General features: G+C 43.9%; 2 protein-coding genes and 1 long non-coding RNA gene across 4 annotated transcripts; 2 read left to right on the forward strand and 1 right to left on the reverse strand.

Annotated features, from left to right (window-relative positions):
* Positions 1-6,630: 6,630 nt before the first annotated feature.
* Positions 6,631-11,928, forward strand: LOC103889846 (protein PET117 homolog, mitochondrial). Its single transcript, XM_024239046.3, has 2 exons — positions 6,631-6,849; positions 10,950-11,928. The coding sequence occupies exons 1-2, from the start codon at positions 6,754-6,756 to the stop codon at positions 11,097-11,099; spliced, it is 246 nt and encodes an 81-aa protein (XP_024094814.1). The 5' UTR covers positions 6,631-6,753; the 3' UTR covers positions 11,100-11,928.
* Positions 11,420-56,579, forward strand: KAT14 (lysine acetyltransferase 14). Of its 2 annotated transcripts, none has more exons than XM_009233339.4 (10): positions 11,420-11,678; positions 13,990-14,108; positions 19,657-19,778; positions 27,939-28,120; positions 30,674-31,093; positions 31,229-31,797; positions 50,248-50,384; positions 51,653-51,828; positions 53,131-53,321; positions 55,824-56,579. In XM_009233339.4, exons 1-10 carry the CDS (start codon positions 11,420-11,422, stop codon positions 55,995-55,997), a joined length of 2,349 nt encoding a protein of 782 aa, XP_009231614.4. In that variant the 3' UTR covers positions 55,998-56,579. The 2 variants fall into 2 exon arrangements, with proteins under 2 accessions (XP_009231614.4, XP_054397588.2); XM_054541613.2 differs by having other exon boundaries at positions 30,677-31,093.
* LOC129052076 (uncharacterized) lies at positions 15,897-17,114 on the reverse strand. The gene is made up of 3 exons (XR_008516817.2): positions 17,029-17,114; positions 16,751-16,855; positions 15,897-16,017 (listed from the first exon to the last, which is right to left on the reverse strand). It is a non-coding gene; the product is annotated as an uncharacterized LOC129052076 (long non-coding RNA).
* Positions 56,580-71,140: the final 14,561 nt, after the last annotated feature.

The following is a 71,140-nucleotide window of genomic DNA, read 5'->3' on the forward strand; positions in this document are numbered from 1 at the left end:
TTGGAACATTCTAAATATATACACATTCCCCTTGTATTTATTAACTAAAGACATGTTACGTGTCTTAAACTTTTATTAAACCAAACGAATTTAATCTTTTGAAAACAAACCTAAAAGCCAGTTAGGTTGCCCAGCTCTGTAACTTTCTAGCTGTGGACACATTACAAAATGTGCTTCCATTTCCACACCTGTAAAATGGAGATAATAACAGCACCTGCGTCATAGGGTCATCTCAAAGATGAAATAATTCGGTATAATAAACAGTTTAAAATGTGCCCTGCACCTCAGTGTGCTGTTTGCTAACATGAAGTGATGTTTTTACCCTCCCTTTGTGGGAGAGGGTCTCAATTTTGTCTTCTACCTTGGACTGGAAGTCTTACCTGTACTTACCTCTGGGATTTTTTCAGGTGTCCCTGTCACCAGGAGTCATCAATGGCAAAGCAAGACTTTTTCATTTACTGGGCATTGGTGATGATTCAGCACAGAGAGGAAGTGAGGGAGGAGTTCCAGACAACCAGGACTCAGTTTCTGAAGGAGAGTTGCTGGAAGTTTCTGACAGAGAACTGAGTCTGGAATCTTCTCCTCAGTTGGGGTAGGCCCACACCCACACTTAACTTTGAGAAACAGTTAACTGCTGTTTTAGTCAGTTTGGGCTGCTGTAACAAAAATACCATAGACTACATGGTTTAAACAACAATTTATTTCTCACAGTTTTGGAGGCTGGAAAGTTCGAGATCACGGTACCAGCATGATTGGGTTCTGGTGAGGGCCCTCTTCCTGGTTTGCAGACAACTATCTTCCAGCTGTGTCCTCACATGGTGGAGAGTGAGCACGAGCCTCTTTCTCTTCTTATAAGGGCACTAATCCCATCATGGGGCCTCCACCTTCATCACTTCATCTAACCCTAATTACTTCCCAAACACCCCACCTCCTAATAGATTCCCTTGGGGGTTAGGGTTTCAACATAGGAATTTGAGGGGACACAAATGTAACATTTACTTCTTGTCAACTATCTCCCCTTTTTTGCTGTGATAATTTTGTATACCAGTCTGTTTTCCTTCCGGGCATTAACATGCTCGAGGGACGGCAGGAGGGGTACCTTGAATACATTGTTCCGACACATTCAAGATTTGTTGAAAGAATGAATGTAATCAACACCAGAAAAGAGGTGATCAGCAAATCTGAACTTTTCTTTTTGAAAATGTATTCATGGCCGGCAAGATGGCTCACACCTGTAATGTCAGCTCTTTGGGAGGCTGAGGCAGGTGGATCACTTGAAGCCAGGAGTTCTAGATCAGCATAGCCAACATGGTGAAACCCCATCTCTACTAAAAATACAAAAATTAGCGCGGCCTGGTGGCTCAGGCCTGTAACCCCAACTACTCCAGAGGCTGAGACACAAGAATCACTTGAATCTGGGAGGCAAAGGTTGCAGTGAGATCACACCACAGCACTCCAGCCTGGGCGACAGAGTGAGATGCTGTCTTAATTAAAAAGAAAAAAAGAAAAGAAAAAGAAAAAAATAGCTCTCCCTCTCCCTCTCCCTCCCCCGCCCCCTCCCCCTCCCCCTCCCCACCCCCTCCCCCTCCCCCTTTCCCTCCCTCTACTTCTTTTTTTGGTCTCCCTCTGTTGCCGAAGCTTGACTGTACTGCCGTGATCTCGGCTCACTGCAACCTCCCTGCCTCGGGCTCCTGTGATTCTCCTGCCTCGGCCTGCCCAGTGCCTGGGATTGCAGGCGCACGCCGCCACGCCTGACTGGTTTTTGTGTTTTTGGTGGAGACGGGGTTTCGCCGTGTTGACCCGGCTGGTCTCCAGCTCCTGGCCTGGAGTGATCTGCCCACCTCGGCCTCCCGAGGTGCTGGGATTGCAGACGGAGTCTCGCTCACTCAATGCTCAATGTTGCTCAGGCTGGAGTGCAGTGGCGTGATCTCGGCTCGCTACAACCTCCACCTCCCAGCCGCCTGCTTTGGCCTCCTAAAGTGCTAAGATTACAGCCTCTGCCCCGCCACCACCCAGTCTAGGAAGTGAGGAGCGTCTCTGCCTGGCTGCCCATCGTCTGGGATGTGAGGAGCTCCTCTGCCCGGCCGCCCCGTCTGGGAAGTGAGGAGCGCCTCTGCCCGGCCGCCATCCCGTATAGGAAGTGAGGAGCGTCTCTGCCTGGCTGCCCATCGTCTGGGATGTGAGGAGCCCCTCTGCCTGGCTGCCCCGTCTGGGAGGTGAGGAGCGCCTCTGCCCGGCCGCCCCGTCTGGGAAACGAGGAGCGCCTCTGCCCGGCCGCCACCCCATCTGGGAGGAAGTGAGGAGCGCCTCTGCCCGGCCGCCCCGTCTGGGAAGTGAGGAGCGCCTCTACCTGGCCGCCCTGTCTGGAAAGTGAGGAGCGCTTCTGCCCGGCTGCCCCGTCTGGGAAGTGAGGAGCACCTCTGCCCGGCCGCCCCGTCGGGGAGAAGAGGAGCGCCTCTGCCTGGCCGCCCAATGTCTGGGAAGTGAGGAGCGCCTCTGTCCAGCCGCCTCGTCTGGGAGGTGAGGAGCGCCTCTGCCTGGCCACCACCTTGTCTGGGAGGAAGTGAGGAGCGCCTCTGCCCGGCCGCCCCGTCTGGGAAGTGAGGAGCGCCTCTGCCCGGCCGCCCCGTCTGGGATGTGAGGAGTGCCTCTGCCTGGCCGCCCCGTCTGGGATGTGAGGAGTGCCTCTGCCTGGCCGCCCCGTCTGGGAGGTGAGGAGCGCTTCTGCCTGGCCGCCATCCCGTATAGGAAGTGAGGAGCATCTCTGCCCGGCTGCCCATCATCTGGGATGTGAGGAGCCCCTCTGCCCGGCTGCCCCGTCTGGGAGGTGAGGAGCGCCTCTGCCAAGCCGCCCCGTCTGGGAAGTGAGGAACGCCTCTGCCGGGCCGCCCCGTCTGGGAAGTGAGGAGCGCCTCTGCCCGGCCGCCCCGTCTGGGAAGTGAGGAGCGCCTCTGCCCGGCCGCCCCGTCTGGGAAGTGAGGAGCGTCTCTGCCCGGCCGCCCCGTCTGGGAAGTGAGGCGCGCCTCTGCCCGGCCGCCCCGTCTGGGAAGTGAGGAGCGCCTCTGCCCGGCCGCCCAGTCTGGGAGGTGAGGAGCGCCTCTGCCTGGCTGCCACCCCGTCTGGGAGGAAGTGAGGAGCGCCTTTGCCTGGCCGCCCCGTCTGGGAGGTGAGGAGCGTCGGGGAGTACCTCTGCCCTGCCGCCCATCATCTAGGAGGCGAGGAGCGCCTCTGCCCGGCCGCCCCGTCTGGGAAGTGAGGAGGACCTCTGCCCGGCCGCCCCATCTGGGATGTGAGGAGGGCCTCTGCCCAGCCGCCCCATCTGGGAAGTGAGGAGCGCCTCTGCCCGGCCACCCCGTCTGGGAAGTGAGGAGCGCCTCTGCCCGGCAGCCCCGTCTGGGAGGTGAGGAGCGCCTCTGCCTGGTTGCCACCCCGTCTGGGAGGAAGTGAGGAGCGCCTCTGCCCGGCCACCCCGTCTGGGAAGTGAGGAGCGCCTCTGCCCAGCCGCCCCGTCTGGGAAGTGAGGAGCACCTCTGCCCGGCAGCCCCGTCTGGGAGGTGAGGAGCGCCTCTGCCTGGTTGCCACCCCGTCTGGGAGGAAGTGAGGAGCGCCTCTGCCCGGCCGCCCCGTCTGGGAAGTGAGGAGCACCTCTGCCCGGCCGCCCCGTCTGGGAAGTGAGGAGCGCCTCTGCCCGGCCGCCCCGTCTGGGAGGTGAGGAGCGCCTCTGCCTGGCTGCCACCCCGTCTGGGAGGAAGTGAGGAGCGCCTCTGCCCGGCCACCCCGTCTGGGAAGTGAGGAGCACCTGTGCCCGGCCGCCCCGTCTGGGAAGTGAGGAGCACCTCTGCCCGGCTGCCACCCCGTCTGGGAGGAAGTGAGGAGCGCCTCTGCCCGGCTGCCACCCCGTCTGGGAGGAAGTGAGGAGCGCCTCTGCCCGGCTGCCCCGTCTGGGAAGTGAGGAGCGCCTCTGCCTGGCCGCCCATTGTCTGGGAGGTGAGGAGTGCCTCTGCCCGGCCGCGCCATCTGGGAAGTGAGGAGCGCCTCTGCCCAGCAGCCCCGTCTGGGAGGTGAGGAGCGCCTCTGCCTGGCTGCCACCCCATCTGGGAGGAAGTGAGGAGTGCCACTGCCTGGCTGCCCCGTCTGGGAGGAAGTGAGGAGCGCCTCTGCCCAGCTGCCCCGTCTGGGAAGTGAGGAGCGCCTCTGCTCGGCCGCCCTGTCTGGGAAGTGAGGAGCGCCTCTGCCCGGGCGCCCGGTCTGGGAAGTGAGGAGCACCTCTGCCTGGCTGCCACCCCATCTGGGAGGAAGTGAGGAGCGCCTCTGCCTGGCCGCCCTGTCTGGGAGGTGAGGAGCGCCTCTACCCAGCTGCCCTGTCTGGGAGGTGAGGAGCGCCTCTGCCCAGCTGCCCTGTCTGGGAGGTGTACCCAACAGCTCCAAAGAGCCAGCGACCATCGGGAGCGGGCCATGAGGACGATGGCGGTTTTGTTGAAGAGAAGTGGGGGAAGTGTGAGGAAAGGAAGGAGAGATCAGATTGTTGCTGTGTCTGTGTAGAAAGAGGTGGGCATAGGAGACTCCACTTTGTTCTGACTAGGAGAAATTCTTCTGTCTTGGGATGCTGTTGATCTATGGCCTTTCCCCCAGCCCCCTGCTCTCTGAAACAAACATGTGCTGTGTCAACTCAGGATTAAATGGATTAAGGGCGGTGCAAGATGTGCTTTGTTAAACAGATGCTTGAAGGCAGCATGCTCTTTAAGAGTCATCACCACTCCCTAATCTCAAGTACCCAGGGACACAAACACTGCAGAAGGCCACAGGGACCTCTGCCTAGGAAAACCAGAGAACTTTGTTCATGTGTTTATCTCCTGACTTTCTCTCCACTATTATCCTATGACCCTGCCATATCCCCCTCTCTGAGAAACACCCAAGAATGATCAATAAATACTTAATAAAAAAAAAGAAAAATTTCAAAAAAAATAAATAAACAAAAAAAAGAAAAAAATAGTTGCTTCTCAGTTTGATGATATGCAGTCACGCTCACAAATCAGTAATTTATGCAACAATAATCACGGAAAATATACTGCTTAGGTTTATAAATATTTAAACAGATAAACATACTTTTTTTTTTTTGCAAGACTTCCCTCAGTCCCCCAACCCACTTTTTTATTTGACACAGTTAATAATAAATGATTTCTTAAAAGTAGAATACTTTTTTTTTGCTTCTGGTATCCCGAAAATAAAGAAAAGAGTACATTTCAAGAAAACAAGTTGAAAAATTAGTCACAATAAAATGAAAGGCGATTGATCTAATTCCCTGATGTACATTCTAAGGACATACAGCTCTGTTGAAGGCTCACTGATTTACAGGGGAAAATATCTAGGATATACCACGAATAAAAAGAAGTCTAATATAATTTTTAAAGAGAAATATGCAGATACACCCTGAATTGAATTTCTTCTCAAAGTTCATTAGAGCAAGAACTCCATTTTCCAATTCAGTCGTACCTTCTCTCTAGGCTGCAAAAAATGCAGTGGACAAAATGACATTTGAAAAAGGTATCTTTAAAGATACCTTTAAGAGCAATAGTCCCCTTATGCCATTTACGCTCACATAAGAGACTGGAATAGCAAAGCACTATGAACAGTGATGAATGTTGTAAAAGTCCCTGGTGAGGCTTAATCAATACTGCCTATAGCCGTGTCCACCGGAAGAGGCTCGTCCTCTGTGAATTCTAGTGGGAAAGAATGATTGAATGATGAACACGTCTCCAAGTTTCTGGGAGGCCTTGCCTTTTTTACCCAAGGAAGAAGTGAAAATGCGTCTTGCACAATTGCTTAACCATTCCCAACCCAAGACTTCATTCTATCATTTATTTCCCTAGTAATGTGGGCATAAGGAATCTGTATTACTGGCGCGGAAACTTGGGTGTAAAAGTGATCACAAAGATTACACGGGGCCAGGCGCGGTGGCTCACGCCTGTAATCCTCTCGGGAGGCTGAGGCAGGAGAATCGCTTGAATCCGGTAAGGTCGCAGTGAGCCGAGATCGCGCCACTGCACTCCAGCCTGGGTGACAGACAGAGACTCTGTATCAAAATAATAATAATAATAATAATAATAATAATAATAATCCGAGCCTGACCAGTCACCCCACAGCGTCAAGGTGAAACCAGGTGACCGCGACTACAGTGTTTAATAATGGGTCCTCAGGCAAAAACTCCATGGATGGGAACCCCGCGCCTCTGAAGCTGCCCAACGAGGCGGTCTCCTGGTGGCGCCTGCCCCGCCAAAGGAGCAATGAGGGGCTGCGTTTAGGCGAAGCCGGTATTGGGCAAAGCTTCTGGATCAGTCAGGGGCTCAGACGGGACGTCTGTGGGAAAGGGGTCAGCACGGTATCCAGACCCCGCCCGGGGTGAGGTTGGTACTGAACTGACTGAGGCATGGAACCCCTACCCTCCACCCTGGTAAGGTGCCGGGGCCAGTTTGGGCCGGGACTCCTAGAATTTGAATCGGGGGTGGTCTAACGCTGTTGCCTGCGGGGTGTGCAGGAGGCCGCTAGTGAAGCCAAGAGTTCGCAGAGCCGGGGCGCCGCTCTATGCTCGGCTCTCGATTGCTCGCGCCTGGCAGCGGCGGGCGGCGCACGCGACGGCTGGGGCTCTGCGCTCGAGGGGTCGAGCCTGGGCCGAACAGGCGGCGTTGCGCACTGTGCGGTGGTCTCTGCGCCTCGGGCGGGCGGGAGAGAGAGGCCGCGGCGGCCAGCGTGGGGATGTCGAGGAGCTCGAAGGTGGTGCTGGGCCTCTCGGTGCTGCTGACGGCGGCCACAGTGGCCGGCGTACATGTGAAGCAGCAGTGGGACCAGCAGGTCGGTGTCACGTGACCGTCTCTTCCGGGCCCGCGCGCGGCGGCGACCTGGGGCCTTCTCGGTTGTCTATCCGTTCGGTTCCTCAGCTCCTCCTCGTGTCTTTCGCCCGCGATGGCGCGGCCCTGCACCCCACGCGTTTGCGGCTGCGGCCGGCGGCCGCCCTGCTGGGCTCCGGGCGCTGCAGCTCCCGGCGGGCGTCTGCAGCCCGCAGGTTCAGGACGACGCGGCTGCCAGGCTCAGCGCCTTGGGAGCTCCGCGCTGAAGGGGCCTTGATCCGCACAGGCACGGCACTCACGCTTTTGGGGTGCCCAGCGGCTCTGTTTTCAAGTCACAGCCGGCCCGCAGGGTGCGGCCCTTTCCACATCTCACTTGGGCCGCTAGAAAATAGAAGGTGGGGAAGGAGTTTCTTGGGGTGCATTCTGCAAGCTACCAGCCTCCCTCCTGGCCCAAGGTTGGGGTTAAAGCCTAATGTGTTTTAAGTGCTATTGATTTTATCCCATGGTAAGGGAGCCCCCCTCCCCATCCTCACTCTCCATGCCTTTGACCAAGATAATTTGGTGAGATATTTGCATTTCTCGTCTAAATGAACAGTTTGCTATGGAAACTAGAATCTGGGAACGATAGAGATAGCCTCCAGATTTTCTTTTTGGTACTTTTATTTCAGGAAATATCCGTGACCTACTGATCAGCAGTGACTATCTATTCTTTCCTCTCAGTTCATATTTTCATATTCAAGTTGACAGACCTTTAATGGCTGATTACTGTGTGGAAGCTACCTCACTAAGCACTTTGGGAATACAAAGATAAGGAAACTCCACTCTTCCAGAGTCTATCAGTGATTGACGACCGTGCTGAGAACAGGGAATTGGGGTCATTGGTTAATTTTCAGAAAACAACTTGGCAGTGATTGGGGTTGAACCTAGTTCACCAAGGGTGAAAATAATGGACTGGGTGAATCAAGAGTAAACAGTCTTTTCTTGATTTGCCTACCCAGAGCTTTGGACTGTGCTATGTGCTTGATATACAGAGATGAAGTGGATGAGGTCTTTGTTCCTGGTGTTCACAGACTAGAAATTAGAAGAGAGGAAGCATGTGATGGTACAAGAGTTTTGACGAGTGGGATGAGATGACTTCACAATGAAAAGGCACAGGAGAGATCAGAGATTTGGGATTAAAATGTGCTCCTAAGGGGCTAGCTTTTGGAATAGAGGCAGAAGACTTCCGCCTCTTAGAAGGAAAAGTAAAAGATGTTGATCCTGGGAAAACTTGAGATGGAGTAAAATTTAGTATGACAGATGTTGTTCTGACGTCAGTGAAGTGATGTTTGAAGGGTTTGGGTAGGGATGGATTAGAGCTTGGCTTTGGACCCTAGCTGGTCCAAAGTTTTTACAATGTGACTAAGGCTTGGTCCCCACCCCAGACCATTTAAAACAGAATCTCCTGGGGATGGGGACCTGGTTCAGCAATGTTTTAAAAGTAACCCAGAGAATTTTAACACAGGGCTAAGCACCATTGTGTTACAGAGTGGAAAAGTGGTTATTTGGAAGTTAGAGATGAAGAAAAGGTTGACCAGAATAACGTGTGTGTGTGTGTGTGTGTCTTTTTTTTCTTTTTATGTCCGGTTCTTCATTAGGGGCTTACATTGTATTAATAGCAGTGGGAAAGACTAGGACAAATGATTAGCAGAGTGGATGTGTCGGAAGGTTCAAGGAAGCAAGAAATTAAATAATGAATATTGTTTCCTGACCGTCTACCACATACCAGGCAGTGTATTAAGCACTTTACATATATCATCTGTAATCCTCACAGTAACCTAGCAAAAATTAAGCAGTGCTACATGAGGAGCCAGAGTTCTAGGTGTTAGGATTGGAAGAATAAAGAGGTCTTTAGTGGTTAGTAAGGAAAGTGGTTAGAAAGGTAGTTCAGTGAGGGTCACAGGAAGGATGTGTGAGGCAATCAGCATAGACCTTGAAACCTAGAGGAAGATAGCAAATGATGAGATAGAGATCCAGATCATAAGCACTCATGACATCTCTGAGAAGGAAGGGTAGGATCTGGGAGGCAGGTGTGGAAGGAATGATTCTGGTGAATCGTGTGGTCTTGGGAGGGTGGGTATCGGTGTGTCATGGTGTAAGAAGCACAGGACAGGAAGACCTGCGGTTGGGGGAGTGGAATAAGCACCTCCGTTTTTGTCTCATTGGGGATCTTGCCAAGGGTGCATGGTTTAAGACATTTGTGTTTCAGTTGAGTTGTATCAATCCCGGGACTCCTTCAAATCCCTCATAATGAAGCTGTAGGCCTGGAGGAGGTCCAGCAAGTAGGTATTACATTAGGTGAGTTTTTAAAAATAGGTAAAATAATTTGGAAAAAAACCCACAAACATACGCAGGCCCTGGGCCCCACTCCCATTAATTCTACTCTATATAGCCACTATTAAAAACTATTTATTGGCCAGGCACGGTAGCTCATGCCTGTAATCCCAGCACTTTGGGAGGCTGAGGCAGGCAGATCATTTGAGGTCAGGAGTTCAAGACCAGCCTGGCCAACATGGTGAAACCCCGTCTCTACTAAAAATACAAAAAAATTAGCCAGGCCTGGTGGCGCACGCCTGTAATCTCAGCTACTGGGGAGGCTGAGACACAAGAATTGCTTGAACTCAGAAGGTGGAGTTTGCAGTGAGCCAAGATCGTGCCATGGAGCCAAGATCCCTAGCCTGGGCGACAGAACGAGACTCCTTCTCAAAAAAAAAAAACCTATGTATTTATTTTGAGATGGGGGCTTGTTCTGTCACCCAGGTGGGAGTGAAGTGGCACAATCTCAGCTCACTGCAGCCTGTGCCTCCCAGGCTCAGGTGATCCTATCAACTTAGCCTCTGGAGTAGCTGGGACCACAGGCACACACCACCACTCCCTGCAATTTTTTTTTTTTTTTGTATTTTTGCTAGAGATGGGATTTTGCCATGTTGCCCAGGCTGGTCTAGAACTTCTGAGCTCAAGCAGTCTGCTTGCCTTGGCCTAAGATTACAGGAGTGCTGGGATTACAGGAATGAGCCACCACGCCTGGCCTAAAACCTTTAGAGTATTTTGTGAGCAATAAACTATAAAATGTTAGTTGTTAGTAATGACTGAATTGATGTTTTTAAAAGTCTCATCTTGGGTGCCAGGTCCACGTTCTGAAATGCTGTGGTTTTTTAGTGCTTACTAAGGTAACTACCATTGATGAGCACTTATTTTTTCCTCTGGTTGTAGCATTCTTCTTTTTCTTCTTTCTCTGTTAAATAATTAATTAATAATTCTGCATGATTTTTACATTTTTAACTTTACATGCTAGAAGCCAAGTTCAGATTTTAGTATTCTGCATTTTTTCTCTTGATATTTATTGTTGAGCTAGGATAACTGCTAACAGAAGAGTAGTTTAGAGTGTTACTGTAGTAACTCGCCAAGTTTTTAAAGCATTACCTATCAATTAAACTTTAAAAATTTAACACTGGCCGGGTGCAGTGGCTCGCGCCTGTAATCCAGCACTTTGGGAGGCTGAGGCGGGTGGATTACTTGAGATCAGGAGTTCGAGATCAGCTTGGCTGACGTGGTGAAACCCCGTCTCTACTAAAAATACAAAAATTAGCTGGACATGGTGGTACGTGCCTGTAGTCTCAGCTACTTGGGAGGCTGAGGCTGGAGAATCACTTGAACCCAGGAGGCGGAGGTTGTGGTGAGCTGAGGTCATGCCATGGCACTCCAGCCTGGGCGACAGAGCGAGACTCTTGTCTCAAAAAATAAATTAAAAAAAAAAAAATTAACATAGTGCCAGTTTTTTTTTTTTTTTCTGTTATTTCCCATTAAATTTTCTGTACTAAATGCTCAGGAATTTCTTAAAATATGATAAGAAATCATTTCAGTAATAACATTTAGCACACTACCAAATTTCTTTGATCGTTTATTACATTTTACATTTGTACAGAAAATTAAAATAGTAACTGGGTATTTGGAATCTGAAAGTTTTAAGTGTATTTTGGTAACACTGTTATTTGGATTTGAATGGCACAAGGATGGGGACCACCTGTTCGGGATGTTACTGAAATCTGTTTCTTACGTTTTTAGAGGCTTCGTGACGGAGTTATCAGAGACATTGAGAGGCAAATTCGGAAAAAAGAAAACATTCGTCTTTTGGGAGAACAGATTATTTTGACTGAGCAACTTGAAGCAGAAAGAGAGAAGATGTTATCGGCAAAAGGATCTCAAAAATCATGACTTGAATGTGAAATATCTGTTGGACAGACAACACGAGTTTGTGTGTGTGTTGATGGAGAGTAGCTTAGTAGTATCTTCATCTTTTTTTTGATCACTGTCCTTTTAAACTTGATCAAATAAAGGACAGTGGGTCATATATTGTAAATTACTGCTTTCAGGGTCCCTTATATCTGAATAAAGGAGTGTGGGCAGACACTCTTTGGAAGAGTCTCTGTCTGGGTGATCCTGGTAGAAGCCCCAATAGGGTCACTGTCCAGAGCTTAGGGTTGTTACTGAGAAGCACTGCTGAGCTTGTGAGAAGGAAGGGAGAGAAGGAAGGGATGGATAGTAGCATCCACCTGAGTAGTCTGATCAGTCGGCATGATGACGAAGCCACGAGAACATCGACCTCAGAAGGACTGGAGGAAGGTGAAGTGGAGGGAGAGACACTCCTGATTGTCGAATCCGAGGATCAGGCATCAGTGGACTTATCGCACGACCAGAGTGGGGATTCCCTCAACAGCGATGAAGGAGACGTGTCGTGGATGGAGGAGCAGCTGTCCTACTTCTGTGACAAGTGCCAAAAATGGATACCAGCCAGTAAGGAGCTTCTCAATTCCTTTGATTTGTCAATTCCTGTGTGAAGGTTTGTTTTTCCAACCTGTGAAAGAAACGTGAATGTAAAACAGGCCTAAATAAAAGGATAATTATATTTATTCTCTAGTTGATGAGCTATAAATTTATATAAAACATAGGCATGTTTGTACTAATGAAACTTACTGTCAACCTCTATCACATTGTTAAGTTAACACTTTTGGTGGTAACTCAATAAAATTGAGAAAATTGGAAATCCTGTGTTACTTAAAAAGTTAGCCATATTTTTCTAACAAGATCATAGAGATTTAGGGCCAAATTCCAGTCCCAGTGTTGAATTCATGTTCAAGTTTATAAAAATTACTTTGTTAATATTTAACTTATGTGGAGAACTCCTGCTATTGTTTACTGAAAAGAGGTTAGAATTAGCAGATTGAAGGTGTTTTTTGCCCTTTTTCTAGGACCAGTCTTTTTTTCCATTTTCCTTTTTTTCTGCTGGCAAGAGATACCTCATACACACTCCCTGATTGCCTCAATCTTGAGATTTTCTTTTCTCTCTTTTTTTTTTGAGATGGAGTTTTGCTTTTGTTGCCCAGGCTAGAATGCAATGGCATGATCTCGGCTCCTGGGTTCAAGCGATTCTCCTGCCTCAGCCTCCCAAGTAGCTGGGATTATAGCGTTTGCCAGCACACCTGGCTAATTTTTTTTTTTTTTTTTTTTTTGAGACAGAGTTTTCTTCTTGTTGCCCAGGCTGGAGTGCAATGGCGTGATCTTGGCTCACTGCAACCTCCACCTCCCAGGTTCAAGTGATTCTCCTGCCTCAGCCTCCCGAGTAGCTGGGATTACAGGCATGCGCCACCATGCCCGGCCAATTTTGTATTTTTAGTAGAGATGAGGTTTCTCCATGTTGGTCAGGCTGGTCTTGAACTCCCGACCTCAGGTGATCCACCCGCCTCGGCCTCCCAAAGTGCTGGGATTACAGGCATGTGCCACTGTGCTTGGCCCTGATCTTGAGATTTTCAATGGGTAGCTTCCTGGCACCTGAGGAGCGTGGCTTGCCAGCCATCATATGGTTCATACCGAAACAGGATTTTCCCATTAGATAAGAGACTAGTAAAGACATACGTACTTGAGGAATGCCTTTGTGTAATATAATTTGTAACCAAGTCAGAGAAATACGTATATAATTGTGAAGAGGGTCATTTTCTGGCATGTGGAAATGTTTTTCTTAAAATGGGTTCAACTTCAAATTTAGTCACTGTTAACTAATAGTAACATTTTCACAGGAAACGAATTTACTAGTTAGCTGGTTTTTGCTTCTGAGCGGTCTCTGCTTATTAATTTCAGGTTCTGCCTGAATTCTCAGTGGCTTTCCCTTTGTCCTGTTGAGGACAAATTTTAAGCTACCCTTTGTGGTCAGGCCCCTGCTAACTATAGCTTCTTTGATCCCCACACAACTTTGCAGTTAGGGTGAACTTATTCTTCATGAACTTATTCTTCACAAACAATTCTTATCCTTAGGGCTTTGTGCAGTTTTTTTCCTCTGGAATATGCATCTCCACAGCCTTCATTCTCCCTATACACAAAGATACCCCTTTTCACCTGGCCAATTTCTAATCCTAAGCCTCCCCCCTAATACAGGTTGGGCCCCCTTTTTATTTACCCTCACACTGCCCTGTGGTACACATCACATTCCATTCCTTATGTGTCACAGAGCATCAGCATCACCTGAGGGACTAAGAAATGTAACTCCTAGGCTCTGCTTCAGAAATTGATACATTGTATCTGGGCTAGAATCAAGCATATTTAGAAAACCAAGAACAACTTGGGTGATTCCAGTGCACTGTGAGCATGGAGAACCACTGTGCTGTTGTGATCACCTATTTTCTATGCAGCCCTCAGGGAAGTGCAAACCTGTGAGATCAGGCACCATTATCTGTCTTGGACTTTGTATTCCCAGTTCCTAGCCCAGTGCCTGGTATGCAGAGGGAGCTCATATTTTTGAAAGAATGTGTGAAGAGACCTGCCTCTGGGAGTCAGGAATGTGACAGTTGGGAAATCCAGCAACAATACCTGCTTTTCCAGTACCTTTCTCCTAAAAGTTACTGGATCCTACAGATCTTAGTGGGCGTATACTTGGTGTTAGAAGAATAGAAATCTTTCTTATTCCCTTCCTTTTCCCCATCTTGCAATTGTGGGTTGGCTGAAGAAAAGAAGACAACACGGGAAAGGAAAATCTGGGTGATAAATGGATTAAACCTTTAGGTTACCGCTGCTCTAGATAAACCCATGATGTGACTTTTTGTTTTTCTCCTAGGTCAGCTGAGGGAACAGCTCAGTTACCTTAAGGGTGATAATTTTTTTAGGTTTACTTGTTCGGATTGCTCAGCAGATGGCAAGGAGCAGTATGAAAGGCTGAAGCTGACATGGCAGCAAGTGAGTAAAAAGCTCTTCCCCAAGTCCATGAGGGTGGTTTCCCCAGGAGTTTGTTGGAATGAATATCTAGAAACTTAGGGATGAGCTTTTGAGTTGTTTGGAGGGGCACTTTTTATTTCGCAATGAAATTAGATACCGAATATGTGGAGAAGGGAGTGAAAAATACTTGCTGCAATCCCAGCACTCAGGGAGGCCAAGGCGGGCAGATCATCTGAGGTCAGGACTTCGAGACCAGCCTGGCCGACATGGTAAAACCCTATCTCCATTGAAAATACAAAAATTAGCTGGCTATGGTGGGGGGCCCCTGTAATCCCAGCTACCTGGGAGACTGAGGCAGGCGAATCGCTTGAACCTGGGAGGCAGAGGATGCAGTGAGCCCACGCTGCGCCACTGTACTCCAGCTTGGGCGACAAAGTGTGACTCCTTTTCAAAAAAAAAAAAAAAAAAAAAGAAAAATATTCACTGCTGACTTGGTGAATTGGGCTTGAGAGGCTTGAGAATCTCATGATTTCATTTATATGTGATACCAAGCTCTGATTATAATTGAAAATGAAATTCTCATTTTCCTGGCAGCCATTTTAAGAACAATAAAACTGTTTTTTTAAAGTAGAAAGATGGCTGTGTTGAAAATAGATTTGGAAGAAGGAAGGTGACTGATTGCAAAAACCAACATAACTTAGCTTTTCTGCATTTGAACTCGGAGATGTTTGAATTTTTGTTTGCTGAAATACTTGTTCATTTTTAACCATCTCTAATACCAACACCCTAAGTCAGCTGTATCCTAAACAATAGCTTTTTACTGATCTCCAGGTTGTATTAAATTGTTTTGGTTTTGTTTCTATATCAATATGTTAATGTATAATATGAATAATAATAAGGCATCAATGTATACTTTTTAGTTCAAAAACCAAATGAAGCCAGACATGGTGGCTCACATCTGTAATCCCAGCACTTTGGGAGGCGGAGGCGGCCAGATCGCCTGAGCTCAGGAGACAAGCCTGGGCAACATGGTGAAACCCCGACTCTATAAAAAACAGGCCAGGCGCGGTGGCTCATGCCTGTAATCCCAGCACTTTGGGAGGCTGAGGCGGGGGGTGGGGGGCAGATCACCTGAGGTCGGGAGTTCGAGACCAGCCTGACCAACATGGAGAAACACCGTCTCTACTAAAAATACAAAATTAGCTGGGCGCAGTGGCGCATGCCTGTAATCCCAGCTACTTGGGAGGCTGAGGCAGGAGAATTGCTTGAACCCAGGAGGCAGAGGTTGCAGTAAGCTGAGATCGCGCCACTGCACTACAGCCTGGGCAACAAGAGTGAAAGTCCATCTCAAAAAAAAACAACAAAAAAAACAAAACAATACAAAAATTAGCTGAGTGTGGTGGTGGTGCACTCCTGTGGTCCCAGCTTCTCAGGAGACTGATGTGGGAGGGTTGCTTGAGCCTGGGAGGTTGAGGCTGCAATGAGCTGTGATTGAGCCACTGTACTCCAGCCTGGGTGGTAAGAGAGTGGGACCCCATCTCAAAAAAAAAAAAAAATTATGTATTACTTAGTTTTTATGTTCATTCATTTGTTCAACAGACACTGAGTACCTATTATGAACCAGGTGCTGTTCTAGGCCTGAGACTACTGTGGTGAACGAGACAGCTAAGGCCTCTGCCACAAGACAGCTGACATTCTATACTTAATTTTGATAATAAACAGATCAACAAGATAATTACCACAGCACTTTTTACTTTGAGCGAAATAGAGTGATGAGAAAGATTTTAAATTACACCATTTTAGCCACTTACAGTGTTCCTTGTAAATTTTAGTTGCCTTAGCAGCCTTCGTCTATTATCTTAATTATCAGTGCTTTATTAGGACATCTGATGAAATCTGTCAGTGTTGAATTAGGAAGCCTTTGACTTGCCTGAAAAAATGTAAGTAGAAAATGAAGAGAAGTTTGTATTGAGGATAGAGCCTTATGAATATTATAACTGGGACATTTTTCTCAAGTGTACATAGGATACTGTGTGTAGGCAAGATCTTACTAATAGATTATAGTGATATGTGCACACAGGTAGATTTGTATTTGTCCTGCAAGTGGTTTCTCATAAAAGCTGTAAAATGGAAGATGAGCAAATATATGTAATTTGTTATTTTCAAAAATGTGAGTTTTCTGTAGTGGTTCTTTTTAAAAGAAAAGCTGGCTTTTGCTTATTTTGCTCAGAATAGGTAATATTGGCTCACTTTGCATATTTATTTATTCTTTTTTTAAAAAAAATTTTTAAATCTTTTTGAGGCACAATCTCACTCTGTTGCTCAGGCTGGAGTGCAGTGGTACAATCTCGGCTCACTGCAACCTCCGCCTCCCAGGTTCAAGCAGTCCTCCTGCCTCAGCCCCTCTAATAGCTGGGATTACAGGCATGCGCCACCATGCCTGGCTAATTTTTTGTATTTTTAGTAGAGATGGAGTTTTGCCATGTTGGCCAGGCTGGTCTCGAACTCCTGACCTCAGGTGATCCACCCACCTCGACATCCCAAAGTGCTGGGATTACAGGCGTGAGCCACTGTGCCCGGCCACTTTGCATATTTAATTAGACTAACATAACTTGCAGATTATTTTTTCACTTCCAAAATACTTATTGATGGTGGATACTAACCTGGTAGGGTGAAGTGATAACTTAGGTTGCACATATCTGGTTCTTAGCAAACAACTGACCAGTATTTCTAGTTGCATCTGAAAAAGCCCATCTCTCATTGAAGACCTGAAAGAGAATCAGTTGGTCTTGAATGGACTCCATTGATATAGCCACATTCTTAGTATATTGAAATGTGGGTTTTCTGTCTTTAAATCTTAAACTTTGAAAGATTTACCAAAGAAATATGTAGAAATGCTTGTAACACAAACAGCATTTTGTTTGTATTATCAAATACTTACAGTAAAGAGGTCTGATCTCCTGATTAAAAAGCCCCTTCCTGCCACACTCCCTTTCTGTGTCCTTTCCTCTTCCTTGGTGATTCCTGTGAATAGCAGTTCCATACGCAGGAGAAACTTTATCAAACATTTGGGAAGGATAGGGAAGTTTTTGCATTCTTTTCCTGGAGACTCATTCTTATGGCACAAGTAAAGATACTATGATTGATCTTTGCTCATTATTTTTCTAGTGTTTTTCAGCATATACTGAGTACCTGCTGGCTCTGAGCTAGGCCCTGTGGATACATTGGTCCACAAGATCAGCTTCATTACTGATGAGCTTGGTCTGGTAACATGAGAGCAGAAAACTAAACTGGGGTTCATTTTTTGTTTTTTTTTTGAGATGGAGTTTCACTCTTGTTGCCCAGGCTGGAGTGCAATGCCGCTATCTTGGCTCACTGCAACCTCCGCCTCCTGCATTCAAACGATTCTCCTGCCTCAGCCTCCCGAGTAGCTGGAACTACAGGTGTGCGCCACCATGCCTGGCTAATTTTTGTATTTTTAGTAGAGACGGGGTTTTGCCATGTTGGCCAGGCTGGTCTTGAACTCCTGACCTCAGGTGATTCACCCACCTCAGCCTCCCAAAGTGCTGGGATTACAGGCGTGAGCCACCATGCCCGGCCTGGGATTCATTCTTTTAGATCATAAATTCCAGGAGGGAAGGAAAAACAGGTCCTTTATATATTAGTTTATAGTTTGCCTAGTAAAGATTAAGTGATAATAGAAAAAGTTATTTTCAAGTAAATATGTAAACTTTAACTTTTTAGGGTCATAAAATGTCTCAATTATACAAAAAAGTCATAGAAATACTTTATCACTGAGATTATCAGCAAATACATATTTCTGAGATACTCTTCTGAGAGTGGGCAAAGCTTGTTCTATGATTTTCTTAAATTATTTATTGAGCAGTAATTTTTTAAAATTGTGATGAAATATGCATAACATATAGTTTACCATTTTTTAGTGTACAGTTCAGTGGAATTAAGTACATTCACATTGCTGTGTAATTACCACCACCATCCACCTCCAGAATTTTTTTATCTTTACAAAATGAAACTCCATGCCCATTAAACACTAACTTCCCATGAATATTGATTGTTTAAAGGAAGATGTTTGTTGGCTGATGTAGACCAGATGCAGATGTAACTAGAAGACATTTTTAAAAATGTGTTCATGGGGTTAATTGTTTTTAGGCTGTCTGCAAGTATTGCAGGTTTAAGAATGGGGGAAATTGAAACTTGGTTAGTGAAGGGTCAGAATTACTGGGCCCCTTTGAGTGGTGTGGATATTGGTCTTTCCGTAAGACTGTTGGGGATTTAATGCTGTGAATATAGATATTGGGGGCATTAACTGCAATTTACTACACTCCTTACAGCTACAGGATGCTCTTTATAGAAATAAGGATTAGGCTGGGCGCAGTGGCTCACATCTGTAATCCCAGCACTTTTGGAGGCTGAGGCAGGCAGGTCACTTGAGGTCAGGAGCTTGAAACCCTGTCTCTACTGAAAATACAAAAATTAGCCGGGAGTGGTGGTGTGCATCTGAGATCCCAGCTACTTGGGAGGCTGAGGCAGGAAAATTGCTTGAACCCAGGAATCGGAGGTTGCAGTGAGCCGAGATCGCACCATCACATTCCAGCCTGGGCATCACAGTGGGACTCTTGTCTCAAAAAAAACAAACAAACACACAAAAAAACATCTATATGAGTATCTGAGTATAGATTCAAAGAAAAATGTCTGAAAGGATGGGATTATTTCTTGATGGTGGATTTCAAGTGATTTTTACTTCCTCCTTTGCTCTTTTCTGCATTACTGAAGTGTTTTCCAATGAGCATGTGTTATTTATATTTCTGGAAAATACCTTCCCATTTGGGGCCATGAATTCCTCATCTGTAAAATAAGAGTAGATTAGATTAGGAGTTTGCATCCTGAGCTCTGGGGGTGTCTTGGAGCCCTCTGAGAATGGGCTGGGTGGCTAGGCCTTTCAGTTTCCTGTTTCTTCTCTAATGCTGATTTCATTTGAAGGAGGGGTTTGACAGGTAAAAATGGCTTAGTCACCGAGTAGATGGCATGTAGCATTATTTTTAGTTCTGAAATTCTGAGTCTTGTTTTTGCCTTCTAAGAGCTTAGAGAAGTATATACAAGGGTGATTTTCAAGATATTTGATAAAGGGTAGTGCCGTTGGTCAGAAAATGCTGGCTAGAGTAGGCACCTGGAGGCCTCCTGCTGGCCAGAAGGTAGCCCTTGATTTAGGACTACACTGTGTAGGGTGCGGGATCCTTGGGACAATGCCTGTTTATCAACTGATTCAGGGGGCAGCTCTGTTGTAGCCATCAGTTCAGCCACACATTAGCCCTGCATGTGTGGCACCTAAGGATTAGATGCTTAGTTCTGCACATAATTAAGTGGATTAGTGATATCTAATGAAAGTAAAAAAGGAAGTAAATTCTACCCTGGTTATATTCCAAGATACCGTCCTTCCTTTGTTCCCTCTGTTCCCCACCATTCCTACTCAGAATATAAAACATAAGAAGCTTTTCCCCCCTCAAGATTAACATCCCTAACCGTGCTGTTCTCTCACCTCTTGTTTCAGGTCGTCATGTTGGCAATGTACAACTTGTCTCTGGAAGGAAGTGGACGTCAAGGTTATTTCAGGTGGAAAGAAGATATCTGTGCTTTTATTGAGAAACATTGGACTTTTTTACTAGGGAATAGGTAATGTGTTTTTTAAAAATCTTATACTTCAAGGAATGTGTAAAGAATGAAGTATACAAGATTTGAGACAGCCTAATGTAGACTTGTTAGAGATTTATTTTAATGTTTTTGAGATAGAGTCTCCCAGGCTGGAGTGCAGTGGCATGACCATAGCTCACTGCATCCTCAACCTCCTGGGCTCAAGTAGTCCTCCTGCATCAGCCTCCTGAGTAGCTGGGATTACAGGTGTGCACCAACATGCCTGGCTTATTTATTTATTTATTTTTTGGAGGCAGAGTCTTGCCCTGTCCCCCAGGCTAGAGTGCAGTGGCGTGATCTCGGCACACTGCAACCTCCACCTCCCGGGTTCAAGCGATTCTCCTGCCTTAGCCTCCTGAGTAGCTGGGATTACAGGCACCTGCCACCATGCCCAGCTAGTTTTTGTATTTTTAGTAGAGACGGGGTTTCACCATGTTGGCCAGGCTGGTCTTGAACTCCTGACCACAAGTGATCCGTCTGCCTCGGCCTCCCAAAGTGCTTGGATTACAGGCGTGAGCCACTGCGCCTGGCCTTATTTTTTTGTAGAGACGGGGGTCTCGTGTTGTCTCAGGCTGGTCTCGAACTCCTGGGCTCAAACAGCTCTCCTGCCTCAGGCTTCCAAAGTGCTGGGATTATGGTGGGTGTGAGCCGCCGTTCCTTACCTTGTTAGAGATTTAGAGTGTTTACTTGTGGCAATTACGAAAATTTTTGAATTCCAGAGAATGTTTTTACTTTTTTAAGATTTGAAAAAAAAAAAAAAAAAAACTTGACCGGGCGCAGTGGCTCACGCCTGTAATCCCAGCACTTTGGGAGGCCTGGCGGGTGGATCACCTGAGGTCAGGAGTTCAAGACCAGCCTCGCCAACATGGTGAAACCCCATCTTTACTAAAATACAATAATTAGCTGGGCATGGTGGCAGGCAACTATAATCCCAGCTACTCAGGAGGCTGAGGCAGGAGAATTGCTTGAACCCAGGAGGTGGAGGTTGCAGCGAGCCAAGATTGCGCCATTGCACTCCAGCCTGGGCAATGGCGCAGAGACTCCGTCTCAAAAAAAAAAAAAAAAAAAAAGATGTTTATTTCAACTGAACATGACGTTTTTTGAAGAAATTCTTAGAATGTTAAAAAATAAGAGTTGTATTACATGAGACTGTTCAAGAGTTGGATAAGTCAATATTTCACTTGAGGAGATAGGGTTATTATATTCTTTTAAGCTGTGTGTGGTGGGGCATGCCTGTTGTCCCAGCTACTCAGGAGACCAAGGTTGGAGGATCACTCGAGCCCAGGAGTTTGAGGCCTGCCTGGACAGTATATTGAGACCCCCATCTCTTAGAAAACACCAACCAGGCCAGGCCTGGTAGCTCAGGCCTGTAATCCCAGCGTTATGGGAGGCCGAGGCAGGCGGATCACCTGAGGTCAGGAGTTCGAGACCAGCCTGGCCAACATGGTGAAACCCCATCTCTACTAAAAATACAGAAATTAGCTGGGCTTGGTGGCGGGTGCCCATAATCCCAGCTACTCGGGAGGCTGAAGCAGGAGAATCGCTTGAACCTGGGAGGCGGAGGTTACAGTGAGCTGAGATGGTGCCACTTCACTCCAGCGTGGGTGACTCAGCGAGACTCCGTCTCAAACAAACAAACAAACAACCAAAAAAAAAAACCAAAACAGAGCAGTGTGTTCTAGGAGGACAAGACAGGAAAAATAATGGCAGTTACTGACTGCATCTATTTAGGTTGCCCTTAGTTAATAGAGTTTTGTATTACTAGTATTTGTTTTTAACTCTGTAAAGTAGACACTCTTTTGTATTTTTAACTTATTTTTATAGTGCTTAGCAAAGTCTGGGCACATCTGCATATGGCTTGTTCATTGGTCACTGTGTTTATCGTTGCGCTTTGTGTTTGCTGCCGTGTGCTCTCCCCAGTGGCTGCTTTGGTGCATTAGACTCGGGGATACCAACGCACAGACCTTGCGACCATATATTTTCACTAAATGTCCACATGGATCTATCAAGACTTTTATTGCTCTTGGGTACTTGTGAGTTTGCTACCACATTGGTGAATTTTTGTTTGAGATTCTGATTGTTAGTTGCTGTCTGAAGTCCTGTGTGAGATTCATGAATCTTACATAATGAGGTTAGTTTAGACATGACAAAGTCTTTGATCACTTCAGGTCAGGGCAGTGAGTTCATGCCTTTCCACACTTGGGGTTCACTGCAGCCTCTGTTTCTTCAGACGCTGAGGAATCACAGCTTTGCTCGTGTTACTGAGAGTGCGGGAGGGCAGTCAGAAGGAGGGTGACCTGCAGGCTGCTGTGAGAAAATGGAATAGACTCCCTACATTTTTGCAAAAGGGGTTATTTTAGTTCTTGAGCTATTTATTGGTGCTAAGAAAAGAATTGACACTGTAACTGGTTCTTTCTCATAAGGAAAAGAAATCTGTTGTTTAGTTTAATGATTTAGCACTATTTATGGACCTTAATGTACCCCATTTATAAGGGATAAGAAAGGGAAAAAACTGATAAAATTGGATCTTGGAATGTTTTCATGATCTTCAAGTGCTGTTCTATTTAGTGGGTTATCTCCTGGAAGAAATTAGATTTAGATTGCCTATTTTTAAGAATATTGCTGGATTTTAACAGAAGTTGTTTAATTGCTTCATTTGTTCATTTCTAGAGCATGTTCTGAGAGGAATCAGCTGAGCCTTATTTCTTTTTAACATGCCAATGAAAGGCATTAATTACTCTCCAGTTTCTGTGTAGTTTATTTAGTGTGTTGACCATATTGGTATATCACCGGAATTATTATTTATTTGATCTTCCTATTTAAATCAAGTCACTTGAAAAATACATTAATTTTAAAATGAAACTTAACATCACCATGGTAAGTGGGAAACCTGTATAAATTGTCATAAATAGAATGTAACAATAAAAATAAAACAATGCTGTTAAATTGTAGCTGGATCCCATGGCATATAATGGCAAGCCATGGCTTTCTTTTCCAGTCAAAAAGGGAGGCTGCTACAAGTTGTTAATGAGAATTTAAAGCAGTAAACTTTCTCTTGATCTAACCAGAAGAAGCAAAAGAGAATTAGAAATCACTCTATGATTCTTGCCACCCGGTTTCATGCTACAGTGCTGCTCTTCACTTTGGGAACTCCACTTGAAATATCAGTGATTGGAGAAGTCCCCTGAAACCACTACCCCTGGGTAGTTACCACTTGCTCAGACATTTCTGTGTATGAATGTTAACAAGATTACCATACCCCAGAGAAGCTGTCTATAAAGAGCATTTATATTTAAGGTACACTTTTTTCATAGCTGCTAAAGATTTTCATTATGCTATCCATAGGACGTACTTTATTTATTTACTTACTTACTTATTTTTTTGAGACAGAGTCCTGCTCTGTCGTCCAGGCTGGAGTGCAGCGGCGTGATCTCGGTTCACTGCAACCTCCGCCTCCCAGGTTCAAGCAATTCTCCCGTCTCAGCCTCTGGAGTAGCTGGGACTACAGGCACACCCCACCATGCACTACTAATTTTTGTATTTTTAGTAGGGACAGGGTTTCGCCTTATTGGTCAGGCTGGTCTTGAACTCCTGACCTCAGGTGATCCACCTGCCTGGCCTCCCAAAATGCTGAGATTATAGGCGTGAACCACTGCACCTAGCCAGGACATACTTTAAATTCTTAAAAATTGTAACCATTTCTCATATGTCACAAGATCTAAGAGAATACTATACAGTGTAATGAAGTTCTGAATTTTCTTTCAGATGTTTACAGGTTTTTCTTTTATGCCTTTAATATGTTATTAAAGTTTAAATGTAGAAGGTGGTTTTTTTTTTTAGTGCTAACCTAAATAATTTTATGTACCATTGTAGAAACAAGTTAAAAAGTATATGAAAACTTAGTTATTACTGAATAATTGCCTAGTATTTGTTCATTTAATCTGCTTTTACAGTCCTGGCCTTGAATTCTTCCAGAAGGTATAGTTTTGATTAGTAAAGAATAGCTTGAATATTTTCTTCTATTACCATATTTTACTGATCTTAAGATACATAATTTTGCAAATTTTGACATCCCTGACAGCTAGATACATCTTATAGTTACTGATATGTCATAATTTAATTGGTAGTTAGCTCTTACTTGTACATAAAATGATGTATCTTTAAGTTAATGGATCTTAGAATTGATGAAATATGATAGTACACATTCATAGTATCTACACCTCAATCAACTTTACGAGGAGGATTCTGGGAAGGTGGCAGATAGGAAGCATTTGCCTTCCTGCCTGGACAGCAGTTGCACTGGCAGAATCTGACTGATGGAACTATTTTGGAACTCTGGAATCTAATAAAGGCCTGTGGTTTCCAAGGGAAGGCATAGACAGTAGATTGCGGTTAATACTGGTCAATTTTAGTTCTTAATGCAGTAGCAGCTACCCATCCCCCTTCTCCAGCCACTAGGAAGAAAGCTGTGTGTGTGTTCCTGGAGTGGCTTACACACAGCTTGTAGCATCCAGGGTGGGCAAAAATAAGCCTGGTTTCTAAATACTGGGTATTTGTGCTCTGATCACTGATTACTGCTTCTAATCATAGAGGTGAAAAGAGATGGCAGCCATTGTTGTTATAGCTCCCCTCATTGCAAAAATGGGTAAAGGAATTTAATAGACACTTCTTCAAAGATATTAAAATGGCCAATAAGCACATCAAAAGATGCTCAACATCACTAATCATTAGGGAAATGCAAATCAAATCTATAACACGATACCACCTCATGCCTCTTAGGATGACAATTATCAAAGAAAACAACTGTGGGCGAGAATGTGGAGAAATGGGAACCCTTTTGCAGTGTTGGTGGGAATGTAAAATTGTACAATCATTGTTGGAAAATGGTGTGGTGTTTCCTCAAATAGTTAAAAATATAGTGATCATATGATCTGGCAATTTCACTTCTGGGTATATACTCAAAAGGATTGAAAGCAGGGTCTCAGAGATAACTTGTATATCCATGTTTTTAGCAGCATTATTCACAATAACTGAGATGTGGAAGCAACCGAAGTGCCCATCAGTAGATGAATGGATAAGCAAAATGTGGCATATACATACAGTGGATATCATTCAGTCTTAAAAAGGAAGGACATTCTGGCACATGCTGCAGTGTAGATGAACCTTTTGCACATTATGCTGTGTGAAACAAACCAATCACAAGAAGGACAAACACTGTGTGATTCCACTTATCTGAGATACTTAGGGTAGTGAAAATCACAGATACAGAACGTAGAATGGTGGTTGTCAGCACTTGGCGGGGAGGGTGGAATTGGGAGTTGTTTAACGGATATAGAGTTTCAGTTTTGCCCTGTGAAAAGTGTTCTGAAGGTGGATGGTGGTGGTGATTGTACCATATAAATGTACTTAATACCACTGAACTATACTCTTAAAAATTGTTAAGATAGTAAATGTTATGTATATTTTACCACAATAATAATTTTGGGAGAAAACTATTGAGGCCATTCATAAATACTGTGTTTGTATATGTCCTAGCAACAAATTTATTCCATTCCATACAAATATCTCATTATGTGTTGTGCTGTGATTTAGCTGGCTATATTAGTTTGCTAGTGATGCTGTAACACAAACTGGATGGCTTAAACAACAGAAATGTATTCTAGTTCTAGAGGCTGGAAATCTGAAATCCAGATGTTGATAGGGTTGGTTCCTTTTGAAGGCTGTGAGGGAGAGAGTATTCTATGCCTCTCCCCTAGCTTCTGTTAGCCACAGGCCTTCCTTGGCTTGTAGAGACGTTCTCCCTGTGTCTTCGTGCATCTTCCCTCTCTACACGTCTGTCTCTGTGTCCAAGTTTCCCCTTTGTGTAAGGACACCAGTCATATTGGATTAGTGTTCAACTTAATGACCTCATGATCACTGTTTGCACGTAAGGTCACATTCACAAGTACTGGGACTTCCAACATCTTTTGGGAGGACACGATGAAATCTGTAACACTGGCCGATAATTTTATAAACATTTATGTTGTTTCCAGTTTTTCTGTGTTTAAGTTAGCCTTGTGGGGCATATTCTTGTATATATATCCTTTGTGTTTTTGTGATTAGAAGTAGATTTGTGAGGTCAGAGGATACACACAATTTTGCTGTACATTATGAAAGTAACCTCCAGAAAGTATATGCCCGTTTATGGTCCCACTGACAATGTACAAGTACGCACCTGTTTTCCACACACTAAATAACACACTGGTTTTTAAAATCTTTTGAGTCTTTGTCAATCTTTTTTATTGTTCTTGTTTGTTTGAGATAGGGTTTCACCCTGTCACCCAGGCTGGAGTGCAGTGGCACAATAATGGCTCACTGCAGCCTCGACCTCCCAGGCACAAGTGATCCTCCCACCTCAGCCTCCCAAGTAGCTAGGACCACAGGCACGTGCCATCACACCCAGCTAATTTTTTATTTTTATTTTTTTGTAAAAATGAGGTCTCACTATGTTGCCCAGACTTCTGTTTGTTTATTGCAGTAAAAACAGCGAAAATTTACCATCTTAACTGGTTCTAAGTGTACAGTTCAGTAGTGTTAAGTATGTTCACGTATTTGAATATAGATTCACAGATGGCCAGAACTCTTCTCAGCTTGCAGATCTGAAACTCTATCCCTATTAAATAACTCTCCATTCTCCCCTCCCCACAGCTCTAGGCAGTCACCATTCTACTTTCTGTGTCTATGAATTTGACTACTCTAAATACTTCATATATGTAGAACCACACAGTATTTGTCTTTTTGGGACTGGCTTATTTCACTTAGCATAATGTCCTCAAGGGTTTATCCACATTGCAGTATATGATAGGATTTCCTTTGTTTTTAAGACTGAATAATATTCTATTGTATGTGTTTATGCTACATTTTGTATTAGAGAGGATTTGGAAAGATTAGAAAAAGATAAGAATGTAGGAGAGGTACTTTGGGACCAAAAGCTTGGGGGTTTCATTCTCTCCATCTCAGATAGTGCTTTTTTTGAGACCCAGTTTCATTCTTGTCGCCCGGGCTGGAGTGCAATGGCGCAGTCTTGGCTCACTGCAGCCTCCGCGTCTCGGGTTCAAAGATTCTCCTGCCTCACCCTCCTGAGTAGCTGGGATTACAGGCATGTGTCACCACACCCAGCTAATTTTGTATTTTTAGTAGAGACGGGGGTTTCACCATGTCAGCCAAACTGGTCTCGAACTGCTGACCTCAGGTGATCCACCCACCTCAGCCTCCCAAAGTGCTGGAATTACAGGCGTGAGCCACCGCACCCAGCCTCAGATAGTGCTTATGCCTACTATAGCTTAGCTTATTTGTTTTGTTTATTTTCTGAGTTTTCTATTAATATTATATCTCTGTTCCTCAGAATGCTTTTCCTTTGCCTTCCCAGCAATACCTTCCAACTGTTAGACTTGTGAAAGACTGTCTTTTAGGATTTCTGGCAATTGATTTATGTTTTCAAGGTGGAAATAGAACAGTCGCCTTAAAAGAATTTTCAACGGGGAACCCGGATAGTTGACATTTTGCATGTTTTGTTATTTTGTTGTGCAGTAGGTGCTCTCTGTGTTTGTGGAGTATACCACATAGTTTTGTTAGCACTCTAGTGTATCAAGGCAGATAGGATCAGATTGAGAGATGTGTGCGACTCCTCAGGTAAAATGAGGTATTTACTGGAGCCAGTTATTAACTTCTATCACAAAATGCCCAGCCTTGGAGTTACGCTTTTTGTATGCTTTATTCTTGGGAGCTGTGCTTAATTCACATAACAAAGCAACTTAATTAAAATTAGCCTGTACAATTCCATAATCGTGATGACTGTGATGAGAAGTATTTTACGTGCTTTGTTTGAATTATTTCATTTAATCCTCACAGCAACCCTGTGAGGTAAGTTCTATTATCCTGATTTTACAGATGAACAAACCGATGCTGCTAGAAGTTGGTAGCGCCAGGGTTTGAAGCAGGCGGACTCCAGAGCCTCTCTCCTGCCTCTCGTGCTCTGCTCCTTCAGTAGCTGGAGGTGCCATTGCATGTTGCAGGCCAGGAGTCACAGTATACACAGACTGTCTTTTCTATATAATGAGCAGATTGAAGTGCCAGTCATTTTTAAATTCTTGGACTCTTTAGGAAAAAGACGTCTACCTGGTGGAGCACCGTGGCAGGTTGCCTCAGCGTGGGAAGTCCCATGTACTTCCGTTCAGGTGCTCAGGAATTTGGAGAGCCGGGATGGTGGAAACTTGTTCATAACAAGCCCCCAACGATGAAACCTGAAGGAGAGAAGTTGTCTGCCTCTACTTTGAAAATAAAAGGTACTGTTGTGATAACAGTACAAAAGATGCTAGTCAGACCAGAGCCAAGCAGGTGTGAGCCCAGGAGACGCTCCTGCTTCCACTGGGCATGGCTCACAGGCCTCTCTGGAGCTACTCTGTTAAACACTTCTGTGATGACACTTGTGTGTGTACTAGAAATAAATGCCACATAAAAACATTTTATCACTTCCTAAGCAAGCTATCAGTTTTATAAATTTCTCAGGGTATCTGAAAGGTTCAATGTTTTCCATCTGGTTTTTGTTTCTAAACTTCTCACAAAGGTGAAGAGATGTTTTAAAATTCCCATAATAAATAACATGATGAATTCCCACGTACCTTCCACCTCACTTTGACATTAACTCCTGACAGTCTCATTTTATCTAAATCCTCAGTACTTTTCCCCAGCCTTCCCCATTCTTACAATTGGATTATTTAGAAACAAATCCCAGGAATCAACATTTCATTCCTAAATATCTTAGTATGTATCTCTAAGAGATCAGGATTCTTTCCTTTTTTCAGCCTGACCATAATGCCATTTTCATATTTAAAAAGATGTTAACAGTGACTTCTTACTATCACATATTGATCTGGTTTTATAATCTAAAAAGCTTTTGATGAGCTTTTAAATTTTTATATTTATTTGTTTGCTTGTTTATTTATTTATTTGAGATACAGTCTCACTTTGTTGCCCAGGCTGGAATGCAGTGGTGCAATCTTTGCTCACTGCAACCTCTGCCTCCTAGGTTCAGATGATTCTCGTGCCTCAGCCTCCCAAATAACATGCCACCATGCCCAGCTAATATTTTTGTATTTTTATTAGAGACGGGGTTTTGCCATGTTGGCCAGGCTGGTCTCGAACTCCTGACCTCAGGCGATCCACCTGCCTTGGCCTCACAAAGTGCTGGGATTACAGGGTGAGCCACCGGACCAGGCTGATGAGCTTTTAAAATTTTTTAAATATGATTGGGAAGAAAATCAAATAGTACTTAAGGGTGTAAAGTATGAAAGTTCCCCCTCCTGCCTATTGCCTGCAATTTCACTTCCCAGAGTAACCACTGTTGTCTTTTGTGAATACTTTCAGAAATGATCTCTGCACATTTAAGCATTTTCTTACTTTTTTAAAAAAGTAAAATGGACTCATACTATTATGAGTTTTCCATTTTTGCCACACTTACCAGTATGTCTTGGACATCTTTCCATGACAGTACATGTAGATTTACCCTATTTTATTTCATTACATCCATTATATAATTATGTGATAATTTGTTAAACCATTCTGCTATTGATGGACATTTTGGTTGTTTCTACCATTTTGTTGTTATTTTATTTATTTATTTTTTAATTAAAACATTTCTAAAAAGTAATAGAGATAGGGTCTCGCTATGTTTCCTGGGCTGGTCTTGAACTGTTGGGCTCAAGTGATCCTCCAGCCTCTGCTTCCAAAAGTGCTGGGATTACAGGCATGAGCCATCATGCCTGACCTTTTGTTACTTTAAACAGTGCTACAATTCTACAAATTTGTGTACATGTGAAAATGTGATAAATTCCTGGAGTTTCTACATCAAAGGGCATATTCATTCAAAATTTTAACCAGGATTGCCAAATTATCCTCCAAGAAAGTGTAATAAGGCCAGGCATGTTGGCTCATGCCTGTAATCCCAGTACTTTGGGAGGCTGAGGCAGGTGGATCATCTGAGGTCAGGAGTTTGAGACCAGCCTGGCCAACATGGTGAAGCCCCATCTGTACAAAAATACAAAAATCAGCCGGGCATGATGGCGCATGCCTGTAATCCCAGCTTCTCGGGAGGCTGAGGCAGGAGAATTGTTGAACCCGGGAGGCGGAGGTTGCAGTGAGCCGAGATCACACCACTACATTCCAGCCTGGGCAACAGAGCAAGACCCTGTCTCAAAAAAAAAAAAAATGTGCCCATTGAAATGCCCATGAAAATGCCCATTTCCCCATACATTTACTGAGCTTTATCAAACTTTTTTTTTGCTCACTGCAGCCACCACCTCCCAGGCTCAAAATCCGCCCACCTCAGCCTCCCAAAGTTCTGGGATTAAGAGGCGTGCACCACCACGCCTGGCTAAACTTTTAATGTTTGCCAGTTCCAGTAGGTGAAAGATGGTATTTATTTGTTTAAATTTGCAGTAGAACTTCTTTTTTCTCAAGAGATATCTAAGCCTTTTTTAGTTTAGGGCATTCAATGAACATTTCTCTTTATTGAACATGATATTATTCATAATAATAAATTAGCAAAAGAAACTAAAGTTGAGTAGTTATTTTAAAATTTAGATATGGGTTGAGCAATCCAAGTCTGAAAATCCAAAATCAAAAACACTCCAAAATCTGAAACTTTTTCAGCACCGACGTCACGCTCAAAGGAAATGCGCGTTTGCAGCATTTCGGATTTTGGATTTCTGGGTTTGGGATACTCAGCCAATAAGTATAATGCAAATATTCCAAAAGCCGAAAACATCTGAAATCCAAAACATGCTTGTGCCCAAGCATTTCAGATGAGGGATACTCAGCCTGTATTTATTCTTTCTTAGCAGCCTCAAAACCAACTTTAGATCCCATCATTACTGTTGAGGGACTTAGAAAACGAGCAAGTCGGAATCCTGTGGAATCTGCCATGGAATTAAAAGAGAAAAGGTCTCGAACTCAGGAAGCAAAAGACATTAGAAGAGCCCAGAAGGAGGCCGCTGGCTTTCTTGACAGGAGCACATCTTCTACGCCTGTAAAATTCATAAGCCGAGGCCGCAGGCCAGATGTGATTCTGGAAAAAGGCGAAGTGATTGACTTTTCCTCCTTGAGCTCCTCTGACCGCACTCCGCTGACAAGCCCATCTCCTTCTCCTTCTCTGGATTTCTCTGCCCCTGGTACACCTGCCTCTCATTCTGCCACGCCTAGCTTGCTTTCAGAAGCAGATCTGATTCCAGATGTGATGCCCCCACAAGCCTTGTTTCATGGTAAGACTATTTGCTTTGCTGTTTTATTTTGGGTACGGGCCATGGTATAAATGTACAAGTTTTCACCCCGTGGGCTCTGTGCTCTGCATTTCTTCCTTCCTATGTCTTGATGACACTGTTTTGTACTCTGCACAGATGATGATGAGATGGAAGGCGATGGAGTCATAGACCCAGGGATGGAGTACGTCCCACCCCCTGCTGGATCAGTAGCTTCTGGGCCAGTGGTTGGGGGCAGAAAGAAGGTCAGAGGCCCTGAACAGATAAAGCAGGAGGTAGAGAGTGAGGAGGAAAAACCCGACAGGATGGATATTGACAGTGAAGACACAGATTCAAACACGTCTTTGCAAACAAGGGCTAGAGAAAAGAGGAAGCCTCAGCTGGAGAAGGACACAAAGCCGAAAGAGCCCAAGTATACTCCCGTGAGCATCTACGAGGAAAAGCTGCTGCTCAAGAGGCTGGAAGCTTGTCCCGGTGCTGTTGCCATGACTCCGGAAGCTCGGAGACTGAAACGCAAACTGATTGTCAGACAAGCGAAAAGGGATAGGGGATTACCACTTTTTGACTTGGATCAAGTTGTTAATGCTGCTCTTTTTTTAGTTGATGGGATTTATGGAGCCAAAGAAGGAGGAGTTTCCAGACTTCCAGCTGGACAAGCCACGTACAGAACTACCTGTCAGGACTTCAGAATCCTTGACCGATACCAGGTGAATGCAAGCACTTGCTGTAAAGCTGGTGAGGGCAGGAGTGGAGGTGGGGCAGGCAGCACCAGGCGTTGGACACGGTTATGCTGTGACCTTTTAAATCCTGAGTAATTTGGGAAGAGAAAAGTAAAGTGCAAGGGAAAAAAATACAAAAATCGCTGGGCTTTATTTTTCAGAATTGTTCATTATAAGTACACCTGAATACATGTGAGTTTTTCTTTTCCTTTGGGCATTCAAACATAACCTATAAGTTTTCTTCATCTGTCTCTCTCTGTCTCTCTCTCTCTCAGGATAGCTATACATGGTTTGTGTTGTAGCTTTGACAGATTTGTTGAGGCCATGACAGTGTCTCTGACACTGTGCTGCAGAGGATCTGAAGGTATGTAGATGTCTGCGTAGGACAACATGAAGAAATAGCAGCCAAGGGATCAGTGTGGTATCGGTGTTGCTCAAAGGATGGTCTGTGGAACCCAAATTTTGTGGATGCTTCTGGGAACAATTAATTCCACTTAGAACTACCTGCATATACTCTCCCACTGGGAGGAACAAGAGGCCTTATTTCCCTGTGTCTTTTCTAGCACTTGACACTAACCAGCCTTTAAGTTTTGCTAATTGGCTGGCTGTAAAGTGAAATCTTGTTTTTTATTTACATTTCTTTGGTTACAGGTGAGGTTAAATTTCCTGGTTGTTTCTTTGTGAATTGCCTGTTTGGAGTCTGCATGTTTTTCTCTCTTCTTCTCTGGAAGCTAGTGGGATCTGCTCTTCATTGCTGGTGTTCTGGTATTATTCAGTGATGTGCCATATGTAGGGCTTATGTCTTTCCTTGTGCTGGACATGTGGTGTGTGGGCCCTTTCAATTTGAAACTTTCTTTCCTGAGTATGGAAAAGTCTTGATTTCCTATCTTCTATTTTTTCTGTTCTGTCATTTTAGAACTCCCCATTATTTGGATATTGGACCCTGTAGATAAAAAGTTGGCAAACTTTATCTGTAAAGAAATAAGTATTTCTGCCAGATAGTAATTATTTTAGGCTTTGCCGGCCACAAAATCTCATTCAGAACTCCTCAACTCTGCTGTTGTGATTGGAGAGCCCTAGTGAATGAGTGTGGCTGTGTTCCAGTAAAACTTTATCTACTAAAATGGGCAGTGGGCTGGATTTAGCCTGGGGGCTATAGTTTACCAAGATCCCTACTCCAGATAGATCCTTTCTTTTTTCTCCTAATTCCCATCTTTCCTGGGAAGCACAGTATTAACTGGCCTGCATACCAGGAGCCAAGTCGGGAGGGCCCAGGTGCCCATCGTTTAGGAGGTAAACTGACTCTCCCTGTCTTCGGTACAGTACTCCCACCCTTGGCTTCCTGTGTCCAGAATCTCCCTCTTGAGCCTCTCCAGTCTTCTGCCTGTGGAGGGAAAGATCATTTCCTAGATGCGGGTAGTATAATTACTATAGGGGTATAATTGGAGGCTTTAACCTCTTAAAGAGCCTCTCAGTCCATAGTCATACCCCCCAGGCTCTAAGCCTGATGCCTTAGGTGACTGCACTTCCCTGAGGCTGTGTTTTGTAAATCACCCTGCTTAGCTTCACCACTGGCTTAGGTATTGGCTTTCTTTGGTCTGTTAAGTCATTTGCTGCTTGTTCATATGCTTTTGTTAGTCATCTATTCACTTGTTCTTTTTTTTTTTTGAGACATGGTCTCTGTCACGCAGGTTGGAATGTAGTAGCACAACCACAGCTCATTGCAGCCCTGAACTCTCAGGCTCAAGCAATCCTCCCACCTCAGCTTCCCAAGTAGCTGGTACTACAGGCACACACTACCACACTCAGCTAATTTTTTTTTTTAATTTTTATTTTTAGTAGAGACAGGGTCTTACTATCTTGCCCAGACTGGTCTCGAACTCCTGGGCTCAAGTGATCACCTCAGCCTCCCAAAGTGCTGGGATTACAGGCATGAGCCACTGCGCCTGGCCAATATTCACCTGTTCTTTGTTCTTATTCATGTGGGCCTGTCTGTTTAGTGCCTATACTTAATTTTTAAATTGTAAGATGTGTCATACAGATAGAAGGCAGCATAGAAATATGGTATAGTTTAGATATTAATAAAATAAATACCCATATATTCATCTCCTGGATAAAGAGTGTTGTAAACACCTTAGAAGTTTCCTGTGTACTTTCTGTTCCCTTCAGAGGAAGCCACTTTGACTTACAGTGTTAATTATTCTTTTGCTTTTTAAATGTATATGTCTCTAAATGATATACTTTTCGTTTAAAAAAATACTGAGTAGCAAGCATAAATCTAGCTGTGTAAGGAAATTGCCACTATTAGATGAAGTTTCCTGGAGAAGATAAGCTAAATAGTCATTCTGGGTCATTGTTGTGGACTGAATTGTGTCCCCCTAAAGCATATGTTGAAGTCCCAACCCTGGTACCTATGAATGCACCTTATCTGGAAATAGGCCCTTTGCAGATATAATTAGCCAAGACCACCAAGGATTGCCGGCAGCACCAGGAGCTAAGAGAAGGGCACAGAACAAATTCTCCCCTAGTGCGTACCCCAGAGAGCATAGCCCTGCCCACACTGTGACTTCTGACATTTGGCCTCTAGAACTGTGAGACAATAAATTCCTGTTGTTTTAAGCCACCCAGTTTGTGGTGCTTTGTTCCTACAGCCCTGGGAAACTAATACTTACAGTGATGTTCTGGCTTCAGCTTCCATGAACCCCTTCTGGGGAAGTCACTGGCCAAGGTCACTAGGGAGTCCTGGGAAACGAGGCTCACCATAGTGTATGCATCAGCCAGGGCTGTGATGTATACCAGAGATGCGGCAGAAATCTGGGCAGAGGAAGTGGGATCCTCTGTATTTCCTGCCTGAGCTGACAGCTTCCTTCCAGCTTGCAGAAGGTCAAAGCAGTTATTTGTGGAGTGAGCATCATCAGCTGGTCCTTGGGGTGGGCATGGGTGGTGTACAGGAGGCTCACCCGTACGTGGTGAAGACAAGCTGAGCGTAGATAAGATTCTGGGCCACAACGCCATAGGTTTAAAAGATGGTCAGTGGCAGCAAGGACTTAAGGATGATAGCCTCAGTATGTGTTAGAAATACCAAAATTGTTAGAAATAGATAATCAGTGCTGTGAAGAAAAGTCAGCACAGAGACAAAAGGTATCTCAGCAAGGCCATCTTTACTTTCTGTAGAAAGGGTGCTCAATCACAGATGGAACAAAGGTGAGAGCACACTTGAACACAGGAAAAGCAGACATATTTATCCCTTACGCACTTGGGTCGTCCTTACTGCTGTGTCCTGCATCCACTGGCTGGAGCGGGACCTCACAGTCTTAAACTGATACCCGATTTGCTAATAGCCTAAAACTTTCCTAAATAGATAAGTGCAGGGAAGAACAAAGAAGTTGCTTACAAAAGGTTTAAGGAAGCAATAACATTTCCAAATAAGGAAGGGGCATAGACTGTGGGCTGGAACGTGCCTGTGAGCGTGTCCAACGGTTACATAGGGTAGGGCTTAACAAAGAGTTATTAGCACAAGGCAAGGAGGCTTGAAGAAAGTTAGTCTTTAAAAGAAACTATTATTTCTAACACTTATGATTTATTCTTTAACAAGAAGGAAAACTTTGAAGAGGAAACTTTCTACTTTCTACAGTATGTTTGCCTCTTGGGTCACACTTGTTCACCCTTTGTTGTGAAACTCAGCAGGGGTGCTGGGATCTCCCCTCTCTGGAGATTATTTTGCCTTCCTCTGTATTTGATCTCCTGTTTCCTGTGGCCCATCTTTACCTTGTTATAGGTTTATTCCCTTGTTCTTAATGGCTTCCTGAGAAAAGCTGCATGGGAAGTAAAATTTGAGACCAACATACTGAAAAGACCAGGCGAGGTTGAACCTGGAATTCCATACACAGCCACATTGTCTAGGTGAGACCTCTGTTGAGGACCACTGCACTTCCTTTAGGTCTTTTCTTTGAATCTAGTCAGAGTCCCGGGAGAATAATCTTCTGGGCTCAGGATGCTGGTTGCCAAGTTGGGGAAGAGGGACCTTAGCATTCAGCTTGTCAGGTACTCACACCTCAGCCCTCCATCTGGATCCCCTGTTAGTTCTCTAGAGATCAGACCTCCTGGCTTCTCGGGGAGGGCAGCCACCCAACAAGAGGGAGTGGAAGGATCTGGGGATCATACTGCTTTCCACATGGTGTTTGCCTGCTCCTTATTTTATTGTCCCATTTGGTCCCAGTTCCAGAGGAATCTGCTGCTGCTGCCTGGATTTTAGCGGGTTCTGTAGTATAGATTGGGTTAGTTCTCATTTAGCTTACCCAAAGCCACTTTGGGATTTTGGTGTTAAATCAGTTACTATTTGTCCATCTGTTTACCAGTTACTGTTCTAATTAAGTCAGCTTCTGTAGTTTTAGTGGGATTTCGGGAAGTAGTAAAGATTTATATGCTTGTGTTTTAACCCAGTCTTAACTTGGAATTTTAGTATAAATTTTAATGTATTTACACAGGGAGTGGCTGTAAATGCATTTATTCAATCCATACTCATATTTATTCTTTGAATGTATTCGTAGCTATAAATTTCTCAATAAGTGCTGCTTTAGCTGTGATTCTTGACTTTTGAAATGATGTGATTTTATTTCCAATCAGTACTTGGCATTTTGTTATTTTTGTCATTATTTCCTCTTTAACCCAAAGGTTATTTAGTTCTGTTTTTTGGTTTTCAGATATATGAGAATTTTAAGCTATGTTTTGGTAATTGATGTGATTTCTAATGTTGTATTATGATCAGAGAAAATAGTTTATGTGATGTTTATTCTTACCATAAAGAAAGTTATACATTCTATTTTTATTCTTTTTACAGGTCCTAACTTAAGATACATTTATTTTTCCTTATTCTTTTTTTAATATCATGTGGTTGTCCCCCCAAACAAAAAAGTACATTTTCATGCACTCATCTCTTTTTTCTTTTGTATTGCTTATTTAAATGACATAAATCTTTACTAAATTATTCACTCATCCTATTGTTTCTTTCTAGGTTAATTTCTTGCTGGACTGCTTTCTCTAATAGTTCTTTAAAAATATGGGCTTTTTGAGGTTAATTTTGAAAACTTATACGACTAAGAATATCTTCATTTCACTTTTTCATTTAAATGATAGCAGTCATATAAAATTGTTATTTTAGTTTTTTCCATTGATATTTTGAAATTATGACTTCATTATCATCTTACATACAGTGTCACTCCTGAGAACCCCGGTATTGATAAGAAATAGAAATTTTTGACTGGGCTCAGTGGCTCATGCCTGTAATCCCAGCACTTTGGGAGGCCAAGGCAGGCAGATCACTTGAGGCCAGGAATTTGAGACCAGCCTGGACAATATGGTGAAACCCCATCTCTACTAAAAATAAAAAAATTAGCCAGGCCTGGTGGCGCATGCCTATAATCCCAGCTGCTTGGGAGGCTGAGGCTTGAGAATCACTTGAACCGGGGAGGCGGAGGTTACAGTGAGCTGAGATCATGCCACTGCACTCCAGCCTGGGTGATTGGGTGAGACTCTCTCTCAAAAAAAAAAAAAATTTTTTTGTTTCTTATCAATTAAGTGGCCTCCTTGTTTTATTCTCCCATCTTGTAAAACTTTCAGAATTTTCTTTGTTTTTTATCTTTAGTTAGTGCATGTTAAGTGTCTTTTATTTTCTCTTTTTAAAGCTTTGTTTTCTTTTTTCTATTTTTTTATTTTCCAGCACATCCAAAACACAGAAATTGTGTTTGTTCTCATTTGTCTTACTTGACAACTCTGTTCTTTTGGTCAGAGGTATTTTATATGCTTCTTGGCATTTATTCTGCTTGGTGTTCGCTGAGCTTCCTGAATGTGTGGTTTGGTGTCTGACATTAAATTGGGGATATTCTCAGTCATTATTGCTTCAAATATTTCTTCTATTCCTTTCTGTCTTCTGGTATTCCCATTGTGTGGTTATTACACCTTTTGTAGTTTTCCACAGTTCTCGGATAGTCTGTTTTGTTCTTTTTTTCATCTTTTTTGTCTTTGCTTTTCAGTTTTGGAAGTTTTTCCTGACAGATCCTCAAGTTCAGAGATTCTTTACTCAGCCATGTCCAGTCTACAAATAAGCCCATCATCAAAGGCAACCTTTATATTGGTTACAGTGTTTTTTATCTCCAGCATTTCTTTTTGATTCATTTTCAGAGTTTTCATCTCTTTAATTGCCCATCTGTTCTTGCATATTGTGTACTTTGTCCATTAAGCCCTTAACATATTAAACATATTATAGGCATACCTTGTTTTATTCACATTGCTGTATTGCACTTCACAGATACTGCATTTTGTACAAATGGAAGGTTTGTGACAATCTTATGTCGAGCAAGTCTGTTGGCACCATTTTTCTAGTAGTGTGTGCTTACTTTCTGTCTCTGTGTCTCACGTTTTGGTAGTTTTTGCATTACTTCCAACATTATTATTATATCTTTAATGGTGGTCTGTGATCAGTGATCTTTGATGTTACTATTGTAATTGTTTTGGAGCACCATGAACCACACCCATATGAGACAATGAACTTAATTGGTAAATGTGTGTTTTCTGACTGTTGCACTAACCAGCTGTTCCCCATGTTTCTCCCTCTCCTTGGGGCTCCCTGTTCCCTGAGACAACAATATTGGAATTAGGTCAGTTAACCCTACAATGGCCTTTAAGTGTTCAAGTAAAAGGAAGAGTTATACTTCTCTCACTTTAAATAAAAAACTAGAAATGATTAAGTTTAGTGAGGAAAGCATTTCAAAAGCAGAGATTGTCCGAAAGCTAGGCCTCTTGTGCCAAACAATTAGCCAAGGTGTGAATGCAAAGGAAAAGTTCTTGAAGGTCATTAAAGGTGCTACTCCAGTGAGTGCACGACTGATAAAAAATCGAAGTAGCCTTATTGCTGATATGGAGAAAGTTTGAGTGGTCTGGATAGAAGATCAAACCAGTCACAGTATTCCCTTAAGCCAAAGCCTAATCCAGAGTAAGGCCTTAACTTTTGAATTCTGTAAAGGCTTGGAGAAGGGAGGAAGCTACAGAAGAAAAGTTGGAAGCTATCAGAGGTTGGTTCATGAGGTTTAGGAAAGAAGTCGGCTCTATAACACAAAAGAGTGCAAGTTAAAGCAGCATTTGCTAATGTAGAAGCAGCTACATGTTATCTAGAAGACCTAGCTAAGATCATTGATGGAAGTGGCTACACTAAGCAAGATGTTCACTGTAGATGAAACAGCCTTCTATTTGAAGAAGATGCCACCTAGGACTTTCATAGTTAGAGAGAAGTCAGTGCCTAGCTTCAGAGCTTCAAAGGGCAAGCCAACTGTCTTGTTAGGGGCTAATGCAACTGGTGACTTTCAGTTGGAGCCAATGATCATTTACTCTTCCAAAAATCTTAGGGCCCTTATAAATTATCCTGAATCTACCCTGGCTGTGCTCTATAAATATAGCAGCAAAGCTTGGATGACAGCATATCTGTTTACAGCATGGTTTACTGAATATTCTAAGCCCACCATTGAAAGCTGCTACTCAGAGAAAAAGATTATTTTCTTTTTTTTTTTTTTCTTTTTTTTGAGACGGAGTCTCGCTCTGTCGCCCAGGCTGGAGTGCAGTGGTGCAATCTCCGCTCCCTGCAAGCTCCACCTCCCGGGTTCACACCATTCTCCTGCCTCAGCCTCCTGAGTAGCTGGGACTACAGGTGCCCGCCACCATGCCCAGCTTATTTTTTGTATTTTTTTTAGTAGAGACGGGATTTCACCATTTTAGCCAGGAGGGCCTCGATCTCCTGACCTCGTGATCCGCCCGCCTCGGCCTCCCAAAGTGCTGGGATTACAGGCGTGAGCCACCGCGCCCAGCCTGAAAAAGATTATTTTCAAACAGTTACTGCTCATTGACAATGTACCTGGTCACCCAAGAGTTCTGATGGAGAGGTATAAGATTAGTATTATTTTCATGCCTGCTAAAACAACATCCATTCTGTAACCCGTGGATCAAGGAGTAATTTTGACTTTCAAGTCTTACCATTTAAGACTTTTTTTAAGGCTATTGCTATCATAGATAGTGATTCCTCTGATGGATCTGGGCAAAGACATTGAAAACCTTCTGGAAAGGATTCACCATTCTAGGTGCCATTAAGAACATTTGTGATTCATGGGAGGAATCAAAATTTCAACATTTACAGGAGTTTGGAAAAAGTTGATTCCAAGCCTCATGGATGACTTTTGAGGGGTTCAAGACTTCAGTGCAAGAAGTCACTGTGGATGTGGAAAGAGCAAGAGAACTAGAATTAGAAGTGGAGCCTGAAGATGTGACCGATAAATGTCATGATAAAACTTGAATGGATAAGGGTTGCTTCTTATGGATGAGCAAAGAAAGTGGTTTTTTGAGATGCTATCTACTCCTGCTAAAGATGCTATGAACATTGTTGAAATCTCACAACAAAAGATTTAGAATATTGCATAAACTTAGTTGATAAGTTAGTGGCACAGTTTGACTCAGATTTTGAAAGAAGTTATGTTGTGGGTGAAATGCTATCAAATATCATCACATGGCCAGGCGCAGTGGCTCACGCCTGTAATCCCAGCACTTTGGGAGGCCGAGGCGGGCGGATCACGTGAGGTCAGGAGTTTGAGACCAGCCTGGCCAACATAGTGAAACCTTGTGTCTACTGAAAATACAAAAATTAGCCAGGCGTGGTGGTGTACACCTGTAGTCCCAGCTACTTGGGAGGCTGAGGCAGGAGAATCGCTTGAACCTGGAAGGTGGAGGTTTCAGTTAGCTGAGATCATACCCCTGCACTCCAGCCTGGGCAACAGTGCAAGACTCTGTCTCAAAAAAAACCAATATCTTTTGTGAAAGGAAGAGCAGGTCAATGTGGCATGCTTCATTGTTGTCTTATTTTAAGAAATTACCCCAGCCATCCCAACCTTCAGCAGCCACCACCGCCCTGATCAGTTGGCGACCATCAATATTGAGGTAAGAGCCTCTACCAATAAAATGATTGACTCACTGAAGGCTCAGATGATCACTGGCATTTTTTAACAATAAAGTGTTTAAGTCATACATTATTTTCTTAGACATAATGCTGTTATTGCACACAACAACAATACAGTGTCAACTTTTTTTTTTTTTAATTTGAGACAGAGTCTCACTCTGTCACCCAGGCTGGAGTGCAGTGGTGCAGTCGCGGCTCACTGCAGCCTCCACCTCCTGGGTTCAAGCGATTCTTCTGCCTCAGCCTCCTGAGTAGCTGGGACTAAAGGTGGGCGCCACCACGCCCAGCTAATTTTTGTATTTTTAGTAGAGATGGGATTTCACCATATTGGCCAGGCTGGTCTTGAACTCCTCACCTCATGATCCGCCCGCCTCAGCCTCCCAAAGTGCTGGAATTATAGGTGTGAGCCACTACGCCTGGCCACCTTTTTCTTTTTCTTTTTTTTTTTTTTTTGAGACAGTGTCTCACTGTCACCCAGGCTGGAGTGTAGTGGCACAATCATGGCTCACTGTAGCTGTCAGTTGACTTCCTGGGCTCTTGCAGTCCTCCCACTTCAGCCTCCCAATGTGCTGGTATTACAGGCATAAGCCACCACGCCCAGCCTTAAACATAATTTTTATATGCACTGGGACACCAAAAACTTGTGCAGCTTGCTTTATTATGACATTCACTTTATTGCAGTGGTCTGGCACTGATCCTGCAATGTCTCTGAGGTGTGCCTGTATTTTAAATTCCCAGTCCAGTAGTTGTAACATCTTTGCCATATCTCAGTCTGGTTCTGATGTTTGTTCTGTTTCTTCAAGCTGTGTTTTTTTGCCTTTATACCTTGTAATTTTTTGTTGAAAGCCAAAGATGATGTTCTGGGTAAGAGAAGCCATGATAAGTAGGCTGTTGGAAATGGGGGAGGTGTGGGCAGGGAAAGCCCTCTATAGCTCTGTGAGTAGTTCTCAGTCTTTTTTGAGCCTGTGCTCTGGGCTGTGGACTAAAAGTGCTTCTCAGTTTTCTCTCCGGTCAGCTGGGACAGGATGGCTAGAGGGTATGAAGTTAGGTATTTCTTTTCCCCCAGGTGAGTTAGGCTCTGATTAAATCCCAATAGGTTAGGCTCTGATAAAAATAACTTCTCCTGAGGGCAGGTGTTACTAAGAACACAATGCTGTGTTTTATTTTAAGATGGTTCCTTTTCCCCTCCTCCATCTGGAATCAAGAGGGGAGTTTTCTTTGATATTCACTGTGAGAAACCTGGTCCAACTTCTGGAGGTAAACATTGTGGAGTGGAGTTTTTATCCTTAGACTTGTCCACATTGAGCCTTCAGCAATTTTCAGTTCTTCAGGGCTCTCCCGCCTTGATGCTGGCTCCCACAGAGGCTCTGCTCCTGTGTGCTGTGATTCTTTCTCTCCAAATTTGAGGGCAGTGGTTTGCCTTGTTATCTCATGCCTTTTACGGATCTACAAGAGTTCTTGATTTTTCACTTTGTTCAGTGGTTTACTTGTTAGACTGGAGGAATGACTTCTAAGCTTCTTGCCTGCCAGACTGGAAACCAGAAGTCCTTGGATATGCTGCTGTTATCTAGGAAATTCCCCATTATTGCTTCTTTAAATATGTTCCTCCCTTATCTTTTCCTCTTCTGGACTCTGAATATGGATGTTAACAGCATTACTTCTTTTTTTTTTTTTTTTTTTTGTCTTTTCTTTTCTTTTGCTTTTTAAACGAAATCCTTAACCAGTCCCTGACATCATTTGTTGAGTTATTTCAGTGATCATGTGTTTAATATCTGGTAATGAATAAGAGATGCTTCATAACTACTCATTCCTGCTTCCAGGCTCCTCCATTACCTTGGAGGCTGTTTCTTACGCTTTTTCTACCTTAACAGCTTTATTAACATACAGTTCATATACCTTACAATTCACCTATTTAAAGTGTACAGTTGACGGGTTCCTAATATATTCACAAAGTTGAACCATAATCAATTTTAGAACATTTTGTTAACCCAGAAAGAAGCCCTGAACCCTTTAGCTGTTACTTCCCAAAACTCCCTATTCCTACTGCCCATGAATTGACTTTCTGCCCTGTAGATTTACGTACTCTTGACATTTCACATAAATGGAGTCATATAATATGCGGCCTTTGGTGAACACTTTCTTTCAGTTAGCATAATGTTTTCAACATTCATCCATATTGTAACATATATTAGTATTCCTAAATATGGCTTAATATTCCATTGTATGGATAGACCACATTTGGTTTATCCATTCATCAGTTGATGGACTTTTGGGTTGTTTCTACCTTTTGACTATGAACATAAATACTGCTTTGAACATATGATACAAGTTTTTGTGTAGACACACGTTTTTATTTCTCTGGATGTAGATCTAGGAGTGGAATTGCTGGGTCAAATGTAACTCTATGTTTAACTTTTTGAAGAATTGCTAGACTGTCTTCCAAAGTGGCTGTGCCGTTTTACATTCCCACCAAGCAGGGTATGAAGATTCTGATTTCTCCACACATCCTTGCCATATTGTTGTTGTCTGTCTTTTTTATTATAGCCATCCTACTGAGTATGAAGTGTAGTATCTCATTGCAGTTTTGATTTGCATTTCTTTGATGACTATTATACTTTAAAATTCTTGTCTGTTTGGTAAATTAAGTGTACCTTTTCCTGTAATAGCTTGTTTAGTTTGTTATCCTTTTGTTTTCTTGCATTTTTTTTTTTTTTTTTTTTTTGAGGTAGATTTTTACTGTTGTTGCCCAGGCTGGAGTATAGTGATGCGATCTCGGCTCACTGCAACCTCTGCCTCCTGGGTTCAAGCAGTTCTCCTGCCTCAGCCACCCAAGTAGCTGGGATTACAGGCGCCTGCCACCACACCCAGCTAATTTTTGTATTTTTATTAGAGATATGGGTTTCATCATGTTGGCCAGGCTGGTCTCGAACTCCTGACCTCAGGTGATCCACCCACCTCGGCCTCCCAGAGCGTTGGGATTACAGGCATGAGCCACCGCGCCCGGCGATTTTCTTGCACTTTTTATTTACGGGTCTTGATTTTTTTTTTTCCCCTGTGAGCTCATACCCGCTTAGTGTTTTCAGCTACCTTTGCTGGCAGTTTACACCTGGGGAAGAGAGCAAAAGCCTGGTTCCTAGCTTTTGACCATGTCAGCAAGGTTAGCAAAATGGGAGGTTCTGGGCAAAACCATTTCTCATCCTCTCTTTTTCCCACAATCAGCCAGCCTCTTCTCTCGGGGAACCTCTCAGGACCTCTCACCCAGGTGCTGCTTTTGATCTCCCTCTGGTGTTGCTTCCTAGGACTGTAGGATGCTCAGGGGCTGCCCAGAGTGGTGTCCACCCTCACCCAGGAAGGCTCTAGTGCCGCTCTGGCGTTACCTTCCAGCCAATACGTGGCTGGCAAAGTTGATTGGCAGCGATCTACCTCTCCCAGAGAAGTGCTCAGGGGAGGAGATGGCTTAAACAAGCAGCCCCTGACCCATCTGCGGGGCAGAGCCTTTTTCTGCCCTCTCTACTCTGCTGCCTTACTCGTACCCAGCCACCCATCGCCTCCCCGGGCTTTCTCCCAGCCTTGTGTTTTGCCTTCCCTCTCATGTCCGTAGCATCTCTCAGATGGGCTTGGAAAGGGACCAAGCAGCCCACCTAGCTCTCCATTTTGTTTTGAACTAGAAGTTTAAAGAAACTCATTTAACATTTTTTCTCACTTATTTGACCTTGGGATGCTTTTTTTCCCACACTTTACCATTCAGCAAATGTAAGTCAAGTACATAACATACACTGAGAGCCGTAATATGGCTCAAACCTGTAATCCCAGCACTTTGGGAGGCCAAGGCAGGCAGATCACTTGAGCTTAGGAGTTTGAGACCAGCCTGGGCAACATGAGGAAACCTCGTCTCTACCAAAAAAATACAAAAATTAGCCAGGTGTGGTGACATGTGCTACTCAGGAGGCTGAGGTGGGAGAATCGCTTGAGCTAGGAGGTCAAGGCTGTAGTGAGCCATGATCATGCCACTGCACTCCAGCATGGGCAACTGAGTGAGACTGTCTCAAAAAAAAAAAAAAAAAAAAAAAAAGCCAGGTGTGGTGGCTTACGCCTGTAATCCCCACACTTTGGGAGGCTGAGGTGGGCAGATCATGATTTCAGGAGTTCAAGACCAGCCTGGCCAACATAATGAAACCCCGTCTCTACTAAAAATACAAAAATTAGGCAGGCATGGTGGCGCATGCCTGTAGTCCCAGCTACTCAGGAGGCTGAGGCAGGAGAATCGCTTGAATCCGGGAGGTGGAAGTTGCAGTGAGCTGAGATGACACCTCTGCATTCCAGCTTGGGCAACAGAGTGAGACATCTTCTCAAAAAAAAAAAGTGCCAAGCGCTATTCTAGCAGGAGATCTGCTGTGAACTAAGACAGAGTAGGTCCCTGTCCTTAGGCAGGGGACATCCTTGAGCAGGGAGCTGACATTAACTAGCTCACCAGGCAAATAAGATTATATCATGCAGAGTGAACGCGGGGACAATGGAGGAGTAGCGGGCAGGAACACTGCTCTATGGGGGTTCAGGACGGCCTCTCTGAGGAGGCAGCACTTGAACTAAGTCCACCAGGAGGAGCCAGGGTGATGAAGGGTCAGGGTGGAAGGCCCAGGCGCAGGCCCTGAGGCAGGAGTTGGGTTGGTGTATGTGGCTGGAACCTAGTGATGGCAGAGGGAATGGGTTGGTGGCTAATGAGGCTGCTGGGGTGACAGGGGCCAGATCCTGCAGGATCCTGAGGTCATAAGTAAGGAGTTTGAACTGCATTCTGAACATATGGTAGGAAGCCATGTCAGAGTTTTGATCAAGGGAAGTGAATTTATGTTTTTAGAAGACTCTGGCTTCTGTGTCGAGAGTGGATAGTATGGGTGTAAGAGTGGGAGCAGAGAGACCAATGGGAGGCAGTGGATCCAGGCAGCATTGGGAGTGGTTTACACTAGAGTGGGAAGAAGTTAGGGAGCTGTATAACTTTGATGGAGCTTCCCAGAACTTACCTTGAGACATTAACCAGATAATGAGAGTATTCTGTGCAGTAAGTAGTTCAGTGGCTGATGTTTCAGTTATCTGTTGCTGCATTATAAACCACTCCAAAACTTAGTGGCTTTTGATCCCTGTATCTTTTTTCTGATTCTGTGGATTGACTGGGCACTACTGGGTGGTTCTTTACTTAGTGGGCTGAAGGCTGGGGTCACTCATGTGCTGTATCAACCTGGGAGCTAGTTTGGGACTGGAATCACCAGGAGAGCCTCTCTTCCTCCAGAGTCCATCTCTCTGTGGCCTCTAGTTATTAACTGGTCTAGCTGGACTCCAAGAGGGAGAAAGTGGAAGCAAGCCACCAGTTGTCTTAACAGCTAGACTCAAAAGTCCCAGAAAGTTCTTTCTGCTACTTTCTGATTGGTCAGAGCTATTCACAAGGTCCACCCAGCTTCAGGGGGTGGGGAAATTTATCCTGCCTTTTGATACGAGGAGCCGCTTAGTAGGGATGGAGGAATTGTTAGTGGCTATATTTAGAAATTACATACCACACTTTTCAGTTTTACCTTGAAACTGACTTTAAGCCTTGGAAGAATTCAAAGTTGGCCTTTGAAAATTTTGGTGTCCAGTTTGGGAAGGTATGAAAGCAAATTATAATGGAAGGAATCTTGCTCTTTCCTTTTAACAAAGTTATTTTCTAGGTTAAGAGCAAACTGATTCTACAAAAACAAGTTTTTAAACATCATCCAACCCTTTGCAAACAACTTTATAAATGTGCCTTTTAATCTTCCATCTGATTTCTTTGCTTATTATAAAGCCCTAATTGTAGATGTTCTGTTAGTACATGACTGAGAGCCCTGGAGCGGCAGTCATTGAAGAACAACATCTTTCCAGTCCAGCTCTTGGGGTTTGAAATGAAACACATAAAATCTACCAAGTCTGTTAGGATACCTTCCTAGGGAACAGAGCCCTCTTCCTCATTGAACCCCTGATAAGACCTGTCTGCTACTGAGATTTATTTTAGGGATGATATTCTACATCACTCCCATTTTTGTCAAATTTATTTACTGGAAAAGAGATTGTATGAGTTTGTTTTCATGCTGCTGATAAAGACATACCTGAGACTGGGAAGAAAAAGAGGTTTAATTGGACTTAGAGTCCCACCTGGCTAGGCAGGCCTCAGAATCATGGTGGGAGGCAGAAGCCACTTCTTACATGGTGGTGGCAAGAGAAAAATGAGAAAGATGCAAAAGTGGAAACCCCTGATAAAACCATCGGATCTCGTGAGACTTATTCACTACCATGAGAACAGTATGGTGGAAACCGCCCCCATGATTCAAATTATCTCCCACTGGGTCTCTCCCACACCATGTGGGAATTATGGGAATACAATTCAAGATGAGATTTGAGTGGAGACACGGAGCCAAACCATATCATTCCACCCCTGGCCTCTCCAAATCTCATGCCCTCACACTTCAAAACCAATCATGCCTTCCCAACAGTCCCCCAAAGTCTTAACTCATTTCAGCATTAACCCAAAAGTCCATAGTCCCAAGTCTCATCTGAGACAAGGCAAGTCCCTTCCTTCTGTGAGCCTGTAAAATCAAAAGCAAGCTAGTTACTTCCTAGATACAATGAGGGTACAGGTATTGGGTAAATACAGCAGTTCTACATGGGAAAAATAGGCCAAAACAAAGGGGTTACAGGGCCCATGCCAGCTTGAATTCCAGCAGGGCAAATTCTAAATGATCTAAAATGATCTCCCTTGACTCCTTATCTTACATCCAGGTCACACTGATGCAAGAGGTAGGTTCCCAAAGTCTTAGGCAGCTCCACCCCTGTGGCTTTGCAGGGTATAGCCCCCCTCCTGGCTGCTTTCATGGGCTGGCATTGAGTGTCCAATTTTTCCAGTTGCACAGTGCAAGCTATCGGTGGATCTGCCATTCTGGGGTCTGGAGGACGGTGGCCCTCTTCTCACAGCTAGGCAGTGCCCCAGCAGGGACTCTGTGTGGGGGCTCTGACCCCATATTTCCCCGTGGGGGCTCTGACCCCATTATTTCCCCTCTGCACTGCCCTAGCAGAGATTTTCCATGAGGGCCCTGCCCTGACAGCAAACTTTTGCCTGGGCGTCCAGGTGTTTCCATACATCTTCTGAAATCTAGGTGGAGGTTCCCAAACCTCAATTCTGGACTTCTGTGCACCCTCAGGCTCAACACAAAGTGGAAGCTGCCAAGGTTTGGGACTTGCACCCTCTGAAACCATGGGCCGAGCTGTACCTTGGCCCCTTTTAGCAATGACTGGAGCGGCTGGGGCACAGGGTAGCAAGTCCCCAGGCTGCCTTCTAGGCTTCCAGGTCTGTGATGGGAGGGGCTGCCATGAATACCTGTGGCATGCTGTGGAGATTGTCTTGGGAATTAACATTTGACTCCTTGTTACTTATGTAAATTTCTGCAGCCAGCTTGAATTTCTCCTCAAAAAATAGGTTTTTCTTTTCTACTGCATTGTCAGGCTCTGAATTTTCTGAACTTTTGTGTTCTGTTTCCCTTTTAAAATGGAATGCTTTTAATAGCACCCAAGTCACTTTTTTTTTTTTTTTTTTTTTTTTTTTTTGAGATAGAGTCTTGCTCTGTTGTCCAGGCTGGAGTGCAGTGGTGCGATCTCGGCTCACTGCAACCTCTGCCTCCCAGGTTCAAGTGATTCTCCTGCCTCAGCCTCCCAAGTAGCTGGGATTACAGGTGTGTGCCACACTATGCCTGGCTAATTTTTGCATTTTTAGTAGAGACAGGGTTTCACCATGTTGGCCAGGCTGGTCTTGAACTCCTAACCTCAGGTGATCCGCCCACTTCCATCTCCCATAGTGCTAGGATTACAGGCATGAGCCACCATGCCTGGCCTTCAAGTCACCTCTTGAATGCTCTGCTGCTTAGAACTTTCTTCCACCAGATACCCTAAATCATCTCTCTCAAATTCAGAGTTCCACAGATCTCTAGGGCAGGAGCAAAATGCCGCCAGTCTCTTTCCTAAAACATAGTAAGAGTCACCTTTGCTCCAATTCCCAACAAGTTCCTCATCTCCATCTGAGACCACCTCAGCCTGGACCTTATTGTTCATATCACTATCAGCATTTTTGTCAAAGCCATTCAACAAATCTCTAGGAAGTTCCAAACTTTCCCACATTTTCCTGTCTTCTTATGAGCCCTCCAAACTGTTTCAGCCTCTGCCTAATACCCAGTTCCAAAGTCATTTCCACATTTTCAGATATCTTTTCAGCAACACCCCACTCCTGGTACCAATTTATTATATTAGTCTGTTTTCATGCTGCTGATAAAGACATACCCAAGACTGGGAAGAAAAAGAGGTTTAATTGGACTTACAGTTCCACATGGCTGGGTAGGCCTCAGAATCATGGCAGGAGGCGAAAGACACTTCTTAGTGGGCAGTGGCAAGAAACAAATGAGGAAGATGCAAAAGCAGAAACCCCTGATAAAAAAAAAAAACAAAACATCAGATCTTGTGAGACTTATTCACTACCATGAGAACAGTATGGTGGAAACTGCCCCCATGATTCAAATTATCTCCCACCAGGTCCCTCCCACAACACAAAGGAATTAAGGGAGTACAATTCAAGATGAGATTTGTCTGGAACACAGAGCCAAACCATATCAGAGATGTATTTCAAAAATTCTATATACAGTAGTAGTTGGCCCCAGTGGCTCTTTGGATAACAGAGCAATCATATAATATGACTCGTGTGTGTTACCTACTTGATACTAGCGCTGGTTAATATTTAGTGAAGGGGTTGAAGGCATAATATAGACAAAGTGAAGCCTAGAGAAGCTGCAAATCCAGTGTTCAATCCTGCATCTCACTCACTCTGAGTTAAAAAATTTTTTAAATGACTTCAAAATTTTAAAATTATTTTTATTTTAAACAGCTGGGGTTTTTTGTGTCTAGTTTTATGCAAGGGTGTCTACAAACTTTGTATTGAAGTTTGAGCTTTCCAAATAAGTAATACAAAAAGACCTACTTTTTGACACATAAAAATTTGATACTAATTATATATGGAAATTAACCAATCCTCAGAGTAATTTTATTTCTTTTTTTTCTTTTTCTTTTTTTTTTGAGACAGAGTCTCGCTCTATCGCCCAGGCTGGAGTGCAGTGGTGCGATCTCGGCTCACTGCAAGCTCCGCCTCCTGGGTTCACGCCATTCTTCTGCCTCAGCCTCCCAAGTAGCTGGGACTACAGGCGCACCTGCCACCACGGCCGGCTAATTTTTGTATTTTTAGTAGACACAGGGTTTTACCGTGTTAGCCAGGATGGTCTCGATCTTCTGACCTTGTGATCCACCTGCCTCAGCCTCCCAAAGTGTTGGGATTACCGGCATGAGCCACTGTGCCCAGCCTGAGTGATTATTTCTATATAACCAGTGTTTCTTTCTCATAGACTTCCTTGCCGTCCAGGAAGGGATTTCGACACCAGATCACCAAGTTTTTGTATCGCTTGGTGGGATCAGAAGATATGGCTGTGGACCAGAGTATTGTCAGCCCTTATACCTCTCGGATCTTGAAACCTTATATCAGGTATATGGAGAACTAGAGATGTGATGTCAGGTGTGTCATGAGGGATAATGATTGTGGTTTCTGTGCCCTGTTCTCTTGTTGGAGAGAATAAAGATCACAAACTGAGCACCATTGGCAAGGACTGAGTTCTGTGCTTCACCTCCAGTTTTGTCCTTTGCTTGTTTCAACTCTACTTTTTTGCAGAGAACATGGTCCTTTGAAAGAAACTTAAAAAGCAAAAATAAATTAAAGATTGCTTTGTGATGATCATAATTGTTATTTTATTTATTATTATTATTTTTTTGAGACAGACTCTTGCCCTGTCACCCAGGCTGGGGTACAGTGGTGCAATCTTGGCTCACTGTAACCTCCGCCTCCGGGGTTCAGGGAATTCTTTTGCCTCAGCCTCCCAAGTAGCTGGGATTATAGGCATGCACCACCAAGCCCAGCTAATTTTTGTATTTTTAGCAGAGACAGGGTTTCACCATGTTGGCCAAGCTGGTCTTGAACTCCTGACCTCAAGTGATCCGCCCGGCTTGGCCTCTCAAAGTGCTGGGATTACAGGTGTGAGCCACTGGGCCCGGCCCTTATAATGTTATTTTAAATACTAAAGTTGTATATTTTTAGTAGTCTGAAATGAAAAAATGTGAAAGACATCCTAGTTGAGCCTCCACCTGGACTGGATGTATATGAAGCAGTTTCCAACAATGAATGTCATTGTCCAGGCAATGAAATGGAAGCTGAGCTTGCTAGAGAGGACCCAGCAGTGTCTGGCACTGTAAATGAGAGCATATTATTGCACTCATTGCACTACAATTGCCCTGCAGCTCCATGATCACCCTGACCCTCCATGCCAGCACCACATTCTTGGGCAGGCACAGCGAGAAGCAGTTTGTGAGCCTGCTCCAAGCTCACTTTGTCTCTGGTGTTCCCCAAATGCCCCACAAAGTTGAGTGTTCCCTCTTCTGGCCTCCAAGGCACTGGAGATGCATCCTCATATCTGACTCCTCGGGGTGAATCTAATGCTGTATCTGTTTCCTCACTTTGTTCACGAAGGCACCTAGCACAGTCCCTGGTGGGTACAGAGGGCTTTGGCCTGATGAATGTTCCGAGTGAATTTTAGATTTCATACATAAAAGTATAGCTATAATCAAGCCAGCTTCGTGTAAAACAGTGCAGATTACTTTAAAGTTTGAAGCAGATCAAAGACTTTACATGAGTCAAAAAGCTAGGAATAATACCACGTATTTTTATTGACTTGAATTTGTTTATCTTCTGTGGTACCGGAGGCGTGATTATGAAACAAAGCCACCCAAACTGCAGCTCCTGTCACAGATTCGTTCCCACCTGCACAGGAGCGACCCTCACTGGACGCCGGAGCCCGACGCACCTCTCGATTACTGTTATGTGCGGCCAAATCACATCCCAACGATCAACTCCATGTGTCAGGAGTTTTTTTGGCCTGGTATGTTCCCCCTTCCAAACCAGGCAGGTCATTTTTCTGTACGGTCCATTCTAGCAATTTTTAAAATTAGTTTATGTGATAGCCTTAAGATTTTTATTTATGATTTCGTTTAGTTTGTCTCTGCTAACATGGAAATATTAAAATACAAATACCTCTTGCTTTCCTAAAATCTAGAAGAAGCCAGCAATAAACAGTGTTTTTGTTTGTTTCTCTTCCCTGTTTGTCTCTGCTTCCAGAATAAAAGATTCATCCTGTTTTGCTTCTGCATATATTTAGATACCAGGTAATGTCTATCAAAGATACACAGACTGGTAGCTTGGGCGTGTTTGGACACTTTTGTTTTTGGCTTAATAATTCTTTATGTTTTGTTTATTTAGCTCTTCCTTAGAGAGTATTAGTACAGCCAGAAGGTGTTTTTTAAAAGCCAAATACCCTGATCACAGACTGTGAGAATAAGGGTAAACCCAACATAATATGTCATTTTATCAGCCTTAACAAAATTGCCTCTGAAGACCAAAGTCATTAATTAAAGGAACACATTTTCATTGCTAAATATAAACTGTTCTTTGTGGATCTGCTTTCCCACGCTGCCTTGAAACCTAAAGGAAATAATACATGTCTTTCAGATGTTAGATACGATTTCATCAAGATAGAGCTTTGTCATCTTTATTGTCACATAATCACATAACCATGAATGTGGTGGCAGAGCTGCACTCATTCTTTTGGGAGTCATACTGAGCCAAAAGTCACATTCTGGGAGCATCTCCTGCTTCCTGCCCTTATGTTAGGTGCCTTCCATACATTATGCACAGAAGCATATTTTACTTATTTATTGTGAAAGGTAGCATTTGTACAAAAGAACTTATAAATTATATGTGTGTGGGGTAAAGGATGTGATAGAATACGCTCGGGGGATCTTTACTCAACCCCGTCAGGTCTAGGTATGCTCTTCATCTTACACATTGCAGAAACGGAGTCTCTGAGACATTTTGAAATGTGCCAAGCCACACATGGTAGAGGAGGCTGAGTTCAAAGCCGGCTGTGTCCAATTTTGAACCCGTGCACTGCTACCTACCCTATTCTGCCACTCTTCTTTTAGAAAATACTATGTAATTTCAATATTTTCTAAAATTCACTCTTATTGTTATGATCTGGATGTGTGGTCTCTATGTTACCTCCAGTTTTGGTGTTTTTTTTTTTTTTTAGCATGCAGGTGTAGCTATATGTACATGCTGAACAGCTTGGTGTTCCTTAATTCTCAAAGGCATGTGGTTTGAGTCTCCGATGGTTTCTTTTCTTTAGGCATTGACCTGTCTGAGTGTCTGCAGTACCCAGACTTCAGTGTTGTTGTTCTTTATAAAAAAGTCATCATTGCCTTTGGCTTCATGGTTCCTGACGTGAAATACAATGAAGCTTACATTTCATTTCTGTTTGTCCACCCTGAATGGAGAAGAGCAGGGATTGCAACTTTCATGATCTATCATCTGATTCAGGTAAGTTGTCTATGTTTATGATTTATCACCTGTGTCTGGGCTCCCCTGAACAACCTGGAAGAGGAATGAAGCTGAGCTAGCCCTTCCCAGCATGGCCCAATGAAATGGTTTCCTCGGAAACCAAGTGAAGAAAGCCAGTCATCAGCTTTCATGAGGTTATCAAAGCACACAGACAAAAATCTCCGACCCTCTAAAATAAGATTATTATTCAGACTCACGTTTCATAGAAACCAGTTTGTGAACATGTGTAGTAAATAAAATGAGACAATACCAAAAGCAAGAGCTTTAGGGTGGACTATTCATATTAGTAATAGCTACTGCTCTTAGGATCATCACCTTCGCAACTCAGAGAAGTGAGGGTAAGACTATTATTTTTATTTTTTTTAATATTTGTAAACATTTTAGCACAACTGTATCAATAAGAATATATATATATTTTTTGAGACAGGGTCTCATTCTGTCACCCAGGCTGGAGTTGCACAATCATAGCTCACTGCAGCCTCAACCTCCTGGGCTCAAGTGATTTTCCCGCCTCAGCCTTCTGGGTAGCCAGGACCACAGGTGCACACTGCCATGCCCGGCTGATTTTTTGTAGGGACAGGGTCTCACTGTGTTGCCTGGTCTGTGCTTGAACTCCTGGGTTCAAGCAATCCTTCCACCTCAGCATCCCGAGTGCTAGGATTATGGGCATGAGCCACCATGCCTAGCTACATATTTTATTTTTGCTGATAGTTTTTAATTTTACTATCACTGTATAAGGCTGATATGAACCTTCTAAGATTTGATTCTAGTATTGAATTATAGTCTGAATTATAATTCATCCTTTAATATATTTGTATCACCTTTGAAGAAAATGCACCATATACCACCATCAAAAAACATGCAAGGATTTTTTTTCCCCTAGATTTTTTAGTCAACTTTTACTTAGAAACCATTTGGTATGGAGGATTATATGTTATGCAGGCAAGATTCCTTTTAAAGAGGAGATGAAGATGATAAAAGTTGTTTCTCCAATTTTTAATGAAACTTGCTTAATAATTCCCAAATGTTGGCAGGAACCTTGAGAACCATTTTCCTAGAAATTGCTTTCCTTCTCTCCTTAGGCAGTGACTATGTAAATCACTCACTGAGTAATTAACATGTGCTACTTTGGGTGGTGGTTTTCTCTTGAGAGTTTCTCAGTTATTTCTACAACACTCCCTTTCTCTGCCCCATCCCACCCAAGAGTTGATCTCTCAGTATGCATCTTTTTAACCTAGGAGAGCACTTAGAGGATTTGCTGCTGTATCTGTCACTGGTAAGGGCCTGAAGACAGGGCAGGAATAGTACTCTGTCCTTGTGTGTGTGTGTCCTTGGTGCCCAACATGACTGCTGGTACAGTCAGTCCCTGCTGAGTGTTTGCGAGGCCACTGGAGGAGTGGTTCATCTTTGCAGGTGGGCACCTTCCCCTCCAGCCAGACCATACACCTGAGGGCCCAAACATAGGTGGCGCACACTCGCTGGCACTCAGTGATTGCCACGGTGAGATCACGTATATTTGCAATCTAGCAAACACTAACATGTCCCCACAAAATTTGCTTTAAAAACTCACAAAGTGCTCTTGTCCCTGGCATACTGGTAAGTGCTCTCTTGTCCTAAAAATGCCTATGGATACACATGGAAGTTAAGCAGAGAAAGCAGGTAGCTATCAGATGACTGTCAACAGAGGAGTTCTTAGAGGCATGAGAGAACCATGGGTTATAAATCTCAAGGACTCTTTCAACTTCAGTATTTCAATGCCTTCTTTATTAAAAAGTAAGTTCTTAAATGATATGACTTTTGGGACACCTTACTCTGTGTAGCTGATTAAAGAATCTAAGGACTTGCCTTGTGTTGATAGAATGATTGTTACTCTTTTCCCCTAAGATTAGGTCAAAGCTGAATGTAGAAATCTCAGTTCTAAGAAGCTAATTCTCTCAGTTTTAGAGAGACAGAAGGTGGACTTTGGGATTCAGAAGGTCTATACAAGGGCCTCAGGTTTTATAATTACATTCTTAATATTTCATGTTTGTGCATGTAATTTAGCAGGCCTAGTAAAGGAATTTTTACAGGTTTTGGGGAGGTACAAGATAACATCTAGTTTTAAAAAGCAAAACTTATTTTGTTCTGTATTTATTCAAGGTTATCATAGTGTTGGGTATTGAAATGTTTGACATATTTAAAGGTAATTGAGTTGTAAATAATAAAGCTGACAATAACAATATCCCCATTGACCCTTTGCTTTAAAGAAAAATAAAAAACACCCAGAATACTATCAATTTCCTTGGTCTTGTGAATGTTTTGATCAGCAGCAAAATGTCATTCTGTTTCCAGCTGTTGCTAGGTGTTGCAGTGTCTCAGCCTCAGTCTCTGATTTCTCCGGTTTCCATAACTAACTGCCTACACTTAAAAGCGTTTCTTTACCTACTCATTTTCCCTCAGGCCTTTCCATTTTTATCTTGTATTTTTCCACTCTTTTGGCAGACCTGCATGGGCAAGGACGTAACCCTTCACGTCTCAGCAAGCAACCCCGCTATGCTACTGTACCAGAAGTTTGGATTCAAGACTGAAGAATATGTATTAGATTTCTATGATAAATATTACCCATTGGAGAGTACAGAGTGTAAACACGCATTCTTTCTGAGGCTCCGGCGCTGATGTGAATACAGCTCACAGAGAAATGCATGCGCTATTGGAGAACAGGTCTTTGTGGAGATCTAAAGGCAGTGATTGATTTCACAGGGAGCTCTAATCTTCTCTGTGATTACATGGTCCTTCAAACTCCCAACTAAAGTGAGAAAAGCGGCATGCAGTGAAATGAGCAGTGAGCAGCCCTTTAGCAAAATCACCCTCCAGTCCTTCCTGGAGATGCCTTCAGCCAGCATCCCAGACTCCACAGTTAAATGAATGATGTCGTGATTCTCCCTCCACCTGACAGTTTGTAAGAGTGAAAGAGCATCTAACCTGATGCTCTTGGAGAGAGATAACCTGTCTGTTGTAACTTAAAGAATGAGAAAATGTGGTGTAGCTATTAAAGATTCATGCAGTCCCAAAAGGCACTGTCCTGTCCTGGGATGATGAGAGATTATGAGGTGATTTCATAAAAGGAATCCAACCCTGTGCCCGGCCATTGATGTGTTGTCATTGAATCCAGGAGGATTTCTAGGGCACTGAAGTTTTGTTGTTTCTTTTGCTGACTTTGGTTACTGTCAGAAAAAATAAACTAGATGTTTGTGTCTACATGTTCTACATGTTCTACCTGTTCTACCTATTAGCATCTTCCTGCAGGGACTTGGGCCCATGGCCTGGGAGGTTGGTTTGGGATTGGGCTTGTTGGGCAGCCTGCCATTCACCTGGCCTATCCTGGCCCTTCTCATGCCCAAGACAGTTGTTTCACAGGAGTGGAAGTGTGGGTGATGCAAGTAGAACCCTCTAGATGTACCCTGTATGGTCTGCTGGACCGGACTGTTTGCTGTGTTTGTGGCTGTTGGAGATAGACTGTCAATCAGGTTGTTTGTGATCCAACAAGAACATTTCCAAAAGTATCTAGGTGTTCTCAAATAAAAAGCTTTCTTTGCACAACCCATGGCCAGAGCTTCAATCTAGTCAGTTTGCTTTCAAACCCTCTTTAATTAAGATCAGTGGTTCTTAACTTTTTGGGACATAGATCACTTTGAGAATACAAAGAAAGCTGAATACTCTAGAAAACGGTTATGCACATTTAAAATTTTGCATCAGGGATCTGTTGACCACAAGTTAAGAACATCTGTTCTAGAAGCTGTACTTGCAGCCAGCTCAAATTCCTTTGTGTGAGAGAGAATGTGTTGAGCTCCCACATTAAGCCAATCTGGAAGCTGTTCAGTCATCTGGGGAAACAGTTGAGGCTCCATTTCATTTGTGAGAGGAACTGTAGCAGCACTGTCTTATCTATTTCTTTCCTTTTCTTTACCTCCCACCCTGCCTCCCAAGAGTTTTCTGCCTCTTTGAAAGGTTTTTGTTGACGGAATGGATTGTAACACCACAAAGTAAAATTGAGGAGACGACATTTCCACATCTGTAAACCAGCTTGTGATTGTTGTATGTGAATGTCAGGCATTTGTTGTTGCAAAGCAGGGGCTCAAATAATTGTCTCTGTAACTTCAAGGAGCTGAGGAAAGCTGTGATTGCTTTTACTGACTCTGTTCCACATTTTTTTTTAATTTTGAGAAATTTTTAAAACTCTTTTCTTTTTTCTTTTTTAAATTTTGAGAGAGGATCTCACTTTGTCGCCCAGGCTGCAGTGAAGTGGCACTGGCGCGATCTCAGCTCACTGCAGCTTCCACCTCCCAGGTTCAAGTGATTCTCCTGCCTCAGCCTCCTGAATAGCTGGGACCACAGGAACACGCCACCACGCCTGGCTAATTTTTTGTGTTTTTGGTAGAGATGGGGTTTCACCATGTTTTCCAGGCTGGTCTCGAACTCCTGAGCTCAAGTGATCTTGGCCTCCCAAATTGCTAGGATTACAGGCATGAGCCACCACACCTGGCCTTTGAGAAATTTTAATCACACACAAAGAGAATGATGCCACAAACCCCATCACCCATATTCAACAATTGTTGAAATTCTATCTCATTTGCTTCATTTATCCTTTTGTTTTTTTGCTAAACTATCTGAAGGTAAATTCTAGATGTCATATAATTTTACCACTACTTACTCAAATAGGTATTTCTAAAAAATAAGGATATTTTCTTATATAATCTCAATGTTCATTATCAGTCCTCTAACAAGATGAACACATTTGGAATTATCTAGTAGTCAATCTGTAGTCACACCTTTCGAATTGTCTCAGAAATTCCTTTTACAGTCGGTTTGTTGGATCAGCAGCCAAGCAGGGTCCACATAAGTGACTTACTGTCCTGTCTCCACCGCCTGTTCATCCAGAGTGCCTCCGCCCTGTTACTGCGCTGCCACTGACAACATCAGTTGTCCCATGGCGTGTCCCACATGTGGGTTGTCTGTTGCATCCTTGTTGTGTCTTTCATGGGGTAGGACTGACTGGACAAGGTGAGGAGTGGACCTGTGCTTGTCTCTTTAGCGGAGGGTGGGGACAGCTGACTCCCTGCCCCACTCCATTCCCTGCTTGGGTGTTGGGGCAGGGCCATTTCCCAGGGATGGGCTTGGTGGCCCCTGTGTGTGGGGCAGCTGTCAGTTTTGATCTGCCTTTCTCTCTGGCCCTTCTGAGCTAGCCCTGTAGTAAACCCTTAGCTAGTCCTCTAGAAGTGAATCTCCACAGTGCCAGGCTTGGGGCTGGGTTGCTGAAGAGCCATGTTTTGGTGGATTAAAGTCAAAATTTACTGTGAAGTTTCAGAATATCAAGTAAGGAGGAAGGCTTGTTTTTTCATGCCACAAAAGTGAGAATGAGTTCTGAATGAGTTCTGACAAGCTGAAGAACTCTGCCTTCAGTTGTGTGTTCGTGAGAGAGTCTGGATTGTCCCCTTGGGAGGTGGCCTGGGGTAGCCAGGTGGGCCTTTGGGATCCCTAGGGGGGTGTAGTAATTCTGATTAATTATTGTCCATATTTACCCAGTCTTGTTCTAGGGAGGTTGAGCTCTATTTACAGCAGGATGTTTAAGAACCAGAAACATAATTTTAAATTTTCTAAAGGCAGTTAACGTATTTTACATAAAGTTTTCATCACCTAAAAGCCACACTGCCTTGGGACCTTTCCTGGCACTGTCTCCTGCAAGTAGCTTGGTGTCTTCACTACAGCCCTGGGGAGAAGCATCCAGGTTGACCCCTGGATGTGGGGTTGCATTACACAGTGTGGTTAAGGATATTCTCCAGGTATCTAACAGCAGGAAGTTGCAGTAAAAACATAATGTACCTCAGAACTGGGAATGGCTATGGGGTCATGAGACTCTTCATTAGTACATACCTAACTCACATACTTGTGAGTTTGTTAGTACATACTTGACTCTGAGAAATGTATTACAGTTATTTATGAGAAACAAGTTCACAGTCTTAGTGACTGTCATGCTTCAGCTTCTTCATCTGTAAAACAGGGTTGATGAGACCCACCTCACACATTCGTAGTGATAGGTACAACAAGGTCAAGAAAATCACAAATGGAGGACCCTGAATTCAAAGCCAGGCAGTCTGGCACCACAGCCTGCAGCCTTCACCACTCTGGCTAAGCCTTGGGGAGGGGGCTGGGAGGTGTGGGGGGTAGTTTAGGGGGTCTGTGTGTGTCTGGCTCAGTACTGCCCCAGTGCCTGGAGTGGTGCCCAGCACAGAGCCAGTACTCCACACATTGGATGCAGGAGGGAGAAAATGAGCTGTGTGTACCAGGAGTTCAATGTGATGAGAGACCTCAGTAATGCCTCTTGTTTTTTTCACTTTTTAAATATAGGCATGGAATCTTTCTGTTTATCAAAAATCAGAAGTGTTTCTCATTGCACCCAGCCCCTTCTCTTTGCCTGGATAGGTAAAGGCAACTCTTAGCCTCTTAGAACCTTACAACATCATATACAGGTTACCCCATGCCAGAAGAATCTCTACAAAAGTAACCAAAGACTGTAGTAAAATTTCAGTTTTATGAGCTAAAGGAAAAGATTGATGGCTGCTCAGGTTAAGAGGCTGGAAGGTGGACAGTTTGTGCTGTCACAGATGGAAGGGCTCCAGGCAAGCCCACGTGTGTGAAGGGCAGCTCAGCCTTCCCCTGTAGCCTTGCTGTTCTTATAAGGTGGAATTTTATTGCAGGTGACCTCAGGGCATAGGTCTGGAAGGCCACTGGCCCAAGCATGGTGACGAAGTCCACCTGGAAACTCAGGAGACCCAACATTCTGTCCAGCAGAGCAGGTTCCAGGTGCATCACATGTGAATCCCCTCAGCCCTTGGGACAGCCAGAGCTCCTAGGAGTTTGTCCCCATTGGGTACAGTCAGTAATGTGCTGATAAATGACCACAGACTGGGGGTGAGGTGGGGAGAGGGGGAGCAGTAAACCAAGCCCCTGATTTGTAGTGTTTGCTGATTTCCATGGTGAAATACTGTTACTATGGCCAATTTTCTTTTTCTTTTTTTTTTTTTTTTGAGACAGAGTTTCGCTCTTGTCACCCAGGGTGGAGTGCAATGGCACAATCTCGGCTCACTGCAACCTCCGCCTCCTGGGTTCAAGTGATTCTCCTGCCTCAGCCTCCCAAGTAGCTGGGATTACAGGTGTGTGCCACCACGACCACCACGCCCAGCTAATTTTTGTTTTTTTTTTTTTTTTTTTTTGAGACAGAGTCTCGCACTGCCACCCAGGCTGGAGTGCAGTGGCGCAATCTTGGTTCACTGCAAGCTCTGCTTCCTAGGTTCATGCCATTCCCCTGCCTCAACCTCCTGAGTAGCTGGGACTACAGGCGCCCGCCCCATTCCCGGCTAATTTTTTGTATTTTTAGTAGAGACAGGGTTTCACCGTGTTAGCCAGGATGGCCTCGATCTCCTGACCTCATGATCCACCCGCCTCGGCCTCCCAAAGTGCTGGGATTACAAGTGTGAGCCACCACGCCTGGCCTAATTTTTGTATTTTTAGTAGAGATGGGATTTCACCATGTTGGCCAGACTGGTCTGGAACTCCCAACCTCAGGTGATCCGCCCACCTTGGCCTTCCCAAGTGCTGGGATTACAGGCGTGAGCCACCACACCCGGCACCATGGCCAATTTTCAAGCTATCAATGTGATGTCACTAAACCCAGAGGTAGAAAGATGTGTACAGTAGCCACCATTATATTGTATTCTCTGTCACACAGAAACAATAGATGGAGGTTACCTCAGAAGCACAGGTAATAGTAACAAGCAGTCAGATAATTGTCATGTAGTAAGTTGTTTTGTTTGTTTGTATCTTATAGAGATAGGATCTTGCTATGTTGGCCAGGGTGGTCTTGAACTCCTGGCCTCAAGCAATACTCCCACCTCAGCCTTACAAAGTGCTAGGATTACAGGCATGAGCCACTACACCTGGCCGACATTTAGTACATTTTGAGTATTGATTTTAAATATGATTGATTTAATTAATGTATATAATTTAACTTTTAATAATGACTTTGGAAATCTAACCACCAGCTCCTGCATGCAGCTACCTCAGGGCTGGGCACAATGGGGTCTGATAGCTTGCCTGGTGGTCCCACAAGCAGCAGACGTGAGCAGCTCCTGGAGCTCACCACATGCGACTCACAGTGTCAGCCTGGGCAAGGTTGGAGCTGCCTCCCGAGGAGTTCCTGTACTGCCAGGAGTAGCTGGTGGGGGCGGACTAGGAAGGTCAGGGAGGCTTTCTGGAGGCCCTGGGAGGCCCAGGTTGCAGCCTCACACACATTGGATTGTCTGTGGCTTTTGTAGCTTCCAAGCTGGCTGCAGGGAGACCACTCTACTGAACACATTCTATGGCTTAAAGCAGTGGTCCCCAACCTTTTTGGCACCAGAGACCAGTTTTATGGAAGACTTTTTCCATGAACTGGGGTTGAGGGGGGAATGGTTTCAGGATGATTCAAGCACATTACATTTATTGTGCACTTTATTATTATTACATTGAAATACATAATGAAATAATTATAAAAGTCACCATAATGTAGAATCAGTGGGAGCCCTAAGCTTATTGTTTTGCAGCTAGATGGTCCCATCTTGGGGTGATGGGAGACAGTGACAGATCATAGGGCATTAAATTCTCATAAGGAGTGCACAACCTAGAACCCTTAAATATGCAGTCCACAATAGGGTTCACATTCCTGTGAGAATCTAACGCCACTGCTGATCTGACTGGAGGTGGAGCTCAGGTGATAATGCGAGTGATGGGGAGCAGCTATAAATACAGATGAAGCTTTGCTCACGTGCCCTCTGCTCACCTCGTGCTGTGCAGCCCCGTTCCTAACAGGCCACAGACCAGTACTGGTTCATGGTCTGGGGGTTTCAGACCCCTAGTTTAGAGCTTTCCTGCCACTTAAACACACATGACTTGAAAAAACGTCTTTTGGATTCATGTTTCATTCACATTTTCACAATTATCAATGTTACATTTGTCCATTAGAAAAAAGATGGACTGCTAAGACTCTTCTAATTTCAACTCTTAGAAATTTTCAGATTTTAAAGAAAGGAAGGTTAAATCTAAAAAAATTTTTTTATTTACTTATTTATTTATTTTTGAGACAGCGTCTCACTCTGTCGCCCAGTCTGGAGTTCAGTGGTGCCATCTTACTGCAGCCTCCTTCTCCAGGTGCAAGCGATTTTCGTACCTCAGCCTCCTGAGTAGCTGGGATTACAGGCGCATGCCGCCACACCCGGCTGATCTTTTTGTATTTTTAGTAGAGACAGGGTTCACCATGTTGGCCAGGCTGGTCTCGAACTCCCGACCTCAGGTAATCCACCCACCTCGGCCTCCCAAAATGCTAGATTACAGGCGTGAGCCTCCGCACACAGCCAGGAAGGTTAAGTATTTTATCACCTACTTTTGTCAATGTTTCTCGTTGGTGACAGTCAAGAACTAGAAGAGAGAATTGTTAAAAACTCGTGATTAGGAATTGTATGCAACCATTTCAAGGATAATATCTGATATTTTTAAAATGTCCATGAAAACGAGATCAAGTTTCTCATTAAAATAAGTGAAGAGATTTTATTTGAAAATGATATATAAATTCAATATTTAGTACATTATTTTACTTTATCTCTCCTAAGAATGTAAAAATGATTTTCTTCACTAAGCTCTAAGTGGATGCATTCTCCCTCTGGAGTGTCCAGCGTGTGGCACAGATACTCTTTTATTTGTGCTCCATGACTCAGGGAGAATGCTGACGGGCCACCTCTGCCATCCAGTCACAGCCGAAGGACGTCCTCAGAGCCACTGTCTCAGCAACTCCATGAGGTGGTCCTGTAATTGCCTCTATTTTATGAGGAGAAAAGGGAGGCTTGAGAGGTAAAGAAACTCCCCAAGGATGCGCAGATAGTAAAGTAGGGCTAATGGTTAGAGAGTAATGCCACGGCTAGGCCACAGATGGAAGGGATTGCAAGGGAATATAAGGGAATATTCTGTGTTCTTTTTTTTTGAGAGAGAGTGTCTCGATCTGTCACCCACTGCAACCCCTGCCTCCGAGGTTCAAGCAATTCTGCCTCAGCCTCCCAAGTAGCTAGGATTACAGGCACCTGCCACTACACCCGGCTAATTTTTTATTTTATTTTATTTTATTTTTGAGACTGAGTCTCGCACTGTTGCCCAGGCTGGAGTGCAGTGGCACGATCTTGGCTCACTGCAACCTCCACCTCCCGGGTTCAAGCAATTCTTCTGCCTCAGCCTCCCAAGTAGCTGGGATTACAGGCGCCTGCCACCACGCTTGGCTAATTTTTTTTGTATTTTTAGTGGAGATGGGGTTTCACTATGCTGGTCAGGCTGGTCTCAAACTCCTGACCTCGTGATCCACCCGCCTTGGCCTCCCAAAGTTCTGGGATTATAGGCGACAGCCACCACACCCGGCCTAATTTTTTGTATTTTTAGTAAAGATGGGGTTTTGCCATGTTGGCTGTGGCTGGTTTCAAACTTCTGACCTCAGGTAATCAGCCCACTTCAACCTCCCAAAGTGCTGGGATTACAGACATGAGCCACTGTGCCCAGCCTATTGTGTGTGGGGTTTTTTTTTTTTTTTTTTTTTTGAGATGGAGTCTTGCTCTGTTGCCCAGGCTGGAGTGCAGTGGCGCGATCTTGGCTCACTGCAAGCTCCACCTCCCGGGTTCACTCCATTCTCCTGCCTCAGCCTCCCAAGTAGCTGGGACTACAGGTGCCCGCCACCATGCCCGGCTAATTTTTTTGTATTTTTAGTAGAGACTGGGTTTCACCGTAGTAGCCAGGATGGTCTCGATCTCCTGACCTCATGATCCACCCCCCTCGGCCTCCCAAAGTGCTGGGATTACAGGCGTGAGCCACCGTGCCCGGCAGCTATTTGTTTTTAAAGACAGATCTAGCTTTAAAAATGGAAGCAACTTGATCAAAATTCTGTTACAAAATTTTTGAAACCATTGAAGTTTAATGTTAGATAAAAAATTAAATTTAGAGAACTATGTGAGAGGCCACGTGCTGATGCCTCCCCACATTATATTTTGCTCGGCAAATAATGCCTTTATTTGCTAAAATGCTAGCTTGTATCAGTGTCTGCAATGGCTCTTCCGTGCAGGGGTAGGTGCTGTTGTCTGTATTAACCAGGTTTTGGGCTCCCCGGGAGCTGAAGCTGCTCTTGTCCTCCCCAGCACTTGGCTGAGGCCTGGGCACATAGAGACGCTCAGTTGCCAAGATCCCCAAAGCAGTGATGGCTTGCCTCCGGAACACAAGTCCTCTGGACAGCTTACCGCTTTCCTCCCCTTCCCAGAGAGCTAAACCAGTGCTTCCCAGCCTTGCCCTGCAAAAACCCCAACACAGAAGGAGGCACTAGCTATGACCTGGCAAGAACTCATGTCCTTTGAGGTTTCATTGTTAAAAATTACAGCTATGGGCCAGGCGCTGTGGCACACACCTGTAATCCCAGCACTTTGGGATGCCGAGGAGGGAGGATCACCTGATGTCAGGAGTCAGACCAGTCTGACCAACAAGGTGAAACCCTGTCCCTATGCAAAAATTAGCTGGGCGTGGTGGTGCACGTCTGTAATTCCAGCTACTCGGGAGGCTGAGACAAGAGAATTGCTTGAACCCGGCAGGTGGAGGTTGCAGTGAGCCGAGATTGTGCCATTGCACTCCAGCCTGGGCAGCAGAGTGAGACTCTGTCTCAAAACAAAACAAAACAAAACAAATTCCAGGTATGTTATATTCTGCTCTTCAAGTATATCTGATTGTTTTAATATTAAAATGGATTTTTTCACTCCAAAGCTTTGGGTAGAATTGAAACCCTAAGAAGATGGGCAGTTTTAGCTTATGGTTTGGGACACTCTATGAGCCTCCAGAGAGAGAGAGAGTGTGTGCACAAGCACACACACAAATGTGCACTACCAATCTGAAATTTCATTCTTTTCCTCTTAATGAATAATCAAGGAGTTCAAGACAGACTTGTTTTCACTTTGACACTTTATAATTCGTTTCATTTTGAGAAAGAGAATTTTGAGTTGAAGATAAATGACAGTTGAAAAGCAAACGTGCTACTAATATGTTCACATTTGCCCAAAATGTCTAGTATTCCAGTTAAACTGAACATTGCTAAAGGTTCAATTAAATGAAAAGATATGTCCAGTGAAGGACATTAGGCTCCTAGTGGGATAAAAAGCAAAAGCCTGATCTTAGAAGGTCTTGAGGAAGCAAGGATTGTTGGCAACATGGGCCCTTGAGATTAAGCCTTAGGCTGTGGCCTCATGCCTCTGAGTACAGTAGTTGCTTACCACTGAGGAGTAGACACTACTCAGCTCTTGCAGAGCCAATGCTAGGCTGGGCTTGGTAAAAACAGCAAAGGCCACAAAGCATTAAGCAGACAATATTAGGTGCTAAAAATACAAAAATAATAGAAGCTCTCATTTCTGAACTCTTCTTTCTCCAGCAGCTCTATGAGGTGGTCCTGTAATTGCCTCTATTTTATGAAGAGAAAACTGAGGCTTCAGAGGTTAAGTAACTCCCCAAGGATGCACAGATAGTAAGCAGAAGATAGCATCTAAGTCCAGGCTAGAATGGGCCTCTCAGCCAGCCCCCTCCTTGTCTGCAGAAGTGAGTAAGATGTCGGAGGAAATCATCCAAGGCCAAAGAAGCCCTTGAACCCTGAATAGGGACTCATGATTCAGAGCCCAGCCATATACTTCCCATTCACTTTGCTGGTGGGACCTCTAACCTCTTGTTCAGATATTTGATTGCTGGTCTCCCAAGTCAGGGTTCTTAATCTGAGGTGGTTGTATGCAAAGGCAAGTGTATATGAGTATGAGAGTATGAATGTATTTCTGGGGAGAGGGCCTGAAGCTTTATCAGATCTTCAAAGGGGTATGTGAGACAAATAGTAGTAATTAGCCCGGTTTCGATGCAGACTCGAGGCTGGGCGTGGTGGCTCACACCTGTAATCCCAGGACTTTGGGAGGCCAAGATGGGCAGATCACCAGAGGTCAGGAGTTCAAGACTAGCTTGGCCAACATGGTGAAACCCCATGTCTACTAAAAATACAAAAATTTGCTGGGCATGGTGGTGGTTGCCTGTAATCCCAGCTCCTCCTTGGGAGGCTGAGGCAGGAGAATCGTTTGAACCAGGGAGGCGGAGGTTGTAGTGAGCCAAGACTGTGCCACTGTACTCCAGCCTGGGCAACAGAATGAGACTCTGTCTCCAAAAAACAAAACAAAACAAAAAACAGATGCAGACTCAAGGAAGAAACTTTCTAGAGCCAGCTGGGTAGTTGGGATAAAGGTACAAAGGGAATGACTCACCAAACAACTTTAAAATGTTTATTTTAAATTTTGACATAATATCAGGCTTAAGGAAAAGTTGCAAAAAGAGTACAAAGAATTTCCAGATACTCTTTACCCCAGTTCTGTAAATGTTAATATTTTATACATTTGCCTCTCCCTCCTCTCTTTTTCACACACACACACTCACTCATACACACAGACACTTTTTTTTTTCTGGACAAGTTAAAAGTAAGTTGTAGATATCATGCTCATTTTACCCTTAATATTTTGGTGTGTATTTCTAAAAGCAAGGAATGTTCTTACCTAACTGCAGTACAATGATCAAAATCAGGGGAATCAATGTTAATATGCTGTTATCCAATCTATAGATCAAATTCAGATTTCACTAATTGTCCTACTACTGCCCTTTATGGCAAAAGAATATCCAAGATCCAGTGTTGCATTCAGTGGCCATGCTTCTTTAATCTATAATCAGGAACTGTTCCTGAGTCTTTTTTGACATTGACATTTTGAAGAGTACTTGGCTAATTTGTAGAATGTCCCTGAATTTGGGTATGTTCACTGTTTCCTCATGCTTGTTGAAATTTGTTTTTGTGACCTAACATATGATCTATCCTGGAGAAAGGTTCATATGCTGAAGTGAAGAATGTGTGTTCTACAGCAGTTAGATGAAATGTTCTGTAAATATCTGTTAGGTCCATTTGGTTTAGAGTGCAGTATAAGTCCGAAGTTTCTTTGTTGATTTTCTTTGTAAATGACCTCTCCACTGAGTGAAGGGTGGTGAAGTCCTCAACTATTATTGTATTGGAGCCTATCTCTCCTTTTTGTTTTCTCAAAAAGGCATTTTTCAGACCAATGGAACTTATCTCTTAAGCTCTAATAATATTTATTTTATATCTCTAGGTTCTCTGGCGTTGGATGTATATATAATTGTTATATCCTCTTGCTGAATTGATCCCTTTATCATTTATATAATGGCCTTCTTTGTCTCCTTTTATGGTTTTTGACTTAAAGTTTATTTTGTCTGATATAATAGCTACTCTTGCATGCTTTTGGTTTCCATTTGTGTGGAATGTCTTTCCATTCCTTCACATTCAGTCTTTGTGTCTTTTCAGGTGAAGCGAGTTTCTTGTAGGCAGCATATAGTCAAGTCTTGAGTTTTTTTTTAAATCCATTTAGCCAGTCTATATATTTTATTTATTTATTTATTTATTATTTTTTGAGATGGAGTTTCGCTCTTGTTGCCCAGGCTGGAGTGCAATGGCACGATCTCAGCTCACTGTAAACTCTGCCTCCCGCGTTCAAGCGATTCTCCTGCCTCAGCCTCCCGAGTAGCTGGGATTACAGGCATGCGCCACCTCGCCCAGCTAATTTTGTATTTTTAGTAGAGATGAGGTTTCACCATTTTGGTCAGGCTGGTCTCAAACTCCTGACCTCAAGTGATCCGCCTGCCTCTGCCTGCCAAAGTGCTAGGATTACAGGCATAAGCCACCATGCCCAGGCAGTCTGTATTTTTAAATTGGGAAATTTAAGCCATTTGCCTTCAAGGTTATTGTTGATAGTAGGTGAGAACTTACTCCTGTCATTTTGTTAATTGTTTTTTGATTGGTTTGTATATCCTTTGTTCCTTTCTCCTTCTCTTGTTGCTTATGCTTATCTTTGTGATTTGGTGGTTTTCTGTAGTAATCATGTTTGATTCTTTTTTTATTTCTTTTCACTTGTGTATCTGCTGTACCAGCAAATTTTGGACTTTCATGTGTTTTTATGATGATAGGTATTATTTTTTCACTTCCAAATATAGGATTCCCTTAAGCATTCCTTGCAGAATTGGTCTAGTGGTGATGAATCCCCTCCATTTTTCTTGTATGGGAAAGACTACTACTCCTTTATTTCTGAAGGATAGCTTTGCTAGGTATATTACCCGTGGTTGGCAGGTTTTTTCTTTTAGCACATGAAATATATCATCCCATTCTCTCCTGGACTGTAATGTTTCTGCTAAGAAATCTGCTGTTAGTCTGAAGGGGCTAATATGTGACTTGATGCTTTTTTCTTGCTGTTTTTTTAGCATTTTCTCGGTCTTTGACATTTGACAATTTCACTGTAATGTGCCTGAGAGAGGATATTTTTGGGTTGAATCTATTTGAAGATCTTTGAGCTTCCTGTGTCTGGATGTCTATATCTCTTCCAAGACTTGTGAAGTTTTTGACTATTTCATTAAATTGGTTATCTTTGCCTTTCCTCATTTCTTCTCCTTCTGGAATTCCCAAAATTCAAGTATTTGCTTGATGTTTTCTTGTATGTCATGTAAGCTTTCTTCATTAACATTCCTTTTTTTTTCTTTATTTTTCTTTCTTTTTGACTGACTGGGTTGTCTCAAAAGACTTGTCTTCAAGTTTAGAAATTCTTTCTTCAGCTTGATCTAGTCCATTTTTGAAGATCTTATATTTTTAAATTTCATTTATTGAATTATTCATTTCCAGGATATATGTTTGCTTCTTTTTATATGTATATATCTGTCTGTCTGTTTAATTTCCCATTCAGATTGTGAATTGCTTTTCTGATATCTTAGTTTTGTCACCTGTGTTCTCTTGTATCTCCATGTGTTCCTTGAGGTCTTTATTTTGAAATCCTTTTCAAGCATTTAATAAATTTTCTTTTCTTTGTGTTCTGTTACTAGAGAATTATTGTGTGTGTGTGTGTGTGTGTCTGTGTGTGTGTGTCTCTGTGTGTGTGTGTGTGTGTCTGTTTGGAGGTGTTGTGTTTCCTTGCTTTTTCATGTTTCTTGTGTTTTTATGTTGATATCTGCACATCTGATGTAACAGATGCTTCTTCCAATTTTATGGAGTAGCTTTCCTAGGGAATTACTTTTTCCTGTAGATGTATCTGTAGTGTCAGTGGGTAGGGTATTTTGCCTTTAGTTCTGGGTGGGCACCATGTGTAGTCTTCATATTATTTATTTGACTGTATCAATGCCAGTGGTATCTGTGAATGCCTCAGTGGCTTTGGCTACAATTTGTGAGGTTGTGGTGAGAATTTGCTGGGGACTGGGGTGACCAGTAGCTAGGCTGACTGGTCCTCAGGCCCTTGGGCAAGGCATGTGGGCAGTAGAGCCCCTGGTGGGTCAGTCCTCAGGCCCCCAGGTGGTGGGGAACATGGATGGCAGTGGCAGCAGGCCTAGTAGGCTTGTCCTTGGACCCCCAGGGGGCAGCCACTAGTAGGGGAAGCAGTGGGTCCTCTGTCAAGCTAGTCCCTAGGTGGAACATGTGAGCACTGGCAATGGCAGCATGGGCCCCTGGTGAGCCAGTCCTCAGGCACATGAGCAGGGAAGTGGCAGCAGTGGGCCAGGTGGGCCATGGGTACCAGCCATGACAGTGGCATGGGTACCAGCAATGGCAGCAGCGGACTCTGGGGAGGTCTGTCATTGGCTTTCAGGTGGTGCATGCACATGGGTATACAGCAGCTCCATTGCTGGACAAGCTGGGTCTCTGCCAGTTGCAATGGCCCTGGGCAGGCAGCTCTCAGTCTCTGGGGAGTGCATGCCTCTGCTCTCTATGTCCTGGAAGCAGCCTCCTTGATGTGCTAGACTGTTTGTTCCCAGGATATAGTGCACTGTGTGGGCTCAGGTACCCAGGAACATGGCCACATGGCTGAATCCAGTTGGTGTCACAACACTTCTGCACTCTGAGGAGATGTCAGCAGGGCCCTAGAAATCAGAACCTTTACTTTTTAGCACACACAGTTTTTAAAAATTTATAATTCAACCGAATTTATTATATTTACAATTTCCTACTTTTTAAAGTATTGAATAGATGACTTATGAGGTACAAAATGAATTTTCAGAGCAAAGTTGGAGAACTTGCACTTCTCGTTTTCTCTTTTTTTTTTTTTTTTTTTAGATGGAGTCTTATTCTGTTGTCCAGGCTGGACTGCAGTGGCATGGTCTCAGCTCACTGCAACCCCCACCTCCTGAGTTCAAGCTATTCTCCTCCCTCAGCCTCCTGGGTAGCTGGGATTACAGGCACCCACCACGATGCCTGGCTGATTTTTTGTATTTTTAGTAGAGACAGGGTTTCACTGTGTTGGTCAGGCTGGTCTCAAACTCCTCACCTCAGGTCATCTGCCCTCCTTGGCCTCCCAAAGTGCTGTGATTACAGGCATGCACCACTGCACCTAGCCACACTTCTCATTTTCAAAACTTACTGCAACGCTACAGTGATCAAAGCAGTGTGGTGATGGCATAAGGACAGATCATACAGAACAATGGAATAGAATTAAGAGCCTAAAAATAAACCCTTATAATCAACTGATTAATGAGAAAGGAATAGTCTTTTTAGAAAATGGTTCTGGGACAACTGGATATCCACATGCCAAATGAATAAATGTGGACCCCACCCCCACGACCGGCCTACTTCACATCATACAAAAATTAACACAAAATGT

The sequence above is a fragment of the Pongo abelii genome, chromosome 21, assembly GCF_028885655.2.
Source record: "Pongo abelii isolate AG06213 chromosome 21, NHGRI_mPonAbe1-v2.0_pri, whole genome shotgun sequence".
In the NCBI taxonomy this organism is placed as follows: Eukaryota; Metazoa; Chordata; class Mammalia; order Primates; family Hominidae; genus Pongo; species Pongo abelii.

Excerpts from the sequence above, each read along its gene's own strand:
- LOC103889846 (XM_024239046.3), top strand. The coding sequence starts at position 6,754 with ATGTCGAGGAGCTCGAAGGTGGTGCTGGGCCTCTCGGTGCTGCTGACG. Across the intron at positions 6,850-10,949 it reads AGCAGCAGTGGGACCAGCAG|AGGCTTCGTGACGGAGTTAT; the intron begins GTCGGTGTCACG and ends TTACGTTTTTAG.
- KAT14 (XM_009233339.4), top strand. The coding sequence starts at position 11,420 with ATGGATAGTAGCATCCACCTGAGTAGTCTGATCAGTCGGCATGATGAC. Across the intron at positions 19,779-27,938 it reads ACTTTTTTACTAGGGAATAG|GAAAAAGACGTCTACCTGGT; the intron begins GTAATGTGTTTT and ends TGGACTCTTTAG. Across the intron at positions 53,322-55,823 it reads TGATCTATCATCTGATTCAG|ACCTGCATGGGCAAGGACGT; the intron begins GTAAGTTGTCTA and ends CTCTTTTGGCAG.